The sequence below is a fragment of the Gorilla gorilla genome, chromosome 15, assembly GCF_029281585.2.
Source record: "Gorilla gorilla gorilla isolate KB3781 chromosome 15, NHGRI_mGorGor1-v2.1_pri, whole genome shotgun sequence".
NCBI lineage: Eukaryota > Metazoa > Chordata > Mammalia > Primates > Hominidae > Gorilla > Gorilla gorilla.
Window position 1 is genome coordinate 22571039 of NC_073239.2, and position 72089 is coordinate 22643127.

Below are 72089 nucleotides of genomic sequence, written 5' to 3' on the forward strand. Positions count from 1 at the left end.
GCCTGGGCAACAACAGCGAAACTCCATCCCAAAAAAGAAAAAAAAAAAAAAAAGACAACTGAAAAGTTAAAAAGTAAAACTCTAATTTTCCTTAACCTTTCAAGTTTAAATTCAGGGAGTATGATTATGGTTTGATTGACTAGGTGAACAGGCTAAATTTCCTTAAGCAATTTGTCCTATTTATATCTTAATTTATAAAAATTCTTTTGAACATTTTAGACTGTATTTTAAAATTAAGTATATTTTGATTTTTTTAAAGCACTTTTACTGCCTAACCTATCTACCAAAACCTTCCCCAACTAATAGATCTATTAATGAATGTGCTCCATCTCCGATGCATTCCACTTTGTGTCATTCTTTCTCTTTCAACTTAAAATCCAAGTCTAAAATCACTCCGTTAAATATTTTAAATTTGAATCAAAGGCTAAATCGATAACATTCCCTGAAATCTCTTAAACTCTCCAAAAACTTAAAGTATAAAACATACACAGATCATTCCTAAACATATGAAAAACTATTAATAACATGATTTGGTTTCTTTCATCATCTTCCTTTTTACTTAGAAATATTCTAAAGCTGACAGATAGCTTTCACCATCTCAAGCATGGTGGGGTTGCTTTTGGTGAGGGGTTTTGGCTGGGATACAATTGTGAGGTCTGAATGCTTTCCATGGTCAGTTCACTGAAAAAGACGCTGAGCACTTTTTTAATAGTCACAGTGATAACAAGGGCGTCCTTGTTCATGCCCTACTAATGGGGCTATCTTCACAGCTGACCTTCTTGTTTCAAATTAGACCATTATCCAATCCTTTCTTCTGATTTGAACCTGCAGCTCTGGCTAGTTTACCTCTTGATTGGAGTTAATGTATCTATTGACCACTGATTGATTTGGATTTTTTTTTCACTTACTTTTCATGTGTGAATATTGTCCACAATCCTAAAGATACTTATATGATCAGGCACATTTTTGTCACTTGTGGGAATGAAAAAGGAAAAAAAAAAATTGAGCACAATTTGGGTTGTATAAATGTCATCATACGTGAGTTTGTATACATATGTTATTTTTTTCATAGTTGTATGAAGTGGGCATAATTATGTCCATTGGGTAGATGAGGAAACAGGTTCAGAAAGTTAAGTAGCTATTAAGTTGCAGAGCCAGGATACTAAACCTAGTTATGACTCTGTAACCCACAAGCTATACTCTCTGGGGACCATCATGTCCTACCCCTGGGGTTTCTAGCTGGAAAACAAGCCTGGCCACGTGTGCAGACAACTCTTGAGACTGTCTTTTTAAAAAATTATTTTTCCCTACTTTTCCCTCTGTCTTTTTGCAGCAAAGCAAAGTCATGAGCAGTTTGGGGTCATGGCAATGAGCTGGACATCTGACATGTTCTCTTCCCTTCTGTGAGGTATCACACATTAGTGGGTCAACTGGTGACCTCAGAGACAGAGGCCTGAGGGCTTGGGGGGCAGGAGGGTTCAATTCTTCATGACAGGCTCTTGCTGGAGGTGACCTTTTCATCATAGGGATTTCCTGTAGCTCAGTAATTCTCAAGCTCCTCATATAAAAAGCAAAGAAAAATACCCAGCAGATTCCACTGTTGGCTTGGGGGGATGCCCAGGTGACGGCTTTTATTTCTCTTTTAAAAACAAAACTTTTTTTTTGATATAATTTCAAACTTAGAGAAAAATTGGAACAGTTCAAAAAAAATCTCCATATACACGTCACCGAGAATTGCTAAGTGTTAATATTCTGCCCTGTTTGCTTTATTATTCTCTGAACTATTTGAGAGTGTGTTGCACACATTGTGCCTCTTTACCCCTAAATACTTCACTGTAAATTTCCTAAGAACAAGGATATTCACTTACACAGCCACAGCACAGTTATTAAATCAGGAAATTTTGAAGTGGACATAACACTATTTTCTCGTCTACAGACTTTATTCAATTTTCACCAATTATGTTCTTTTTAGCAATTTTGCTTTTCTGGTCCAAAATCCAATACAGAATTAAGCATTACCTTTATTTATATGGATTTTTAATTTGCATAATCTGTAATGATTCCTGAGCTTTACGTGCCTTTCATGTCATTGACTTTTTTTTTTTTTAAGAGTACAGACCATTTATTTTCCAGACTAGCCCTCAATTTGGGTTTCTCTGATGTTTCCTCATGATGTACTCATTTTTGACAGGAATCTTAAACCAGTGATGTCATTTCCTTCCCAGCGCATCCCATCAGGAAACACTAGATATCAGTTTGACCCATTATTGATGCTGACTTTGGTTACTTGGTTAAGGTAATATCTGCCAGATTTCTTCACTGCAAAGTTACTACTTTTCCCTTTGTAATTAATAAATAATTTGTGATGAGATATTTTGAGACAATGTAGATAAACTATTCCTCATCAGATTTTTAGCCATTAGTTCTATCATTTATTGATGATTCTTATCTAAATCAATTATTGCCATGATGGTTACAACATGTTGATTTTTCTAACACCATCATTTTTTCTACATTTATTAGTTGACATTCTGTTGTAAGGGAGCAGTTACCTGCATCATTAATTATCAGTATGGACTCGTGGATTCTTATTTTTTTCAGTTGGTTATTGTCCATTACTACAATTATTAATCTTGATGCTCCAATTGTCTCAGATTTGACCAATGGAAGCACCTTTAAGTTGGTTCTTGCATTCATTTGACATGTCTCCATCATTTGCTGAGCACCTGCCTCCTTTCTGACACAAGATAGTCCATATCTTCTTGGACTTTTTCTGGCCATGCTCTGGAATCAGTCATTTCTCCAGGAAACCCTAGTTCCTTTTAGTGGGGAATGGTATTTAGAAACCAAGATTAGGGTGCTGGGTGTCCTTGCTGCTACTGATATATCAAAACTTCTAGGCCCTTTCAACACACAGAATTAAGAAACACACACACTCACCCACACCCCCATACACCCCTATATATGTGTGTGTGTGTGTGTGTATAATAAATTTATACTATATCCAGTTTCAATCTAGCAGCACAAGATTTTTCACAGCCTACTCCCTCCTTATTTGTATCTCCCTTCTCTAATAGGGAGAGACCTGGTTCACAACATCCTGAAAATATTTATTTGCCCAATTCTTCATGCCTAGAAAATAATTTCAGAATTATTCATCTATACCACTGTGAAAAATGGACATGCTAAAGTATAGTTCACCATTTGTTTGTAGTTCTTTTTGTCTTTAGATCAAGGTTATATAAGCAAAATATTAAGTTTGACTGTTATTTAGGGTGTGGACCTATAGTCCCACTACTCAGGGGCTTGATCTCGGGAGTTCCAGGCTGCAGTGAGCTATGATGCAGTCCAGCCTGGGTGACAGAGCAGGTCTCTATCTCTCTCTCTCTTTTTTTAAGTTATTTAGGTATTTTTCTCCAGTATACTTATTCATTTGGGAATGTAAGGCTCATTTGTATTGTACTTTGGGTTTCTCACCTACCTCCATTTTTGTTGGTTTAACTTTATGGTTTTGAGTAAGTAAAACTGAGTAAATAAAATAGTAACATGCTTTCATAGCCAAAATGGTACCAGAAAAGTATATTTCAAGATCTCTCACTTCCTCCTCTATCCCTTTTACCCTGTTTTTACTCACACCCTATGGGTAACCAAAGTTAGTTTCTCATTTATTCTTTCTGTGTTCCCTTTTGCAAAAATAAGCAGATATATGCATACTTTCTTATTTAATTTTTATTTTCTTACACAAAAGGTAGCATACCATCTTTACTCTTTGCACTTCACTTTAGCTTAAAAATTAAAGAATATACTCCACTTTTTAATTTTAGCTTGGGGTGATCTTCTGTAAATCACTCCATATCATCTCATAGAGATCTTCCTCTTCTTTTTTAGAGCTGTACTGTACTCCATTGAATGGATGTGCCATTGTTTAATTACTCTCTAAAATTTAGGTTGCTGCCAAAAGTTTGTAATCACAAATATTGCTATTATGATTAACTGCTATGTCTTCTCTTATTGTAGAGTTGTAACTGGGTGAAGTCATCAAAGTGGAACTGCCAGTCAAAAGGATAGTTTAGTTGGGTATTGCCAAATTCCCTGCTATAAGTATTGTACCATTTTTGCATTTCCAGCAGGGATATATGAGGTGACTGTTTCCACACAGCCTTGCCCACAAAATGTTTTGTTAAGTTTTTTAATTCTTGATAAACTTTGATAGAAAAAAATCTGTTTCAGTATTATTTTAATTTATATTTCACTGATTTTGTCTTGGAACACCTTTTTTTACATGTTCATGATTTTAAAACTTTTTCTGTAAGTTATCTGTTAATATTTTACTATCAAATTTTTAGTCATTTATGCCATTTTTTAGAGTTCTATGTATATTGGGTGTATTTGGTTAACATCCCTAATACATAGAGATCTCTCTCTATTATTGTCTTCATCTCCATCTTTATTGCTATCTTCTTTTTTAAAGGACACAATTCTCTATTTTACTTTTTTTTAACACGTTTTTATAACAACATTGTTTTAGAGACATTTAATGACAAGTGACTTTGCCTGGATAATTACTGGTGAATAGAGACCCTTGAGAGATGATAGAGGCTGGGTGTGGTGGCTCACACCTGTAATCCCAGCACTTTAGGAGGCCGAGGCAGGAGGATTGTTTGAGCCCAGGAGTTCAAGACCAGCTTGGGCAACATAGAGAGACCCTGCCTCTACAAAAGAAAGAAGAGAGAGAGAATAGAAAATTACATTTCATCTTCTACCTTGGGGACTTTGCGAAGCCACACATTGCTTGTCCAGCAGATGGGTAAGGGATAATACCCATTGGAAAGGAAGGAATAATTTGAAACCCATATAACTAAAACACAGACCAGAAAACCTGTCAGAGACCACGCGGCGATCTGGAGAGGAGCCTGTGTTTTCTGTAGCAGTTTGCCTCCTCTGCTTATATCCTCAGGCTGAGTCACAGGCAGGGCTTGTCTTAGGGAAGGACTGGAGGATGTGAGGCCACGGGATTCCAGGCCAATATCAGCAGCTGGGATCCCTGTGTGTGCATTAGGTAGAGATGGTGAAGTCATACAACCAAATATGAGACTTACAGGAGAGCCTACAGATCATCTGCGCTCAGAAACAATCTAACCTCCTCAGTTTACAGGCAGGAATTAGAGGCCCAGAGAGGTAAGTGACTTGCCCAAAGTCACAAACCAAATTATATTCAGAGCTACATAAGCCTTAAAGCTAATTCTTAAATATTAATGCTTAAAGACTTAAAACTAATAAGCCCTTTCAAAAGTAATCCATGTTGGAACATCTACATTCAGATGAGTTTTATATTTTGAAGTTGTCATTCTTCTTATATACTTAAGAATACATTAATATACTTAATTATATTAAGTTACACTTAATTCTAGGAACTGCCACTGCCAGAAGTTTTCTGAAATTCTCTTATCAAAGGGAAGCTGAAAACTTGTTTTGGCTGGTCTGTGTAGTCCTTCATTCATTGTAGCAGTACTGATCCATGTTTCTGTTTTTTTTTTTTTTTTTCTGTTGTTGTTCTTTTAGACTTGAGTCAGGCACCGTACTCTTCTATTAGCCCAGGGTTTTTTGTTTTGTTTTGTTTTTAAAAGTACATTTCAGTATAAATAAGTTGTTTTTCTTTAGTTATATTCTAGTTTTAAGGATACACCTGAATTAACTTAATTGGACGCCTGTGTTTCGTAAGTCTTTGAGATAACCCATTTCTACCTAGATTAATCCAATCTGTTATGTTAGTATTTCCCAAACTGATAATCACGTGGGGTGCTTGTTAGACATACATATTCAAATCTATTCCAACCTCCAGAATCAATCTCTACATGACTGGAAATGCACAATTTTAACAATTTAACATGAATGCAAATTTTGGAAAATGATTCTGTGTTAGTTTTGGGAGTTTAACTCTCAGCTGGCAGCTTTAACCCCAAATCCTCTTACATGTGGATTATCCCCAGGCTCTGAAGGCAATGCCAATAAAACTTTTTGGTCGATGGTGGAATCATTGGAATAAATGTATAGTTTCCTGACAGAGGCAATTCATCAACACTCTCATGGCTCCTTTGAAATGGAGAGAGCTCCTCAGAATGATTAGGCTTGTGTATGCCAAATCTTTCACAGTATTTTAGAGTGACAGCCATTATTTGAGAAAGGAGTGAGGCAATGGTGGTCGGCTCTCAACGCTGGTGTTACAGAGTTAGATGATCAAGGCAGTCATTCCTTCAGTCTCCAAGATCTGCTGACTAGAGCACTTGACCAAGTACCAGGGCTGATTCAATGACACAAATAACACAGGTGCTATTCTGGACAGACTGACATCTCAGTTTGGGCTACTTATCACTCAAGTTGCCTTCCATTACTACCAGTAGTGCTGTCTGTTTCAGCCTCTCATGAATTCAATCTTTTTATTTTCTATCTCTTTGAAGATCTTGCTGTTTCTTCTTTAACACTTAAAATTTAATAAATGAGTGATTACTTTGTGCAAATCACCATGGGGTGGAGAAGCAGGATGGAAAGCTACTAAGAAAAATAAATATTCAGCCAAGTTGTCGAGGCTATAAAAATGCTTAACCAACAGTTCCTGCTCTAAAGGAACTTAGGCCCACTTGGGAGATAAAACAAATAAATAACCATTAAAACTTGGCAATGAGAACAGCCCAGGAAAGGCAGGTATAAAGAAAGCATTTTTATACAGTAATTAAAACAATGTGGTCCTGGTGTAGTAATAGATATGTCCATGAAATGTAATTGTCAGCCTAAAAATAGAACCATGTATATAAAAGTCATTAATATTTGATAAAATTTTATTTCATATTGGTAGGGAAAATATAGATTATTCAACAAATCATTCTGGGACAACTGGCTAGACTTTTGGAAAATCAGCTGAATTCTTACCTTCTCATACCAAATTAATTCCAAGTGAATTCAAATGTAAAAAATTAAACCATAAATATTTTAGAGAAAACACAGGTAAGAGGCTTTCTAATCTTCAGTGTACAGGCTTTTCCAAGCATGAAATAAAACCTAGAGGCTTTCCTAGAAAAGTAATTTTAATACCTAGAAATCTAAAACATAACATAAGCAAAGTCAAAGACCAACAATGGGGAAAATATTTCGATCACATGTGACAGATGAACGGCTAATATTCATGATAACCAAAGAGGGCTCACAAGTTAACAGAAGACAAAGAAGTCAACAGAAGGATAAAAAAGGAGTCATGAATTAGGAATTCATAATAGAAGAAACACAAATGGCCAATAGGCAAATAAAAATGTTCTTCCATAATTTAAAAAATGTAAAATAAAGCACTTTTTTGCCAGTTTGATCAGAAATGAGATTTTAGTGAGATATTTTTTGCCTATTTGATTGATAAAGTGCCCAGTAAGATTTGCTATAAGTGGAGTATAAATTGGTATATACTTTCAGGAACAACTTGGCAATATTTGTTTAAAATGAAAATATGGATTCTCTCTCAGAAATTCTGTATTTATAAAATTACAGGCTTACTCAAATAACTGTACAAAGATGCACAAAGTTATTCATTGCAGCACTATTCGTTATGTGAAGGACTGGCAACAATAAGTTTATTTTATTTTATTCTCTTTTTTTCACTATTCAGAAAGCTCATCCTTAAGCAGTAAGTAGATTATAGTACATCCATACGATGGGATAGAATCAGAGGCCTCTCATCTGTTGAAAACTACAACGGGTAGTTGTTTAATTGAAAATTTTGTTAAAATTGAGAATCATAAAAATGGATACATTTTAAATGTAATATTTTGACCTAAACTACCTAAATGTAGAATTATTCATTAATCTTTCAATGCTAGGACCAGGCTTTTTGAGTAAGGGTTTGCTGACAGAGTCCTACTCACCTTTCTTGCATAAGCCACTCCTCCTATGTCTCTGAGCAGCTTCCTAATCCTATCCCTTTCTTTTCCCTTGTGCTTACACTGGCCTCTGTTGCTCCGGCTTGCTAACCTCTTTCCCACTTCATGGCCTTCTCACTAGTTATCCTCTCTTCTTCCCTTCTGCCTCTACCTCGTTGGCTCTTGTGTCTTAAATGTGACTTCTTCAGAGACACCTTCCAGAGAGATACTTCATGCCATGTGAGGTTACAGCAAAAAGACAGTTGTTTATGAATAAGAAAGTGGGCCCTTGCCAGATACCAAATCTGCTGGTGTCATGATCTTGGCCTTCCTTCCCTCTAAAACTCTGAGAAATAAATTTCTGTTGTTTAAGAAGCCAGTCAGTCTATGGAATTTTGTTGTCACAGCCTGAATGGACTAAGGCACGGAGCAATAACAAGATCTCAGGTCAACTCTAGCCTTGGCCTGATCTACCGAGGGAGCCTAAGTCACAACGCAGAGTTGGCTCCCTTGGAGGCAACATGGCCTTTTGAACCCACATATTAGTTACCTGCTGTGGGCTACCTTCAGGTGAGGCAGCTCCTGTCAGCCAGGGAAAAAATGAGCAGCTGGAAGCATTCGCTGTCAATATTCATAGCAGCTGGGGGGTGTGTACTGTGCCCAGTAAAGGGCATCTAAGCTTTTTTAAAGGGCACACAATATCCACCCCACTGCTGGGCCAGAAAGATTGTTGTGCCAATTGGTTTAAGCTAGTCAAGGCCCACCTTTGGAGCTACAGATTGTGCTATGATCTGAATGTTGGTGTTTCCCCAACATTCAGGTATTAGGTATAGGAACCTAATACCCAATGTGACAGTATTAAGAGGTGGAACTTTTGTGAAGTGATTAAGTCATGAGGGCTCCACTCTCATGAATGGTATTAGTACCTTTGTAAAAGAGGCCTGAGAGAGCTCCCTTGCCCTTTCCTCCGTGTGGTGATGCAGCAACAAGGTGCCATCTGTTAAGTCCTCACCAGACAATAAATCTGCCAACGCCTTGATCTTGGACTTCCCAGCCTCCAGAACTGTGAGCAATGAATTTCTGTTGTTTAACAATTACCCAGTCTAAGATATTTTGTTACAGCCACCTGAACGAAGCCATGTAGGGTCAATCCCACCCAACCAATGTTACCAAGAAACTCATGGTAGTGTAAGAATGGGGAGAATGTATGGTGATCAGGCACCCAAGAAATGTTCATACCTCCTATCCTTAATTACTCAATATTATATTACCCTGTTTATTTCCTTCAGAGCACTTGTCATAATCTGTAATTCTCTTATTTATTTATTTATTTATTTATTATCTGACTGCTAGAATGTTAAGTTAAATGAAAACAGGAACCTTATTTCTTTTGCTCACTGCTACAGCCTAAGAACCTACTGGTATGTCTGGTACATAGTATTAACCAATACATTCTGATTGCATTCCAGATAGGACTCTAAATATGCAGAGGCATGGAGATAGAAAGGAAAATAAATATGCAGATAAAGAAGAGAATTCTAGATCAGTGATTCTCAAACTATAGTCCCTGGACCAGCAGCATCAACATCACCTGGGAACTAGCAAGAAATGTAAATTCTTGGGCCCCACTCCAGCCTTAGTGAATGAGAAACTCTGGGATGAGGCTCAGCAATCTTTATTTAACAAGCCTGCCAGGTGATTCTGATGCACAGCTGAGCTTGAGAACCATTGTTCTGGACCAATTTGACTAAAACACGGGACTTGTGCAGGGTAGTTAGTGGTTGATAAAGTGGTAAGGGAAATTCAGGACCATATTATTATGGCAAGGCAATATGTTAAAAATTTTCCTGTGGTGATTGCTCTATGTGTTGTTGATTTATTTTTACTTCTGTGAAACACAAGCAAGACAAGGGAGAAAATGTAATCGGCCCTCCTGTTTTATTGGAAAAGCCATTAGTTATTTGGATTCTGGATACCCTTGCTGGTGGCTGGGAGAAAGGAGTGGGTAGATATAATGGTGTTTTGATTTTTCAGTCAGGAGAGAAGTACCACCCTAAGGACACTCCTCGTTATCCCCATCCTCACCCTCATCCACAACCAGCTCCTTGCCCTGTGCACACACAGTTTTAAAAAATAAACATAATTTCTAAGAACAGTTTTAGATTTATAGATAAATTGCAAAGATAGTACAGAGTTCCCATACACCTTGCACCCAGTTTCTCCTAGTATTAACATCTGACATTAGTATGGTACAGTTGCCACACTTAATAAACCAAATAATAAGTAACTAAAGTCCACACTTTATTCAGGTTTTCTTGGTGTTTATCTGATGTCCTTCTTTCTGTTCAGATCCACCCAGGATACCACATTAAATTGAGTCATTATGTCTCCTTAGGCTCCTTTGGCTGTGAGTTTTTGAAACTTTTCTTATTTTTGATGACCTTGACTGTTTTGAGGAGTAATGGTGGGATATTTTGTAGAATATTCCTCAACTTGGATCTGTCCAGTGTTTTCCTCGTTAGATTTGGGTTATAGTTTTAGACAGGCAGACCACAAATGGTAGCTGCTATTTTCATCACGTCATATCAAGAGTACATACTATTCACATGAATTATCACTGTTGACGTTGACCTTGATCTGGAGCCCAGGCTAGGGTAGCCATGGAAGGAGGATGAATTTGTGAAATGTTACACAGGGATTTCAGAACTTGACATTTACTTAGATTTGGGGAGAAGGGTTGGAGTAAAAGGAAAAGGAGAGAGAAGAGTGAAAACTATTGCTGAGGTTTCAAAGGTAGGTGACTGGGCACCTGGCTAGTATAGGACAAATCCAGCTGAGTGTCAGTGATCTGTCCCAGTAGAGAAATCTAGCCTGCGGTTGACCTTCTCCTTTTGGAGCTGGGGAAAGTTCAGGGCAAGGAGGTTCCATGGCTGAGGTTGTCACTGCCCTAGAACATGAGGGTAGAGAAGTGTGATTGGCACATATTCCCTGCTGGATGCATCAGCCAGTAAGGCCACCTGAGAGTTCCTCCCAGAATAATTTGCACAGTCACCTGGAGGTGATGGCAGGGACATCATCACCTTAGATGTCTAAGGCCTCCGGCTCTGAGTTTGGGGGTATGGTAGGAGGACTCAGGGCGCATTCCTCAGTATTCTCCCAGCTACTTAGTTATTTGGAAAAGCAGTAGATGCTGCCTGAAGTCAATTAGAACTGTAGCTGAAATTTTCCCAGACGAAGGCAACTGGACACCTGTGGAGGCCAAAGCAATTCCTCGGATGCTAATCCACCATGTTGGCTTCTGATTAACCCCAGTTCTGGGAAACCTTCTGAGATTTCCAGCTTATCTCTTGTCCCTTGTTTAAGAACACCCACTTGTCATAAATCCTGCCCTTAGGGCAAATTTCTAGGCATGTCCTCTGCAGCACTTGTGCCCCTCCCCTACTGTATGTAATCCCCGGCTCTGGGGGATAATGGTGCTGGGATCCACCATGGCTCGAGACGTCGCTTCTGTTCATAAGTCCTTATTAAGGCTGGGTGCGGTGGCTCACACCTGTAATCCCAGCCCTTTGGGAGGCCAAAGTGGGTGGATCACCTGAGGTCAGCCTGACCAACATGGTGAAACCCCATCTCTACTAAAAATACAAAAATTAGTTGGGCATGGTGGCGCAGGCCTGTAATCCCAGCTACTCGGGAGGCTGAGGCAGGAGAATTGCTTGAACCCAGGAGGCGGAGGTTGCAGTGAGCCAAGATGGTGTCATTGCACTCCAGCATGGGCAATAGAGTGAGACTCTGTCTCAAAAGAAAAAAAAAGTCCTTATTAAATGTTTTTTCCTAAGAAACTGGATTTGTCAGCCTGTTTCTTTAGCCTCTCAGCTTCCTCCGACTTTGGGGTAGGTTTGCACAGACTTGCCCACCCCGAAACGACACCGACTTTAGAAGATGCATTATAGAAAGAATTGAAGGACATACATTAAAATGTAAACAGTGTGTAACTTTGGTTGGTGGATTTAGGGGCTGTATCAGTTTTCTAGGGCTGGTTAATAAATTACCACAAACTGGGTAACTTGGAATTACAGAAATTTATCTCACAATTCTACAGGCTAGAAGTCTGAAATCAAGGTGTTGGCAGGGTCATATTCCCTCTGAAGCCTCCAGGGGAGGATCCTTCCTTGCTTCTTCCTAGCTTTTGGTGGTTTGCAGCAATCCCTGGTGCTCCTTGGTTTGTAGCTGCAGTATTCCATTCTTTGCCTCTGTCATCACCTGGCATTCTGCCTGTGTGCCTGTGTCCAAATTTTCCTCTTCTCATAAGAACGCCAGTAATACTGGATTCAGGGTTCATGTTAATTTGATACATCTGCAATAATCCTATTTCCATTCACAGGTTACTTTCACAGGTTCTGGATGGACATAAATCATGGGGGAGCACTATTCAACCCTGTACAGGAGTGATGATACTTCCTTCTTCGTATATTTCTATTTCATCCAAGTTTCTTTTTGCAACCTATATGTATTATTTCTATACCAGCAAAAACGCACATGAAAAATGCAATCTCCACCACCAGTAAAATTTGTTCTCCTTTGAAAAACACAACAAACTGCATTTGTTGAAGGGGTTAGTGCTGTCCTGGAACATGCAGGTAAGGTTACTCGTGCCAGTCATGGTGACTTTGCTGGGAGCCTCCCTATACTCCCAGCCAAACCGTGTTGAAAGGACAGGGAGGAGTGTTGGGTTGCGGGTGCCTGGGGAAGTGTCTGGACATCTCTGCTCAGGCCAGGGCCAGGGATGTGGGAGTGTTCTGTCCTGCTCTGCGGTAGGCTTCTGGCTTCCTTGATATGGGGCTCACCCGGAGAGATTGCATAGACCCTCTGTGGCAGCACCGCTTCCTGAACCAATACAGGAGGCAACTCAGAAGAGCATGGCTGTGATAACTGAAGCCACATGCAGCCTGGCAGGATAAACACTGCCTGGGAATCAGATGCTATTTTCCTGGCCTCTCTCAGGTACTGGGGCCCAGTGGGGAGGTGATTTCTCTCACGACAGACACACCCCAGGCTGTCCTCTATTAGTCACAGCACATGCTTAACTCTGTTTGGTTATGTTCCCCTGACGTTCTGCACGTCCCACCATCCAGCAGTGTGTGTTTACCCCTCCCCACAGCTAGTTGGACTAAACAACATCTCTCGTGCAACACGTTCTAAAGGAGCAGCTGGGAATCAGGTTTAAATCTTGGATTTTCAGCATAACTGAGTTAAAAATCCCTGAGACATCTTTTGTCTATGGGTGCCAGGGAGAGAAAGCAAACAAGAGAGAAAGAAGGAATTCTTAGTGTGTTTGACTTAAAAGCTCAGACGGCTTCTTTCAGAAGGCACTGGTGTGTCAGGCTAATTTTTTAAATGTAAGAGAATCCTGTTTGGGGCTTTCAGTGGGTAGTTTTAGCTATTAAGAAACAAAAACACCACTGGTTTTTTTTAAGTGGGGGAGGGTGGGCTTCTCCAAACAACAGTTCCTAGTCAAACTCTTGTAGAATGTCAATTTCAAGCTCAGTCCCACCTCACTGAGAGACACAGGCTTTCATTCTTTTCCTACACAGCTATTTAACCCTTTACTAGGGTAAAGGATAGTTACAGGATAAGAAAAAAAAAATCTCCTTTTTGAAACAGGATCCATCTGTTCTCAAAAGATCCCACTTCCTGATGGACACCTAACCACCATTTACTGGGGGATCCCTGGGGGGGCCACTGTACTAAGTGCTTTGCATATATTATCTATTCCGTTCCCCCAGCACCACTGTTATCCCCATTTCACAGAAGAGGAAACAGAGTCAGAGAAACTGAGTAATTTGCCCTAAATTGTAGTCATTGGCTACTCGAGCCTAGGTCTGAGCAACTACAAAGCCTGGAATCTTGACCAATTCATTGAGCTGCTCCAAAAGAGGGCAACACCTGTGAAAGGGTCCTGCACAGAGGCAGAGAATAGTAGACATTCATAGATATAAGGTGGATATGGTTTCCATTTCCACCTTTACCATTTACTTGCTGCGTTGAATTCAATGACTCAGTTAATTTTCAGAATTGTAGGTGACCCACTTGTAGAGCATGGATGGTTCCCTGTCCTCAAGGGTTCTACTATCATCTGGTGTTTCCCCCTCAGGCACCAACCAGAATGCCATATTTTAGGGAGGGTAAGGATTGAAAGAAGAACCTGCAAAGCATGGGCGCCAGCAGCATCATGCTCAGGACAGCCCTGGTCTGGAAACCCTGGCCAGCCATGGCATTCCAGAGGCACCCAGCCCACCCCAGGGTGGGGTTAGAGCAGAGGGGTCTTGGGGAGCTTGCTCCATTCTGTGTTGTGACCAAAGATTGTGGGTGTACAAGCTAGCCTCACCCGAGACATGCTCTCCAGGCCCATCCCTTTTATACCTTTATCATAGCACTTAACCTGCAAGGTTGTAATTATTTTTAATTTGAATATTCAGAAAAGTACAAATGAAAAAATAATGATTACTCATATTCCAGCAACCCACAATTAGCCAGTGTTGACATATTTGCTTCTAGTTTTATTTTATATCTATTCCTTAAAATAAAAAACTGCATGATATATAAGCACATTGTTCTTTGAAACAATTATTACAATATGAGAATAAGCTAAATTCCTATGACTACCATTTCAAATCTGAATTCCTCCCCTTCCATTCAAAGACAGCTTTAAGTTTGGTGTGTATTTTTCCAGCATATATATATATATATATGGGATTTTTTGTGTGTATGTACATTTTCTTTCTATAAATGGCATCATGCTGCATGTATCATTTTGCAACTTGCTGTTTTTCATTCAATATACTTTTGAGATTTTGATACACATAGATGCAGCTTATCCCTTTTAATAGCTCTAATACTACTCCACTGTATGAACATACCACATTTATAGATAAGTGCATTTGAATTTTCCATTTTTTCCTATTATGAACTATGCTAAAATAGGCATCACTCATACTCAGGACCACCACACTGCACAGTTCCAGAAAGCTCCATTCACTTCTATGAATGTGTCTTCTGGAGTTGTACAGCATACAGCCTGCTCTGCTGTGCTTGGCAGCCCCTGCCTGTATCTCCTCCATTTATTCTTTTAACAATATTTATTCAGTGCCTACTGAATTCCAGTGCTCTGCTTGTATTAATGTATTTAGACCTCTGAAATGTCCTAAAAAGTAAGTCGTTTTCACCATTTTTATTTTCCAAAACAAGAAGGTGAGGACAGATGGGGGTACTCACTTGGCTAAGATCACACGGTCTGTAAATTGCAGAGCCAGCATCAGAACCTGCACAGCCTGGTTCTCAAGTCTGGGTGCTGAACCGTCATACGAAGTCTTCCTCATGTTTCACTGTCTACTTAGTTAATATCTCCCACTCATCTGTAACCCTGAGAGCAGGGACCACGGGGAGCCACTTATTTTGCGTCACTGGTGCCCAAATAGTGCCTGATCTCCATGACAGGCTCAGTAACGTTCTGTCAGTCACTTTACTCATGACTGCAAGCTCCTTTCCTAATCAACGTTTCCTCTCCCCCTTCCCCATGTATCTCTTTCCCTTCATAAGCACCCACCTCGTCTCCCTCTCCACGACATTCCAACCCCTGAGCAAGGCTTTGAAAAAGTGACATAGGCACATCACAGATGTGCCGTTGGCTCTAATTTGTGAAAGAACATTTTACCGAGGGGCAAAGGAGGACTTGGAATTTTGTCCTGCCCCCAGGAGGCCCAGACTTGCAACCCTGTAGGTCTAGAACTTAAGCGGAGGTCCTGCTATGTTCACACATTTAGTAGAGAATGACTTCTAATTCCGTCATTCAGCTGTCAGGCACGTAGGCCACTTCCTTTTATAAAGCTGGTTGTCGTAACTAAACAGGTGCAGATTTGAGGAAATGCAGACCGACTGGAATGATAAGTCCCACTGCATGTGAGATTAGGTTGATAGAGGACTCGAGTCCCACCCGCCCTTTACTGTCTTTAGTCTCCCCAGTCCGCCCTGGGCACCACCCGCCGAGGCTGGGCTCTCGCAGCTACATCTCCATCTATCTTCATGACAGCTGCGGGGGCCGGGGGCAACTAAGTCGGGACAAACGTGAGCGAGCGTGTGGTTCAAAGAAAGGAAACGCAAGGGACAAGGAGAAGGTCGAGCTCCGGCTGAGGAAGAATCACGGGCCGGGCTCGGTCTTGCCCGTCACCCTCGCGCCCCTGCTTCCGGGTGGGCAGGCACCGATGGGGACTCCGCCGAGGGAAGGCGAGCACCACGCCCACGTGGCTTTCGAGGGGGGACAACCTGGGGCGTGGGGACACTGCAGGGCACAGGGCACCCGCGAGTGGAACCGCCTAGGCGCCCCCTCCCGGGGCCGGTACATACCGGCTGCCGGCGCTGCGCGCGGGAGCCCTCCCTCGGCCCGGAGCTGCGCTGGAACGCGCTGACTCACGCTAGCGCTACGTGAGCTGCGAGCCTGCCGGGCGGGGCTGGCTGTCCAGCCCCGGCCGCCGCCCGCCGCGCAGGGAGTTACCGACTATCTTCGGGGCGGCCGCGGGCGCAGGCACAGTGCGTGTGGCTCGGTGTCCGCCGCGGCGCGCCCTGGCGGGACTTCACCCCGCGCCCCGCCGCGCGCTCGCCAAGGCTGCCCGCCGGGCATTTTTGATCATTTCGATTGTCCCTCCGGCTCGAAAGCTGCAGCAGAGCTGGGATCTTGCATCCGAAGCGAGGGCACCAGCCGGTATCTGCTAGGCAGGAGCGGCCAGAGTCGCGTTAGGGCGGCCTTGGGCAGGGCGCTTCGGTTTGGCCTCTCTTTGGCTCCTGGGGGAGCCTGCGGAGGCCCAGGGCCGGTCTCTGGCTCTGCACTTGATGGCCTCCTATCTAGGGGAAGGGCCAGTTAGTATCCCACCCGCTCCCTCGCCATTGTAGCTCAGTTCATCCCCAAAGACCCCGTGGAGTGGCAAGGACAGGCATCATCCAATCCATTTGGCAGAGGACATCAAAGCTGAGGTTTAGGTATTCATCTGTTGACAATGATGAGGATGTTTCATCAGAACTTTTCTATCTAGAACTTAGCTCTCAGTTTATCAGTTCTAGTGCTAACGTGGCCGGTTTTAGCGGTGTCTCCCATTCTGTGTTCTCTGGAAAGACAAGTTTAAGGGGAGAGTTTGTATTAACAGGTGTCACGTCTTCCCACTCTCGCCATATCCCTGTACCTTCTGGTAGATTTAAATGGACACAACTGTGCTTATAAAACCAATAACTGGCCAGTCTTCCTCAGGTCCATTCAAGACCATTTGAGTGGTCCTTGGGTGCCATGGACAGAAATCTTGAGGGGACATGGATGAGGGGGGCCTCCAGCCCCTGAGGACTGTCAAGGCCAGGGCCTTGGGGAAGGGCAGCCGAGCTTCACATTGTCCCCACTTAGCCACTTGTCAGGGTTGCTGTGAGGCTCTAGATGAAAATACATGGAGTTTCCTTAACTACCGTGGCCCACAGAAATGACACATGAGATTCTTTTCCTTGGTCGTAGGATACTGGGGGCGGGGTCAGTGAGAGGCACTGTCCATCTCAGAAAAATCTGTATCACTCTTGTTTGCTCATCTTGAGGAAGCCATGGAGAGCACAGTTTCTATGGAGTCAGCAGAAACAAAAATGAGATTAATTCACATGTAAATTCTGCCTTTAGATACAGAGACCTAAGTTATAGGATCTTGACTGTATACACAGTTAAGCCATTTGTAGAGTTTTCCCTATTTGGGGGTAGTTTTTGTTCTGATATTTTTTTCAGAGGGCATGTTTGCCAAATTCTTTCTAGGTTATAAAATTAATACAAACTCTCATAAAAGTGAATACACTAAAATATAAAGAAGAAAAAAAAATCCCGTAATACAACATTTATACACCAATAAAATGTTAGCGTTTGAGGTATATTTCTTTCGAAGTATTTCATTTTGTTTTATTTTATTTTATTTTTGAGACAGGGTCTTGCTTTGTTGCCCAGGCTGGAATGCAGTGGTGTGATTACAGCTCACTGTAGCCTTGACCTCCTGGGCTCAAGTCATCCTCTCACCTCAGCCTCCAGAGTAGCTGGGACTACAGGTGCATATCATCATGCTCAGCTAACTTTTGTATTTTTTGTAGAGACAGGGTGTCACCATGTTAGCCAGACCTGTAGCTGGGACTACAGGTGCATATCACCATGCCCAGCTCATTTTTGTATTTTTTGTAGAGACAGGGTTTCACCATGTTAGCCAGCCAGTCTCAAACTCCTGGACTCAAGCAGTCTGCCTGCCTTGGCCTCCCAAAGAGCTGGGATTACAGATGTGAGCCACCATGATCAGCCACCAAGTATTTTAAAAGTTTATTTTATATAATGTCTAATATAATTGAGGCCACATTCTATGTCTTGAAAATATTATTTGCCTTGCTTAATATTATGTCGTACACATTTCCCATGTCATTAAACCTTTTATAGTCAATTTATGAATGTATTATGTATTTTTTAAGCAATTCCCTTACTGTTGGAAATTTAGGTTGTCTCTGTTTTTTGGCTTAAGCAATACTCCAATGAATATATTTGTGTATAAATATTTGACCAGCTTATTATCTCCTTAACATAAGCTTCCTAAAGTGAAATTTTTAGGTTTAATAATATAAACATTTTCATGACAAGATCACATTACTTGGTGGCAATTTCCATGAAGACAGGAACTATCTCTGCCTGTTTTACTGCTGTATTACCAGTGTCCAGCATGGAGATAGTTCTTAGTGTGCATGTTTTGTTTGTTTGTTTGTTTGTTTGTTTTTTGAGACGGAGTCTCACCCTGTTGCCCAGGCTGGAGTGCAGTGGCGAGATCTCAGCTCACTGCAACCTCCGCTTCCTGGGTTCAAGAGATTTTCCTGCCTCAGCCTCCCGAGTAGCTGGGATTACAGGCTCGTACAACCATGCCTGGCGAATTTTTTTTTTGTATTTTTAGTAGAGATGGGATTTCACCATGTTGGCCAGGCTGGTCACAAACTCCTGATCTGAAGTGATCTGCCCGCCTGGGCCTCCCAAAGTACTGGATTACAGGTGTGAACCACCGTGCCCAGCCTTAATGTGCATTGTTGAATGAGTGAAGAAAACAAGGAAGAAATTTCCCTTCTTGCTTAGGAATATCAAAACTAAAGACTGTGTTTTATCCCAGCTGGTTCTAACCTGTTAAAGCTGACCATTAACTTTAAGGAACCCCCCCGGGCCCCACCCACACACAGGACCTGATTGAAAACTCTTTCCTGACCAAAGACAGTGACACTTGTTTAAATGACTGACTGTCTAGAATGCTAGTTGTCAGTGCTTAATTAGAATAATCATCAGGCACTTCTCTCCAGCACTTAAAAAGCAACCCCTGACATTTCCCTAACAGGGATACATTGCAGATTTCTGTTTTGGTTTGTGTTCCCTTGCCTGGTAAATTAGTAGACTCAGCTGTGATGAAACAACAACAACGACAACAACAACAACAAACCTCTAGTCTTATTCTTTGACAAATGAATATTGCCAAAATGAAATACATAAAAGTTGTAGCAATCTACAGTTCTACCATCAGTTTATATCTCACTGCTCTTTTGGTGCAGTGTGTCTTAACCTTTGTTATTTAATGGATTAAAATGTGGGATAATTTTTTGCCTATTAAATGAGGTAGACTGACCTTTTTTTTTTTTGAGACAGAGTTTTACTCTCGTTGCCCAGGCTGGAGTGCGATGGTACAATCTCGGCTCACCACAATCTCTGCCCCCTGGGTTCAAGTGATTCTCCTGCCTCAGCCTCCCAAATAGCTGGGATTACAGGCACACACCACCACACTCAGCTAATTTTGTATTTTCAGTAGAGACGGGGTTTTTCCATGTTGGTCAGGCTGGTCTCAAACTCCCGACCTCAGGTGATCCGCTCGCCTTGGCCTCCCAAAGTGCTGAGATTACAGGAGTGAGCCACTGCGCCCAGCTGACTGAACTTTTAAATACAAATGTGATGATTTACATTTTTTCTTATCTATTGAGATCTTAGCGATTTTCTTATTAGTCTGTATGACCCTTTTATACACTAAGAATATTGCAGAGTAAATTCTTCATAATACTTTTAAAGTGAATCCCTGCCAGGAAGATCTTCCTGCAACACATAATTTTGATGTATTAAATTTTTGAAGCAATTGTGCATTTAAATTACTGCTGGAGGTGTTCTAAGATGGAAGGGGTAGTTTCTAGCTACTGGAAATATCTAAGTAGAGACTGTTTGATCCCTTGGGAGGGATTGAAACATATGATGAGAGGTTGGACCAGTGCTCTTTCGGTTCCCTTACAACCTTGAGATTTTGTGATTCCATAACCTGTCCAAAAATAAAAGGCAATAAGGTTTTTTTTGCGGGGGGGTGGGGTGGTAATTTTCTCTCTATTAATACTCTGTAAGATTGACAGGCTCCTACAGAAGTCTAACAATTAAGAGAACCAAAGGATGATTTTCTGAAGCTACTGCCTTTATTTACACTTTTCAAAAGCCCAGGGTGGTTGAAGAGTGTGAATGTGCTTTGCCTTGCAGCTGTGTCCTGGAACTTTAGAATTTGTTATCAAAACAAAACATGCATTTCCACTGGAAGTTTTTAGAACACTGATTTTGCAAACTTTTTCTAATTTCACTTTTGGTTTCTTCTGTGTAGTAAAATCTGTAAACTTATATTTTGCATATTTATTCTTTGTCAAGTATCTGTTGTGTAGATTATTACGTATTTACATACACACAGCAATGCATACTTGTACACGAAAACCATGTATACTCTATTTTATGGATAATTTAAGGGATTTTTTTTCAAGTGACTGCTTTCAGTTATGTGCTAACTTTGGAAACTACCACCAACATAAAAATCTGCTCCACTGAGGTATCCACCTAGATTTTTATTGTGGAAGTGCTTAATTCCTGTGTCTTGACACTTAGCATAAATGACATAGAGCTCATTTTACATCTATTGTGTAATGTGAGAGCTATCTGTGTTCTGACAGCTCCTGTATTTCCCTTATTGGAATGTTCATTGTTCATTTGTAACTGCATATTTAATCTTTAGTCTCCTATATAGGCTACAAGTTTTGGGGGGCCATGGGGAGCAAGGGGACCTGATCCTCTGGTATCCCCAGAGTTTAGTGCTTGGCATTCTATAAAATCTCTGTTGAATTGAATTGAATGTAATAAATTACATGTAAAAACTAGATAGGAAAAAGCGCAAGAGGCTGTGGACTTAGTGTGAGGTCAGAAAGCTGGCTGAAAAACTAAATGATCTGAGCACCTCCTAGAAGCTGGGCACTTAGCTGGCCTATCACATGCCTTGTCTTACTGAATCTTCACAACTTTGTTTTGAGAGTTTTTGTTTCTGTTTTGTTTTTATAGAAGAGGAATCCATGGTTCAGAAGGGTCAATGAACTTAGTCAACTGGTAAATGGTAGGACTGGGAGTTGCTCTGAGTTTATGGTGGCTTGAAAATCCAGGCTCTTTTCTCTTGAGTAGGATGCCTGCAGTATGTAGTCTAGTCTTGACTGGGGCAGAGTTGGGGAGGGAAGATGTGGCTTTAGGAAAGGACCTGGCTCCATCAACTTAGCTGAATTTTGTCTTTGTAATCGCTCCTCTCCACACCCTTTCCACTTCTCCATGCCCTCAGCTTTACTCCCTTCACCCCGTCAAGAGTCCAGTGCTCTCATGATGCCTCCCCTCCTTACAGTGCGAGCTTCTGACCATCTTTTCTAAACAAGCCTCAAACTCTGTCCTCCCCATCCAGCTATAGTCCTTAGTATTCTACTTCTATTTAATCTAATAAACTCTTCTGGGGAGAAAAATGGGAAATTGTTGTAATGTTTCCCATCCTTCTCATGTGCTTTTTTCTTTTCTTTTCTTTTCTTTTTCTTTTTCTTTTTTTTTTTTTTTTTGAGACAGAATCTTGCTCTGTCACCCAGACTGGAGTGCAGTGGCACAATCTCAGTTCGAGTACTTCTTGTGCCTCAGCCTCCCAAGTAGCTGGGATTACAGGCATGCACCACCAAGCCTGGCTAATTTATGTATTTTTAGTAGAGATGGGGTTTCACCATGTTGCCCAGACTGGTCTTGAACTCTTGGCCTCAAGTAATCCACCAGCCTCAGCCTCCCAAAGTGCTAGGAAATCAGGTGTGAGCCACCGTGCCTGACCTCACGTGCTCTTTTTAAATACAGATGCTGGTTGCAGGACTTTTAAGTTTGCTAGGGGTGCATTTGGGCAACAGGATAATTTGTCTCTTCAAATAAAATCATAGCAGGCAGCTACTTACTATCAAGGCACAAATGACTCTCAGATCTCAGGGACGATAATAAGGGCTAGCATTTCATTCATTGAATACATTCACGTGAAGGGCTACTGTGTGCTGGTGACTGTTCTAGGTGCTTTGTGTATATTAATTCGGTTAAATCCTTCTAATATCTCAATGACATAGGTACTAATGTTGCTCATACAGTTGGTGAGGGAAGAGTTGGGGCTGGGAAAGGGGCTAAGATAAAAAGGGAAGCTTTCAACAGTGGCTTAGGAATTTGACTGGAGATGAAACAAAAAATCAGGTTAGCCAGTGAACTGTTTCTAAATCCATTAAATAAAGACCTAGTTTAGACTAATGAGAGTGAGGAAGAATTTGTGTGAGTGCTTGCGCCAAGCGGGCAGCTGCCAATTGTTGAAGCAGGGCCTGCTCAAGTGTGTGCCCCAAGGAGCAGGAGGACCACTGGAGGGATCTGCTGCTCTGTGGTTCATTACAGGTAGTTTATTATTGGGTGGAACTGGCCGGAAGCTCAGCCAGCCAGGAGGGAGTGCAGAAGAGGAGTCTGCCAAGGGATATTGTGGGGGAAGATTCCAGGCTGGGAGAGTGAGCCAGATGGAGGGAGGAAATGAGCTTTTCCTGTTGGGTGGATTCCATCCACATGGAAATCCAAGTATGGGTCTCTGAGAGTGAGAGGGTTGCAGGAGAGGGCCTGGTTTTGACTGGGAATCCCAAAGGCAGGGCTGCTCCTAAAGTTAGTGGGTGTGGATTCCTGGGAAGTCTCCTCATCATTACAAAGCATTTACTGTGTTCTAAGCTGTGTTAATTCTCATGAAGGAGTGTTTCTGGAAATGAAATTTAGAAGGTGTGAGAGAATCATTTTCTGGGTGAGTGGCTGAAGCAGGCAGCATACTATGATCAACAAGGTGATCAACTGTCCTGATTTGCCTGGGACTGTCCTAACTTTTGCAATAAAATTCAGTCCCCCCTTCAGAGTACCCAGGACTCGGCTCATATGCCAGATCCCTGTAAAGGCCTTTCCTGACCATTATCTGAGATACTATCCTACCCTGTCCCCAGTGCTCACATCCTGTTCCCTTCAGAAGTACTTTCTCCATAACACTTATCCTTCCTTGCAGTCATCTTGCTTATTTGTTTATTGTCTCTTATCCAAAACTAGAATATAAGCTCCAGGAAGGCAGGGACTTTGGCTTTTCACTATTGTATTCCCAGTGCTTAGAACAGGGCCAGGCACACAGAAGGTGCTCATTATATGGTTGTTGAGTGAGTAATTTTTTGTTTTTTTTTAGTTTCAAGCACTGTGCCCAGCTCTGGATATACAATGGTGAGAAAAATCAGAAATGGTCTTTGTACTCATGAAGCATAGTGGAGGAGAAATACATTAATAACATATTTCCACCTACACAAGTAAAATTATACCTGGGATGAAGGAACGGCTGAAGAGGGGCCTGAAGGAGAGGTGCCGATGCTATGAGAAGATATGATGCTGGGTGGAGTCAGGGCCCCGGGGCCAGTGAAGGCTTGTCTAAGGAAGTAATGATTGAGTTGAGTCTAAAGGATGAAGAAGAAAAGGCTTTCTAGGAAGCAGGAACTGCATATGCAAATGCCCTGCAGCAGGATGGAGCAGGAGTGTTTGGAATCCAAAAGCAGGCCCTGTGGTTGCAGTGCCCAGAGCAAGATGACTCATGACGCTGCGGGGAAAGGCCGAGGGGCAGGCACAGCCAGGCCACTCAGAACCTTGTACATTGGAGACCTTGCTGAAGATTTGGCTGTTTTTCCTAAGAACAGTGAGAAATCACTGAAGGGTTTAAAGTGTGTGTGTGTTGGTTGGGGGTGGTGGGGGGCAATCAGTCTTTGACGTGACTATTCCGTAGACTACCAGGGTTCCTCCATCCAATGGCTAAATGGTTAAAATAGTTAAAATTAATTAGGGAAAGGACAATGAAAATATTAACAATTATAAAAGGTAGCTCTTATAGTCTTAGTTCTCTTTTGTCTGCTGATGGAATAAATGTGGTATTAAAGACAGAAGAGTGGGGAGCAAAATTTATGGCCAAATAGATTTTTGAGGAATCTTTCTAGAAGTTGGTACTCAATAAAGAACATAAACTGCAAAGCCAATGTATTTAAAGCACTCTTCTAGGCTCTGTGGGCAGAGAAAAAGGAAACCACAAGAATGTTCTTCCCCCTTAGGGAGCTTAGATGTTAAATGAGAGAGCACAGGACAGACCCAGGAACATGTTCAACAAGTACTGCTGCTGAGATACCCAGGCACATGGTAATACACAACCTTCCCTGAGCAAAGTCCATGTCTGAATCATTTCTGTTCCTCCCACAGATGTTAGCCAAGTGCTTTGGCCACAAGATGCGCCAAATAAATGAAGCTGAGCCTGATCGCCTCGGGAGAGAAAAGCAATTAGTCAGTAGGCAAGTCAGGTCTCTAGTGATGCTTCTATTATAAAAAGTACTTTTAACAGAATGTAAACTCCATGAAGACAGAACTTTGTGTCCATTTTTTGGTTGTTCATTGGTGTGTCTTCAATGCCTAGTACCTTGCCGTTCAATAGTATTTGTTGAGTAAATGAATTTGTTAGCTCAAGTTAGAGCCTTTGGAATGATCAGAGGACTTTGTGAGGAATTGGTTAAGTAAATTAATTTGCCCTCCATATGATGGGGGTACTATTCAGCATGTAGAGCGTGTCCTGGAAGAAGGCTTACTGATGAGGCAGTGTAGCGAAAGAACAGGGCATGGAGGCCAAGTGCCCGCAGCAGAAGCCTGGTTCTACCATTCCCTAGCTATGTGACTTTGGGGAGCTTATTTATTTAATGTCTCTGTAATGCAGTTTCCTCAACTGTAAAATGGGTATAATAGTGCATACCTCCAAAGTCTTTTTTTTTTTTGAGACGGAGTCTCGCTCTGTCGCCCCAGGCTGGAGTGCAGTGGCGCCATCTCGGCTCACTGCAAGCTCCGCCTTCTGGGTTCACGCCATTCTCCTGCCTCAGCCTCCCGAGTAGCTGGGATTACAGGCGCCCACCACCACACCCGGCTAATTTTTTTGTCTTTTTAGTAGACAGGGGTTTCACCATGTTAGCCAAGATGGTCTTGATCTCCTGACCTCGTGATCCGCCCGCCTTGGCCTCCCGAAGTGCTGGGATTACAGGCGTGAGCCACCGCGCCCGGCCACATATATTGACTTTTTAAATCCTCACAACTCTATGAAGTAGGTATTATCGTGATCCTCATTTTAGAGTAAGTGATACATAACAGTAATTTCCTTGAATGTGATGGGTAGAAATTGGAGGATTTTGAGGAGAGGAGTGACATGATCTAACATATAGTTTAACACGATCACTGCGTCTGCTATTTGAAAACAGACCGAGGAGAGTGGAAGGGAGTGAGGGCAGAAGCAAGGATACCACTTAGGAAACTCCAGCAAGAATCTAGGTGAGACTTCATGTTGCCTTGCCTCAGGGAAGTAGTTGGTGATGCAAAAACAGTCTAATTTACATTATCTTTTGAAGATAGAACTCAAAGTTGGTGATGGAATGGAAGGATGGGAGGTATGAAAGAGATGAGTCATGAATGACTCTATGATTTTGGATCCAATCAACCAGAAGGATGAAATTGCCATGAGCTAAACTAGGAAAGACTGCAGGCGAGCAGGTTTAGAATGTATAGTTTGAGGTGCATATTTGGCACCCAAGTTGAGATGATGAATAGGCTGGTAGAAGTATGAGCTTGGAATTCAGAGAATCTTGGGCTGGAGATGTGAATGTGGGAGTCATCAGCCTACAGATGATATTAAAACCCATGCGACTGGATAAGATCACCAGTGGAGCAAGGAGAGAAGGAAAGCAGAAGTCCAAGGGTTGAGCCCAATATTCAGAGGTTGGGGAGAGGAGAGGAACCAGCAAAGAGACTGAGGAGGACCAGGCGGTGAGACTAAAGGAAACTAGGAGCATGTGAGATACTGGAGGCCACAGAAGAAAAGACTTCTAGTGTTTCATGTGCTTTTAAATCTATTCTTGGCAATGACTTTAGCAATTGCTCCCATGTCCATGTCAGTGATATCACAGGTGAAGGAACTGATGCTCACAGAATTAGGCCCAAAAGGCAGAGTTTGTAGCAGCTATTGAAATGGGGCCCACACCTCCCGCTCCGTGTCCAGTGCTCTTTCACTGCACCACAACAGCCTCTGGTTGGAAGAAGGAGACTTGCCTAAGGCTATTATGTTTATACAAAATTATTCCCCCACCCCCAAAATTGTCTGTTTTAAACTAGACATTCAACTTGGCTGCCTTGGTACAAAAAGCTATTTGATATTCAAGTAAGAGTGCTATAAAAGCAGACCAAAAAGGAAATAGGCTAGGCAACGTCATTGCCAACAGCTGAAGGATATGATAGAATTAGCAGCATCTGCTTAGGAAGTGCCTGACCTCACAAAGGTTGACAGGAATAATTTTGAGCCTGTGTTTGGAGCCACAGAGGATTAGGGGAGTGTGTGTGTGTGTGTGTGTGTGTGTGTGTGTGTGTGTGTGTATGCGTTTGTGTGTGTGAGAGAGAGAGAGAGAGAACGATGGAGAGAATGTGAGAGCATGAGCAAAGTCACTCACTGACCTTTGGCTTGGTAAACTGTTTCTTGGGTTGCCTGGCCCGTGGTAAAGTCTTCAGGACTCTGCAGGGAAAATCCTGAGGTCAGGCAGTTGAGAGGCGACGGTGATGACCCCATGATGGAGAAAGAGTGCAGGGGCAGTGATACATTCTGTGCTTGGTCCCCTGATCCTTATCGACAGGAGGGTGCCATGGGGAAAGCCACTCAGAAATGGAAATGCTCTTTATCTACTCTGTCTTCTCTCCCTGCCTTCTTCTACCCAACAGCGGCATGAACTTGGAACTGTGAAAACAAAACTGAGTTAGACAAATCTCAGTGAGGAATTCCTTAGGATGGCATTGAAATGTCTGTAAGCACTGTGGTGCCAATGGATGAATAGAAAAATAAATTGGAATCCCAGCACTTTGGAAGGTCGAGGCAGGTGGATCACCTGGGGTCAGGAGTTCGAGACCAGCCTGACCTACATGGGGAAACCCCATCTCTATTAAAAATACAAAATTAGCTGGGCATGGTGGCGCATACTTGTAATCCCAGCTACTCAGGAGGCTGAGGCATGAAAATTGCTTCAACCTGGGAGGCGGAGGTTGCAGTTAGCCAAGATTGCGCCGCTGCACTCCAGTCTGGGCAACAAGAGCAAAACTCTGTCTTAAAAAAAAAGAAAAAGAAAGAAAAATTAGAACAGAATGGAGCAGCAAATATTATACATTAGTTGAAATTAACCAAGTGGTGATTTGGGAGAAAAGCATCAGGGTGGGAGGAAGGCTATGAGACAAGGCAACTCAGAAACAGGCCTGAACACGACAGCGGGATAGAGGCAGGGATCTGAGATTGGTAGCAAACCTAATATAGCTGAGATGGAACCCACAAAATTGCTTGGGAAGGTAACCCAAGAGTGTTTAAAATGACGTGATTGTTTCCTTATGGGGTAAGCATTTTTAATCCTGCAAAAATTTAGAAAAAAATGAAGAAATGTTTAAGAGAATCAAATTCATAATATTTTTGTTATACACATTTGGTTTTTTAAGTATTTGTAATATTTAAGGGAAACTGACCCATTAGAATAACAATCATCCTTTTGATGCCAAACAAAATATGTAATTAAGAAATTGATTTAGTTTTCTAATTTTAAATTAAAAGACATTCTAAAATTGCGATCAGTATTGGGATTCTTGAGAGAATATGGTTTTTCACATTTTAAAGCTTAATTTGTTAGAGCTATAAGAAGTTTTTAGACAACTGACATGAGAGAAATAAAATATATTAAATATATAAACGATATAAAATATTTGAATGAGTTTTATAAACTAAATTTATAAATGGGACCTAACATTTAATTAAAAAGCCCTCTTAAAAGTGATTGTTGGCCGGGCACTGTGGCTCACGCCTGTAATCCCAACACTTTGGGAGGCCGAGGAGGGTGGATCACCTGAGGTCAGGAGTTTGAGACCAGCCTGGCCAACATGGTGAAACCCCGTCTCTACCAAAAATACAAAATTAGCCAGGCATGGCTGTGGGCACCTGTAATCCTAGCTACTCCAGAGGCTGAGGCAGGAGAATTGCTTAGAACCTGGGAAGTGGAGATTGCAGTGAGTCGAGATCGTGCCACTGTACTCCATCCAGCCTGGGCAACAGAGGGAGACTCTGTCTCAAAAAAAAAAAAAAAAGTGATTGTTAACAATTGTTATATTTATAAAGAGTAATAATATTTCTATATTAAACTTAAAATCCTAAGGCAGAACCTAAGATTTTAAATTAGTAATTTACATAGATTGAAGATTAAGTTTTAAAAATTAAAGTAGCTCTTAATAATCTTTTCTGGGCAAAAAAGGGTCCTTAAGATTGGATATGGTTTGGATGTTTGTCCCCTCCAGATCTCATGTTGAAATGTGATCCCAGTGTTAGAGGTAGGGCCTGGAGGGAGGTGTGTGATCCCTCATGAATGGCTTGGTGCCCTCCCCATGGTATTGAGAGTGTTCCCAGTCTGTGAGTTCACAGGAGAGCTGGTTGTTTAAAACAGCCTGGCACCTTCTCCTCTCTCTCTTGCTACCTCTCATCATATAACACGTCTTCTCTTCCGTCATGATTGGAAGTCCTGAGGCCTCACCAGAAGCACATGCTTGTGCCGTGCTTCCTGTACAGTCTGCAGAACTGTGAGCCAAATAAATCTCTTTTCATTATAAATTACGCAGTCTCAGGTATTCCTTAACAGCAATGCAAAACAGACTAACACAATTACCCGCCCCCCCTCAACCCCACACAAAAAAAAATCTTGTTACTCTATCAAGGGCACCATGGGCAGCCCCTGGGCATCTTTTACTCCATATGTGTCAGTGGCTTGTGCTTCCAGGAAGCTTGCTGCTGGGGGACAGCTGGAAGACCAGCACTCCATGGGGGAAGACGAGAGCCATGGGGTTTGGTAGCTGGGGAGGCAAAGGCAGCTCTCCTTTTTGTTCAGGGGTATGTTGATCCTGTGCCTTTAAAATTGGGCCAAATGACTGAGAGATACAGAGACAGGTAAGGAAGGAAAAAATGAGAATAGACAGGAGAATGAGGAGAAACTCTCGAAAACATCAAAGGAACCACAGATGGCGGAAGTTGTGAGCATGCCTGCAGAAGAGGACGAGTCCTTTAGCATGAAACCAGCATAGTGACTGCCTTATTTTGTAGATAAGGAAAAGACACAAAGAAGTTAAATGACTTCGCAAGATTGCATGGCTAGCAGAGTTAGAGATAAGGCTGTGGGTTGTGTACTCTAATAACTCCCAGTTCAGGATTCTTCCTGGAGCACTTCTTTGTCAGGGCAAGTGGCTTTGATGGTGAGAATGAAGTCATAGCACCAGTTGGTGGTTCAGGCTTTACAATTTGGCTGAGGGGACACTGCTGCATTCCAAAGCTTTGGATGAAAGTTGATTAATTTTTAAATACACTCACCTCCCCCTGCAAACTTTGAAGTCTCTCCTGTATTCTGGTTGTGAATCTTCAGCCTTTCAAAGCAACCTAGTTCTAAGGAAACTGTCCTCAGGACTAAGGTCTCTCATTCTTGGAGATGTCTTTGGAGGGACAAACCTTTGAGGCTCTCTCTCTCTCTCTCCCCCAGGCCCTGTGCAAAATCCCAAAAATGGTAGCTTGGTAGGTGACTCTAGTTGAGAGGAATGGGCCTGGGAGGAGGTAGGGGCAAGTCAGTATATCCCAGTAAAAGCAAGCTTTCTGCATAAGGCGGGTGTAGAAGATCTGATTCAGCAAGGCTGCCCCTGAAAGTCAAGAAACAAGAAGAGGCACAAGGGAAGAGTCCTTGAATTTCAATCTCTAGCCAGCTCGTGCGTGAAGGAGCTTTGGAGGGATTTCCCTGAGGTGGGCTGAAGGAGTGTGACCAGTGAGTGAACACCCCTAGGGAAGAAGGGCCATGATGCCATTGAAGGTATGCGAAGTACAGAGACTCCCCCATTTTGCGTGTTCTTCTCATGCCCCTTGTCCTATCTAGTATGTTTATATCTGTTTTGTTTGTTTGTTTTTGTTTTTGAGACAGGGTCCCACTCTGTTGTCCAGGTTGGAGGGCAGTGACACAATCACAGCTCACTGGAACTTCTGCATCCTGGGCTCAAGCGATCCTCCCACCTCAGCCTCCCCAGTAGCTGGGACACAGGTGTGTGCCACTATGCCCAGCTAATTTTTAAAATTTTTTGTAGAGACAGGGTTTTGCCATGTTGCCTAGGCTGGTCTCCAGCTCCTGGGCTCAAACTCCTAGGCTCAAGCAATCCACCTGCCTCGGCTTCCCAAAGTACTGGGATTACAGGCATGAGCCACTGCGTCTGGCTTAGTATGTTTATATCTGGGCAGGTTTGTGCAATATCGCAATAACCCCTCACAGCAAAGAGAATAGATAACAGTATTGCCACTTTAAAATTGAGGAATCTAAAGTCCAAAAAGGATAAGAATCAGCCAAGTATAAAAAAACTAGGAAGTAGCAGGGCCTGATTTCTGGACTCAGATCCACTATTGTTTATTTTTTTCTTCTGCTGTTCTTAGTCTTCCTTTTCATTTTAAAAGCTTTATTAATTTTCTTGTTTTTCACAGAGTTAATATATGTATTAAAAAATAGAATAGGCTGGGCGCAGTGGCTCATGCCTGTAATTCCAGTTCTTTGGGAGGCCGAGGTGGGTGGATTGCTTGAGGTCAGGAGTTCAAGACCAGCCTGGCCAACATGGTGAAACCCCATCTCTACTAAAAGTACAAAAATTAGCCGGGCGTGGTGGTGGGTGTCTGTAATCCCAGCTACTAGGGAGGCTGAGGCAGGAGAATCGCTTGAACCCAGGAGGCAGATGTTGCAGTGAGCTGAGATCCCACCACTGCACTGCAGCCTGGGAGACAGACCAAGACTCCATCTCAGAAAAAAAAAAAAGGAATAAAATAAATATACATTTTTTAAAAAGAAAAAAATCATAATTCTATCACTTAGAGGCAGTCATTGTTAACACCTTGGTATATGTTATTTTAGATATTTTTCTATGTATGTAATAGGTAAAAATGTGGTTTCATACAACTTATAATTTTGGTAACATGCTTTCTTTTCTTTCTTTTTTTTTTTTTTTGCATTGGTTCAAAGAGAAAAAAAAAAAACCGATCTTCTCAACTATACCCTTAACAGTTATAACAATATATGTACATAGTTTAAAAAGTCAAAACAGTCCAGTGCAGTAACTCACACCTGCAATCACAGCACTTTGGGAGGCTGAGGCAAGAGGATTGCTTGAGCCCAGGAGTTTGCAACCAACCCAGGCAATGTAGTGAGACACAGTCTTTATAAAAAATAAAAATATTAGCTAAGTATGGTGGTACACACCATAGTCCCAGCCACTTGGGAGGCTGAGGCAGGAGAATCACTTAAAGGCCTGGGAGGCGGAGGCTGAAGTGGGTCATGATTGCACTACTGCACTCCAGCCTGAGCGACAGAGAGAAACTTTCTCTTGAAAGAAAGAAAAAGAAAAAGTCAAAACAGCACTACAAATGTTACATCAAGAAACATTTGCCGTGGCTACCCTGCTTCATACCTGATTCTGTACCCCTGAGGCAACTGCTTCCAAATCCGAAAACCTTCTAAACAACATGCTTATGCTGCTATTTCTTGATTTTGCAGGTTTGGATATTATGCACTAACTTTCCGCTAAGTCAGATGAGGAGTTAGTTTTCTTGTGTTTGCATCCCCCTTTCTGTCACTCTCCCCTTCCTCCCTTGCTCCAGATACGGTTATAGCCCTGTTTTATGATGTGGATGAAACAAATATTTCAGTGGTCACATTTCTGTAGGTATGTGACGATCATTCACGCTGAGCCATGTACTGTGCTAAGATTACTTGTTCTCTGTTATGTAACTCTTTACCTCTGGAATGAATAGTTGATTTATTTTTGTTTTAATTGGCTTAGTTGGTTGGTTTTGCATGCAAAGCTCCCTGACGGAACTGTGCATCACATCCTGATCGGTGCGCAAACATTATTCCTTCTTTCACTGAGACAGCCCTCCTAAAGGCCCCTGTCCTGACCGTATTTGGGAGAGGTGGTTCTCCAGGGCCACCGTGTTCTCCTTGCCATCATTCTGGAATTCCTGTCTCCTGCTCTCCTGGGTTGGATGCCCTGTGTTCTGGCACCTGTGTCTTCCTATGTCTTGGTTGACTTTCTCCAGTTTGTTGCACACATCCCTTTTAGTGGATGAAGAGATAAAAGTTGGTTTTGTTTCCAGATCAACATAAATTAACAAATGGAATTCATCTCATGTGGGATCCACCGATTCCCGTCTTACTTTGTAGACTCAGGATTATGGTCAGATTTGTTTTTTTCCTCTAGATTCAGTAAGCCTTCTACACTTAAAAACTTTGTCTGAAAATCCAAGCTGTGGCCATTGCAGGAAACCATAGCATAAAGTGTGCTCCATTTAAAGAAGAGGATAATTTGAACTAAGAGCCTTCAGTCCACTGAAAAGTGAGCTCTGGAGACTCTGGTAGGCGATGTGCAGATTGTCACGTGTGCTGGCCTCACACAGCTCTTTCTCAAACCTCTGCCCTCCGTGTGGCCTGTGGGCTGTCGGATGTGGCTCAGAACTTTGTTTGCCACACTTCATTTGAGCACAAAGTATAGGGCTTGGACAGGTGTTGGGGACTTCACGGTGGCTTCTGAAATGGTTTCCCAGAAAGGCAGTGACTCATCACAGGAAACCCTTTTGTTTTCTTTCTGACCTTCCCCCAACTTCCTGCTCCACCTATCTGTGCATGAGTTTTCACATTCCTCACCAAGAGACAGCAGCTCACCTCTAACTTTAGTCAACAGTGGTGACTGGAGACAGTTCTGGGAGTAAGATAAGGACACCCCTTCTGACAGTAATGTCCATGAGGGTACTAGGTTTTTTCTCCATGTCTTGGCATCTCCCCTTTGAGGCATGTGTCAGTTTCCATTCCATGACCCTTAGAGAATCCCTTTTCCAACGTCCTTAATCAGAGTAGATTGGAACATTATAAAAGATACAGGTTTGGGTGGGCACAGTGGCTCACGCCTATAATCCCAGCACTTTGGGAGGCTGAGGCAGGAGGATCATGAGATCAGGAGATCAAGACCATCCTGGCCAAAATGGTGAAACCCCATCTCTACTAAAAATACAAAAATGTATTTGTAGTTTTGTGTGGTGTGGTGGCGTGTGTCTGTAGTCCCAGCTACTTGGGAGGCTGAGGCAGGAGAATTGCTTAAACCTGGGAGGTAAAGGTTGCAGTGAGCCGAGATAGCGCCACTGCACTCCAGCCTGGGGACTCCTCCGTCCAAAACAAAACAAAACAAAACAAAACAAAACAAAACAAAAACAAAAAAACCCCACAGGTTTGCCCTCTTAGCCCTTGCTTTAATGTGGGATTGCTTTTGCACAACACAACTCTTTTTCTAGAAAATATACATCACTATATATTGAGTAACCGATATTCAATATTTTTGGATTGATGTGAGCTAACTGGAGAGGAGGTTTGTAGTTGTTGACCCACTGTGCTTCAGACATAGCCAAGAAGTTCGAGGCTAGCCTGGGCAACATAGTGAGACCTCATCTCTACAAAAAATAAAAAACATTAGCTGGGTGTGGTGGGACACGCCTATAGTCCCAGCCAGTTGGGAGGCTGAGGTTGGAGAATCTCAGCTGAGGTCTTCAATAGATATATATTGGCATGAATTATACAATTCAAATTCCTGTATGTTAAAAGGGATCTTAAAGATCATCCAGTGCTCCTTTTCCATTTGGAAGACAAGGATCCTGAGGTCTAAAGAAATTGCTTTCTCATGGCTGCCCAGCCATGTCCTTGGCCTTATTGGTCCTGGCCCTTCTAAGGCTACTACTCACACCTGCCTGTGTGCTGCTGTCCCGTTGAACTCCAGTCCCTCCTGTCTGCACTTCTTCACTCTGCACCTCAGGGTATAGTTCTCAGGCTGTAAAAACCCCTTGGCAAAGTCTCACCCTTCCTTTGCCACTGGCTTCCCTGAAGCCCACTCCTCGGTTCTAGGCTCCTCTCTAGACTGCAGGCAAATTCAGATTGGTGATTTTGGTTTCCTTCTGCTGAGAATCCATGACTTCCCATGAAGGATCTGTTTCAAAATAATTCTTCAAAACTCGAATAGGAAAATGCTCATTAAAGAAATTTTGAAGAAGACACAAAAAGGTGATGTTTAGCTTTTCTGGTATTTCTTTGGACATTTCTCCACTAGATCCCCTTCCTCCTAAGCAATAGGTTGTTTGTATTTTTTATTATAAGCCTCACCTTACTCATTCAATTTTGTGTCATGCTATTTTCCCTTTGTGCTCTTTTAGTGTAACTTTATGACAGATGGATTGGGAACAAACACACTTTTTAAAAGGAAACTTCTGTAGACTACTGCCACCTATTTATAAAAATAGGTTCTAGGCTGGGTGTGTCTGTAATCCCAGCACTTTAGGATGCCAAGGCAGGAGGATCACTTGAGGCCAGGAGTTCAAGCCTAGCCTGGGCAACATAGGGAGACTCCATCTCTATAGACAAAAATTTTAAAATATTAGCTAGAAGTGGTGGCACACACCTGTGGTCCCAACTACTCAGGAGGCTGAGGTGGGAGGATCACTTGAATCTGGGAGGTCGAAGCTGCAGTGAGCTGTGATCACGCCACTGCACCCTAGCCTGGGCGACAGAGTGAGACCTTGTCTTAAAAAAAGAAAAAAACAAAAAAAGGAAAATAGGTTTCTTTACTTTTTGGTAGCGCAAACAACAATGTGCACATTCAAGGCTAGTGTTTGGAGACAGGAGCCATGCTCCATATGCCCCTACATCTTCCAGTCTTCCCCACCGCTCCTTTGGGGGAGTTGGGGGTTGCATTCTCTGTTATTGTCAATGGGGCCTGTGTTTTCTAATAGTCTATGAGTCAGAATCCTTCCTCTGTCACCATATCCATATTCAATCCTGTCTTCTAGTCTCCATGATGGGAACTTGAGAGCCTCAGCACCATCTTGACCTGTCTGCCATCTCTTTGATCTCTCATTTACTGTCAGTCTGTTGTAAAACTCTGCAGCCTTGATACCTGCATACCCCATAACTCTGTGAAAGCAGGAACCAAGTCTTCCCATAAGCCTTAGATCTGTCTCTTTATCCCCAGTGTGATGTCAAGCATAGAGAAGACACTGATACATGTATGGTGACTGAATGAATGAATGCACGAATGAATGATATAATTGCAGTGCAGAGTGGTCTTCCCTTCTAGTGATTCCAAAAGCAAAATCAAAACTGGAATAGTAACATTCTCTTCAGTGCATTTACTACCACAAGTGCAGAAACAAACAATAGGAAATTGAGAATCAGAATGGGTTGAGATTTACCTTGGATGCAAATGATGGTTCCTGGTTTCTCAAGCCTCTTTCTCTCTCCTCACAGCCCACGGTCCCTGGATATTACAAAATTCTTTTTATCATTAAAGAATATTAAATGGCTATTTTTTCTTTAATTAACTGTCCTTAATTTTGAGACCAAAGAAAAAGTTTATTTCCCAAGATAGCAGCAGCAAGCTCTGCTCTAAGGGAAAGCCCACATTTTTTATAAACTTTCCTTAACACCTCAAAATGTTAGTCCCAGGGTAACCTTGCTTGAGATGTAAAATTGCTATAAGTGAAAAACGACTTACTCAGCAGTATAAAAGAATGAACAATTGATACATACCACAACATGAATGATTCTCAAAATAATTATGTTGAATTAAAGAAGCCAGACCCCCCCATCCTCAAAAAGCATATATACTGCATGTTTCCATTTATATAAAATTATAGAAAATGCAAACAAATATATAATGAAAGAAAGGAGGTCAGTGCTTATCTTGTGGGTAGGGAAGGAAGAGCAGGGAGGCAGGGATGATAAAGGGGCACTGGGAAACTTTTTGGTGGTGATGGATGTGCCGGTGATGGTTGATTGTTGTGATGGTTTTGTAGGTGTGTGCCTGGGTCAATGCGTATCAAATTTTATATTGTAAACACATGAAGTGTATTGGATGCCAATTATATGTCAATAAAGCTATTTTAAAAATTGCTTCTGGTGGAATAGAGTCTTAGTTTAGGCTGCTATAACAAGCCACTATGGACTGGGTAGCTTCAATAACAGAAATTTATCTCTCACAATTCTGGAGGCTCAGAAGTCAGCAGATCCAGTGTCTAGTGAGGGCCCTCTTCCTGGATTAGAAATAGCCATCTTCTCTTTGTATCCCCACATGGCAGAAACCAGAGAGAGAGCATCTCTCTCATGTCTTTTCTTATAAGGGCACTAATCCCATTCAAGAGGGCTCCACCATAATGATATAAAAACTTCTGGAGGCCCCACCTCCAAATACCATGACATTGGGGATTTAGGTTTCAACTTATAAATTTGGTGGGGGAGACACAAATATTCAGTCCATAGCAGAGTCCTGCCCCTCACCCTATATGTCCTACCTCATTTTCCAGCTTCCCGCCACTAAAGGATGATCATCCCCGATTTTGTTCCTCAAGTACAATCGGTCTTTTGCCATGGTAGACACTGAGATTTAATTGCTTCCTCTGGAAGTACAGAAACTATTTTAACCGGGCTACTGTTCCCTCCTGGTTAATTCCCTAAGCCTCCTGAGTGCTGCAGACAAGTTTGTCCTCTTTTTCTATTTCACACCCTTTTAAGGGTTGCCTCCCTCACAGTCCAGTGGCATGTTTTGAATAGACAGCAGCCGATTGGGCACCTGTATTACTGTCTCTCTGGGCCATGACTCACCAGCCCCAATGATAACAATCCTTAGACCTTTGACATGTTTTCAGGATGCTTTTCAAAATACCTATTGGTTCCACAAAGGAAGCCCTGAGACAGTGAGTGACCTACCAGTGTTTGCCTCTTCTTCTCTTGTGTATTTCTTTCATTACTCTCCAAGGTGCTTTAGTATTAGGTAGTTCCAGATCAGCAGTAAGAAATGCAAACAAATACCCTCCTCAGAAGTTCAGCATTATTTTACTGTCTTTGAAATATTTTTAGAACTTAAGGGAGAATCAGGAATGAGTCCCTGGAATATATAGATGTGGGACATCATTGACCAGCTGAGGTAATGACTGTTCTTCCATCTTGCAGAAACAACAGGTCAAGGCTCTGAGTGGTTAAGTAAATAGCTAAGACCTTGAGCTAGAGCAGGGAGACTCAGACCCGTGCTGGTTTGTGGACAAGGGAAGAAATGGAGAGCAATTGTTTAGAAACGTTCATAGCAATATGATGGAATAGTTTTATGACATAATAACAAAAAAGTTGAGCTTGTATTTTATATGCCTTTTATTTTTAACTCGTTTCTAATAATTCCTTTTTGTTTATTTTACAAAATTGAGGATTCATAGTAGATTGGAAATTTTAGAAAAAATCAGCGGGCCCTTTACCACAGATTTCTTGAGAAGCACTCAACTAATTTCATGGTCTCTGCAGGGCAGTTCTGGGTGCCTTCCTTCCAATGAAGATCATGAGTACCTTCCTTCCAATGGAGATGATGGGTGAACTGTGGAGAGATGGAGACAGTGCCAGGGAGGAGGATGTCCCCTTCATCTCTGGTTCCTTTTCCTTTTCCTCCACGTGCATCCCTGGAGAAGCACTCCACCGATAGCAAGCAGAGTTGAGACTAGGATAGAGGAGAATGCAGTTAGAGAAGGGCTTGGAAATGGCAAGGGTGGCAGGAAAAGCTTTGTGGTTACCACCTAGCATGCTGACTTAGGCAAATGCCCTGTACTCTGGACCTCAGGAGCAGGTGGAGGAAGCAGCTGAGAAATATCTCACTAGTTTGGAATGAAGCTGGAATTGTGAGTTCCACTATGTTTAAGACGCTCGTATAACCTAAGAGGAGGGAAAAAAAAAGGCTGGCTGTCATCACCCTGTAGTGTGAGGCTAGACATCGACATATTCCGACGGAGTCACTGATCAGAGGAACTTCCCTTTAAAAACGTGGAGGGATCAGCACACTGCACAGGTACATTGTAGTGAAAAGAGATGGGATCAGAAAAGGGCTGAGCCTAAGATGGCCTCATTATGTCTTAAAATGGGGAGATCCAAGCAGCTGAAAGGCATCAGGAAGATGTCACCATCTCATTTCACAGCTGTCTCTGCTGGTCCCTGTTTGCTTTTGTTTCAGTAAATCGTAGTGTGAAGTAATGTTCATGTTCCCAGGGGACATGGAACAGCCTACTGCTGCCCTGCTTGCCTTTGAAGCAGTTAGCTGACAACACCCTCACTATCACATCTTCTGGAGAGGTGGCAGAAAGAGATGGCGCCTTCCTTTTGTTGACTTTCATACATGGTTATATATGTCTGGACACTCTTACTGACATCAATGTGCTTGTTGACTGGGGGGACAGGATCAGGTTGAGTGGGTTCAGGCTTTTTACTATGAGAAAAGCTTTTGCTCTTTACTTCGGGAAATAAAGGAAACACCCAGCCCTCTTGCTTTTTTTGTTAAATTAGAGGGTGACTTCTGCATTGTAAACTGCCCTGGAATATATCTTGGTTTTGACTTGGGTAATGATGCACACATGCCTCAGTGTGCCTGCCCTGTGGCCTTATTATTATTTAGTCTGACATGTTGGGATTTGGGAGAGGGTTGAGATTAGAGCTTAGGGCTCATGTTGGTTAGCACCATCATGAGAGGAAGGGCCTGCAGCATGGTGAGCTACAGTCAAAGAGAAGCAGAATTGGAAACTCAGCTACCTTTCCCCCTTGTGCTAAACCCAAGTTAGTGACAATGCAGTCAGAATTAGTTACTTTCGGGGAGGATTTGCAATATATGGACCCAACTGCAGTAGCAGTAAAGAGATTGACAAAGGAGGGCAAGAATAACATGTAAGCTATTCCCAATGAATAGTTTAGAAACTCGTAAAGCCAAACTGGCACTTTCTAGGGATGAAGTGACGGACCTACTGCGACTAGGGAGACCAGGCTGTGGTTCTAGGTGTTTAGCTCTCCCAGTTTGTCTGTCCTGAAATAGCCTGAAACAAAATCCAACCCAGTGTCACTGCTCCCCAAAATTTACAATCTTATTGTCTGATAAGACTGGCCCAGCATGAAACAATGGTAATAAGTGCAGATTGTGGCCAAGATGACAGGTAATAGAGTTGTATCAAAATACAGGGGCTGACATGGGTCAGAGGAGACAGGGAAGGCTCCTGGGAAAGTTGGACTTGAATTGGCACTGAGTCCTTCCCTCGTTTGGATTCAGATGGGTTTTGAGTCCTAGATTCACCAGGACTTACTTTGAGCAAGTATATAAGATCTTTGAACATCAGCATTCTCATCTACAAGATGGGGAAAATAGTAACAATGTCCTAGGCTTTTTGCGAGCATTAAATGACATAAAGTACCTAGCGATTAAGTGGTCAGTAATGTTAGATCATCCATTACTTCCATGGCTACAAAGAATTCCCTCTTTCTGGGACTGGCTCACGAATCTGGCCACAACATTCAAATTTGTAAGGCTGCTATTTCTGCCTGGGGTGAGGTGCCTGGGTGGTGGTGGCAGTGGGGAGTGGTATAAACAAACCATGAGCTGCTTTTCCTAACTATGTACCCAGTTCCCCTAACTGAATTACAAGTGTCTCTTTTTTTTTTTTTGGAGACAGAGTCTCACTCTGTCACCCAGGCTGGAGTGCAATGGCGTGATCTTGGTTTACTACAACCTCTGCCTCCCAGGTTCAAGTGATTCTCCTGCCTCAGCCTCCCAAGTAGCTGGGATTACAGGTGCCCGCCACCACACCCGACTAATTTTAGTATCACAAGTGTCTCTGAAACTAGAAAATCTAAGGCATAGCTTGCATTAAGAGGGATATTTTGTCCAAGTACTCACTTGGCTAAAAAGACCAGTTTTCATCACAAAGCTGATATCACATTTTTGAGCTGCTTGGCTTCCCTTCCTAGCCTCTCCTAATTTGTAAACATTTCTCAATTTTACTATACACAAAATAGGAAGTTATGAAATCCCAGCTCTGAGCTTGAGTGCTGTTCATTCTGGAAAAGCAGGCCTAGGAATCGGATGATTTTAAACTAATTTTAATCAGTAAGAACTTGGTCATGAACCGAGAAGAAATATAGCATAATGGTTAGGAGCAGGGACTCTGGGTTCAGACCACCTGGACTTGCTTCCTGGCTCTGTCACCTTGCTATCTGCATGACTTTGGGTAAGGTATTTACTCTCTGTGCCTTAGTTTACTCATCTGTTAAATGGGAAAATAATGGTACACATCTCATAGGGTGGTTGTGATGAGTAAATTAGTCAACATATATGTAAAGTGCTTAGAGCAGTAAGTGGCTGATGTAAGTCCTAAATATGTGTTAGCCATCATTAATATCATTATGTCCTGGTGAAAAGGGGAGAGGGAAGGTTTAAGGCCCTGATGGATGCGGTCCCCCTAAACAAGAGGGCACTAAGAGAGCCAGCACCAGCTGGGCCTGGCAACAGTGGGAGGCAGGGAAAAGAATACTCTTAGGAAGGTATGGCCCAACTGCCAGATCCTACTGAGAGAGCCCAGGTTGAATCATTGACAGGAATCTGCCAGCAGAGAGCCCCTTTAGAATTTGACTGTCTCCATTCCAGAATTCTGGGCTTCCTGGGACATAGCCTCTCTGCCAGCCTGCCCAAAACCTTTTTCAGTAAGGATGACACACTTAGACAGGGCTGACTCAGTAACAGGCCCTTTGTTCTGTCTCCTGGACCTCTGGGTGCCACTGTCTGTACATGTCCAGCTTGGCAGGCAGCTGGCATCCTAAGGATTCAGGTCGTTATCAGCTGGACACTGACTAAACAGAGCCCCTCCCAGCCTCGTGATGTGTGAGGCAGTGCACGTAGGCCTGCATACCTCATATCTCTGCCTGGGCAATTACAACCCAACCACCCTGCCCCATTCCAAGGCAGCTGGAGCCAGCTAGGGCACAGCGTTTGGGGCAGAAGCCAGGTATTTTTCCTCCTTTTATCCTTTTTGATTCCGTAGGCATTTTCTTCTAAGCTCGGGATCTAACTGCAATGTCCCACATGGGAAAACAAACCTGAGAGGCAGGAACTAGGCCGTGTCTGCTCATGATGCTGCCTTTTGCTGCTCTGAAGTGGAGCCAAAAAAAGGCACAGCCTCTGTCCTCCAGGACAGAAAAGGTAGAAGCAGTGTGTCCTTTCCCTAGCCGCTGTTTGCCTTGTGAGCATGTTGCATATACCCGCACATTAGTGGTACACTGTCTAGTCTGATGTTCAGATCTATATTTAAATACTACTGTGGGATTCAGAGTCCAAGTGTGTAAAGTGCAAGCCTGGGCTTGGCCAGGCATCAAGGTTTGCAGCCTACCCAGTGGGTCCTTAAAGCTGGCCTCTTGCATCAGAAGTGATCCCATGCAGTTCTGATGACAGTTTGTGACAACTCCCTCTGGTTTGGGAAATCTCCCTGTGCATGTTCTCTTATCTCAGCCAAGAGGACCACGTGTGAATATTAACAATTGGTACCATTTATTGGACGCTTGCTCTGCACCAGACGGTATGCTGAAGGTGCTTTCTATAACAATTTCCTGTACCCATCTCCCATCCCCAGTGCTGCTTCAATGGAGGTAGTGGAACAATTCTGCTTTACAGATGAGGACACTGAGATGCAGTGACATTAGGTAACTTAAGGTCACCCAAGTAGGAAGTGGTAAGGTCAATATATATATATTTTTTGAGACAGAATCTCGCTGTGTCTTCCAGGCTGGAGTGCAGTGGGGGGTGCTCTGGGCTCACTGCAACCTCCACCTTCCAGGTTTAAGCGATTCTCCTGCCTCAGTAGGAATAGCTGGGATTATAGGCGTGAGCCACCATGCCTAGCTGATTTTTGTATTTTTATTAGAGACGGGGTTCACCATGTTGGTCAGGCTGGTCTCGAACTCCTGGCCTCAGGTGATTTGCCTGACTTGGCCTCCCAAAGTTCTGGGATTACAGGCATGAGCCACCGCACCAGGCTGGACCAGTATTTGGAGAGTTTGATCCAGAGCATGTTCTGCAGCATCTCTCTGCTTGTGTCTCTCCAACAATTAGACCAATGCCTGGGAATTATCATCCTCATTGTCATCATTTTTATCAGCCAGCAGGGGCCAGGAGCTTCTATGTGGTGGACGCATTTGGCTAATTTGCTGTGCCCTTGGTGACAGGGAGAATAACACAAAAAAAATTTGAGTTATTTCCTTACTGATTTCTATTAGTTTGATTCAACAAATATTTAGTGAGCATTTGCATTGTGCAAGGCAGAACTAGCAAAGAGGGCTGCTACAAGGTAATTGCTTTCAAAGAGCTGGCACTCTAGAAAGAGAAATTGTCTTTCCAAATTCCCAAGATGGCCCACAAGGCCATCCTCTTCAGTCTCTTAAGGGCTGTCCTCTTCAGTCACATTGCTCTGCATTCCCCTCCTTTGTCTGAAGCCTCCTCCAAGTCCTTTTGTTTGGGGAGCTCCCTACTAGCCCAGGGCCTTGCACCTTCTGTTCATCAGCCTGAAATACTCCACACCTTTGCCTGGTTAACTCCTCATCCTTCAGGGGATTCTCTCCCACTCCCATAGAATAGGTCAGGTTCTCCCCTCTCATCTCATCACAGGTCCCTCTACTTTTAATTTTTGCAATTATTTGATTAATCTGTTACTGATGAGGGCACAGATGCTTTTGTTGTTCACCCCTGTATTCCCAGCATATAATAGGTGTTTGCTAAATATTCTTAAGGGAATGAAGATTACAAATTATTTATTCAAGCAAAAACTGGGGCATGTTAGTCCCCAGTCCCCCAAGAAGCAGACATCAAGACAGGATGAAACATGGCAGGATTTTAGTAGTGTGAAAATCTATGAGAAAGTGGCAAGGGACCTAGAGGAAGCTAAGACAGTCGTCACACTGTAAGTCTGATCCTAGAGTGAAGAAAGGAAGGTTGAGTGGAGTGTTGTCTGTTTTTTTTTCTTGAGACGAAGTCTCACTCTGTCGCCCAGGCTGCAGTTTAGTGGAGTGATCTCAGCTTATTGCAACCTCTGCCTTCCAGGAACAAGTGATTCTTCTGCCTCAGCCTCCTGAGTAGCTGGGACTACAGACAAACACCACCATACCTGGCTAATTTTTGTATTTTTAGTAGAGATGGGGTTTTGCCATGTTGGCTAGGCTGGTCTCGAACTCCTGACCTCAGTTGATCTGCCCGCCTCAGCCTCCCAAAGTGCTGGGATTACAGGCATGAGCCACCGCACCCAGCCTGGGTGGAGTGCTTTATACCTTCCTCTGCAGTCTGAGGAAAGTTTGGCAAGGCCGTGGAGGACTTTAGGCCAGACAAAGTCAACTGAAGGTTGGGAGCCCATAGGAGGTGGGACCTGGCCCTGGGCTTTCCGAGCTCAGCTCCTGAGGCGCTCTGTTAATTATGCACTCCTTGTGGATGGAAGGCTGGGGGCTCGTTCTCCTGGCTGCCATGTGGGGGTTCTGAGAGGCGAGAGGAGGTGGCTTCTGGTGTATAGAAGGAGAAAAATTACCAAAGACATGTCTTGCGTAAAAAGGTAGGACATCTTACTTTTGAGGCTTAGTAAGTATTTGTCGAACATGTAGCATTCTTTGACACTGTGGAAGACACTATAGGTTTGAGTACACATGGGCTCACTTCAAAAAACTTATGAGCTAATTAAGAGACAAAGTAAACTCACATACACGCTCCTGAATCTCAGTTTTCTCATTTCTGAAAAGGAGATAACACCACTTACCTCGTGTGACATGTGACAGATCCAGTAACTTCTGTGAATAGGGTAGGTGCTCAACAAGTAAGATTTGAATATGAGTTTAAAAAAATAATAATGCATTGGCCTCTCCACCTTTTCAGTTTTTCTAGTCACTTCAACAGGGTCAACACCTTTTAAAGTAACTTTTGGGTTAGGAAGTGTGTTTTCCTTATAATTACTCTAATCAGTAGTCCTCTGAGGCTTTTTGAAAGAAGATCATTTCAAGTAGAAGAACCACAGTTTAAATATGTGATCAGCACTAAGGGAAGATTTAGTATCAAGTTGCCACATTTAAGGAACTCTTTGGAGCAAAGCTTAGTAGTGTGTGCTTGGCACAGCGAACTTCCGGGGGGTTGGTTTCTGAACCCTCAGCCCTGGGGGAGTGTTCAGGTTGTCCTCTGTGCTGGCACAGTCATTGGGACATTGCTTAGTTGCCATCCTTCCCATAGATGAAGGTGGTGGATCCCTGAGGGAATTGCAGATTTAATGTGGGGTGGGCCTCCTCCCTTTTCTCAATGCCAAAAAGGGGGTGTGGTTCTGCCCCTGTCCTTCCCACCTCCCCACACACCCCTGTTATTATATATTATGCTTTGGATACACTTGCCCCTGAAGTTAATCTTATCCTGATCTCACCTGTCTCATTGGGCAGTCTTTTTCCAGGAATTGGTTTTCATTCAACAACTATTTCCCAAGCAATTAACTAGTAGATGTAAGTATTGTGCCTCCTCCCTCAGTCCAGGGGGAGGACTGGCTAGAGCATAAAATGTATATGTGAGATGTAAATAGCTCTAAAGAATAAAGCCTATTAAAATATGTATTATGTATTACAAAGTATCACGGGAATGAAGAGGAAACAGGTTTTCCAGGGTAAGGAGGCAGCATTTGATCTAGGACTAATGTTAATAGTCAGAGAAAGGGATGAGGAAGTAGCTTTAGCAAGGGTAGGGTGTGTTTGCCATTTTATACCTTAGACAAGTAATTTGTAAGGGCTGGAAGACAGGTAAGGACCCAAGGACAGATGAGAATAGCAAAATGGGGTTGCAGGTAAACCATAGCTGCCCTTGAAAAACTTGTTTAGGAGCATTATAGGTCAAGAAGAGCCACTGATGTTTGATAAGTAGGAGGCAATGTTTGAGCTATTTAGGAAACAGTGTCTGGGTGAGGCAGAGTAACTGGTGCCAGAATGGTGCAGTCATTTAGGCAGGAGAAAGAATTGTTTCCGTAGAAATAAGAGGCAGATATGAGAGAGTGGGTATCGGAGTGGAGAAGGTGGCTTTGAAGGTGACACAAGGCTTCAAGCCCCTGTGTGGACAGGGAGGGATACCACGGAGAGGGGGACCCCAGAAGAGGAGCTGCTAGGCTGGGAATGGTGATCCCTATGTAGATCACATTGCATTTGAGGGGCTTGCAGGATGTATATCTGCACCTGACCAACAGGCAGTGGAAATTCAGATCTGGAGCTCAAGTATGTGGTAAAGCTAAAGACAAAGATTTGAGAGTTGTCATCCCAGGGATACTAGATGAAATGGCAAGTTGTTTAGTTTCCTTAACCGCCTAAAGAAAGGCTTGGTTTCTGGTTGCATGGGTGACAGCAGGTGGATGAGTGTTTTCTGGTGCTTAGATGACCAGTCCTCATTCTCCCAACACAGTCCTTGGATCTTTGAGATTCCAAGAAAGGGACACATTGGTTCTGTCCTCTTTCACTTAGCCCAGCTTTGTCTCTTCTCCCTCAGTTGTCCAGCTTCGAATTCAGCAAACAACAGCTGGAAAACATGAGGGCTGACTCAACAGCTGTGTGTTGGGAATCAAAAGGCGTCCAGGATGAAGATACCATCTGGCTACAGCTGCTGCCAAAATGAGTGTGTGTGAGTGTGGGTGTGTGGGTGTGTGTGTGCATATGTGAGTATGACATAGGACGGAGTGGCTGAAAATTTATTGCAAACTGTTTTTAAACATGGTAAATTAAATATTCTTTAAAAATAGTTGAATGCTGGCCGGGCACAGTGGCTCACGCTTGTAATCCCAGCACTTTGTGAGGCCGAGGTGGGCAGATCACGAGGACAGGAGATTGAGACCATCCTGGCCAACATGGTGAAGCCCTGTCTCTACTAAAAATACACAAATTAGGTGGGTGTGGTGGTGCATGCCTGTAATCCCAGCTACTCGGGAAGCGGAGGCAGGAGAAGCAGTTGAACCTGGGAGGCGGAGATTGCAGTGAGCAGAGATTGCGCCACTGCACTCCAGCGTGGGCGACAGAGCGAGACGCTGTCTCAAAAAAAAAAAAAGTTTGAATGCTGTCTCAAAGATTATTTCATTTTATATTTCATTCAAAATCTTGGTGATTAGAAAATCGGAAATCTAGCATGCAAGTTCTGATTGCAGGTGACCACCCTTTGTACACTCACTGTAGCCTGACCCTGCACTGGCAGTGGAGTATGCTCAGAGACTCAACTTGGCTAGAAGCTGCCTCCTTTTTTCAAGGAGAGGTACAAGGATCTAAGAATATATGAAAAGATTAAAAGTTCAAGAAAAGGCTTTTGTCCCCAATCCCAGTTAAAGAGAGGCCTCTTCCTGGAAAGTGATTAGGGATTTGTGTGGGTGGTTTTGTTCCCCGCCAAACAAGTCTCGAGCTAGGTAATCTGTTTCTAATCATAATTTGGATTACCCGTCAAACTAACCAAATGTTTGTTTGTCTAAGGAGGCCAATACTCAGGCAAAGAGAAGCTTGACAAACCTCCACCAAGGAACTGGGAAAGTTGTTCCCCCACCTCCCCAACCCCACCTCCCAGTAGGATCATTCCAAGGTCAGCAGGCTACAACCGCTGCCTCCTTGTGCTGGAAAGCGCAGAAAGTAACTGCTTTCTTTGCACAGCATTCTGGCTTCTTCAGTTTGGGGCTGTCCCTTCTCGAACCAAACAAATTGCCATCCCCTTCCCAGCCCCTCCCCACCCCCTGGAACGTTTGGCAGTGTTTGCGGACTTTTGGTTGTCACCATTGGGGTAACAGGAGTGTGTTATCAGCATCTAGAAGGTAGAAGCCAGGGATGCTGCTAAACATCCTACAATGCACAGGGCAGCCTCCATAACAAAGAATTAGCCAGGCCCAAATGTCGATTGTACCCATAGTAGAGACAGCTTTAACTAAAACCTGCCCTCACTCGTATTTGTTCCTAAACAGAGAGTAAATAAGCCTTCCAGTAGGCAGATGTTGGTAAACCAGCAATCTGGGGGCGGGGGGTGGGGGCGGGGGGTGGGGGTGGGTGGGGTTGGGGGGGTGGGGTTGGGGGGGAAGCCCCTAATTTGTAGCCTTAGCCAATTTCCCTGATTAAACACTCTCACCATGTTTGATATCAATATCATGTTCTTAACATGGAGTTGGAAAGAGTTGCATTGAATAGGCTCTCGCTAGCTACTACACACCAGCTCCAGATATTCACCTGGGCCCATGGATTCTCAAATCTTAGTAAGAACAAACAAAGCCAGCATGCTCCCATAAATGAATGTGGGTGTCCGTGTCATGCTGAGCCATATTGGAACCTCAGACAAAAGGAAAAATCAGTGATATTGAGCCTGTCTTCATTGAACATTTTGATAGTTTGTTCATCATGGATTTGTTTACATTAATGTAAAATAATGCATTAAATATTTGTTTTATTTTTATTTCTCCTCTTTTTTGTCCCTTCCTCTATTTTTTTTTTAAACAGGGTCCTACCCTGTTGCCCAGGCTGGAGCATAGTGGCACAATTCTACCTTGTTGCATTCTAATTACTGGGCTCAAGCGATCCTCCTGCCTCAGCCTCCTGAGTAGCTAGGACTATAGGTGCACACCATCATGCCTGGCTAATTTTTTATTTTTTGTAGAGATGAGGTCTTGCTATGTTGCCCAGGCTGGTCTTGAACTTTGGCCTCAAGTGATCTTCCCACCTCAGCCTCTCCTCCTCCTTCTCATTCTCTTTCTTTTTCTCCATCTCCTTTTCTTTCTTTTCTTTCCTTCCTTGCTTCCTTGTTTTCTCCTCTTGCCTTCCTTCCTTTATAGTGGAATGGTTAAGCCACCAGACGAAAGGTTTCCATTCAGGCCAGTGCCCACCATCACAAAGCAAAGCAAGGAAGTATGGAATTCATTAGAGTGATTTTCATGCTTCCTGAAGAGAGTTATTGAGGATAGTTGAAATCTCTGCCAATGTCATTTTAAAGGCAGAATGGGAGAGGAGTGGTAACAAATGTTCTGTAGGGTCACAGTCGCTCAATTATCCTTCCATCAAATTAAAACTTTAACTTAAAATTTCAGGGTTTGTCATTAAGTGGCTGTGTATGCAATTCTGGAAGCTCCATTCATAGACTGTGAGGTGAATGATGCCCCAGAGTTGTGAGGCAGGTGATCTGGCTTCTTGAAGTCTCTTCAAACTCTACAAATCAAAGCAAATGAAGGAGGATGCCAATCCTGATTTCTTTCTGAGGCAAACCCTGAATGACAGCTGCTTTTCTTTTAAGGAATCCTCACCAGACCTGGAAGGCAACTATGAGAAGCATGTTGTGGCTGTGGCACCCACCGGGCCAAGCATTCAGGACAGATGGCCCGACAAATGCTGTTGCACAAGTGTCCTTCATTAGATCGGCCTGTTATGTTCCTTCATGGTGTCCTGTACTCTCTGAAAGCATGTATCATGACTCTGTTATGATGCAGCTATTTGTCTGATTGTTTATCATTTGTCTGCCCTCAAGAGTATAACTCCCAGAGGACAGGACCCATGTTTATTTTGTTCATTACTGTGTCTCCAGCATGAGCCTGTACACACTAGGTGCTCAATAATGGTTACTAAGATGGATGAATGAAAGAAAAACAGTGAGACATAATGCATGTCCAAATGAGTGGAGAGACACCCAGAAGGCCAAAATCCTTCTTTTGGCTTCTTAAAACTGAGCCAATGAATAACCCTACAATCGCCTCTAAGTGTACAAGTGAAGGGAAGAGTCATGTGTCTCTCACTTTAAATTAAAAGTTAGAGATGACAGTGCTTAGTGAGGGAGGCATGTCAAAAGCTAAGATAGGCTGAAAGCTAGGTCTCTTGCACCAAACAGTTAGTTAACTTGTGATTGCAAAAGAAAAATTCTGGAAAGAAATTAAAAGTACTACTCCATTGAACACATAAATTATAAGAAAGTAAAACAGACTTGTTGCTGATATGGAGAAAGTTTGAATGGTCTGGATGAAAGAACAAACCAGTCACAACATTCCCTTAAGCCAAAGCCTAATTGAGAGCAAGGTCCTATTTCTCCCTTCCCTCCACTCCCCTCCCCTCCCTTCCCCTCCACTCCCCTCCCCCCTCCCCTTCTTCCCCCTCCCCCTCCCCTTCTTCCCCCCCTTCTTCCCCCTCCCCCTCCCCTTTCTTCCCCTCCCCCTCCCCTTCTTCCCCCCTCCCTTCTTCCCCCTCCCCCTCCCCTTCTTCCTCCTCCCCCTCCCCTTCTTCCCCCTCCCCTTCTTCCCCCTCCCCTTCTTCCCCCTCCCCTCCCTTTCTTCCCTCCTCCTCCCCTCCCCTACCTTTCTTCCCCACTTCTTCCCCCCTCCCCTTGTTCCCCCTCCCCTCCCCTTGTTCCCCCTCCCCTCCCCCTCCCCTCCCCCTCCCCTTCTTCCTCCCTCCCCCTCTCCCTCCCCATCCCCTCTTCCCCTTCCCCCTTCCCTCCTCCTCCCATTCTTCCCCCTTCCCCTCCCTTTCCCCTTCCCCTCCCCTCCCCTACCCCTCCTCCTCCCCTCTCCTCCCCCTCCTCCTCCCCTCTCCTCCCCCTCCTCCTCCCCTCCCCCTCCTCCTCCCCTCTCCTCCCCCTCCTCCTCCCCTCTCCTCCCCCTCTTCCCCTCTCCTACCCCTCCTCTTCCTCCTCTCCTCCCCCTCCCTTCCCCTTCCTCCTCCCCCTCCCTTCCCCTTCCTCCTCCCACTCCCCTCCCCCTTCCCCTCCTTTTCTTTTCTTTTCTTTTTTCTTTCACCCAGGCCGGAGTGCAGTGGCTTGATCTTACCCCACTGCAACCTCCACTTCCCCAGCTCAGGCTCAGGTGATCCTCCCATCTCAACCTCTCAAGTAGCAGGGACTACAGGCATGTGCCACCACACCTGGCTAATTTTTGTATTTTTTGTGGAGACAGAGTTTCACCGCATTGCCCAGGCTGGTCTTGAACTGGGCTCAAGCAACCCACCCACCTTGGCCTCCCAAAGTGCTGGGATTACAGGTGTGAGCCACCATGCCCAACTGAAAGTGACTTCTTGATATGGCATGTGCTCCTTATTAAGGTGCTAGAAACATTGTTAAAATGACCACAAAGGGTTTAGAGTATTCCATAAGCTTAGTTGATAAAGCAGCAGCAGGGTTTGAGAGGATTAACTCTAATTTTGAAAGACATTCTGCTGTCGGTAAAATGTTATCAAACAGCATTGCATGCTATAGAAAAATCTTTCATGAAAGGAAGAGTCCATTGTTGTTGCAACTTCATTGTTGTCTTATTTTAAGAAATTGCCACAATCACCCCAACCTTTGGCAACCACCAGCCTGATTGGTCAGCACCTATCAACATCGAGGCAAGACCCTCCACCAGCAAAAAGATTATGGCTTGCTGAAGGCTCAGATGATTGTTAACATTGTTGAGCAATAAAGTGTTTTTTAGTTAAAGTATGTACATTTTTTTTTAGGCATAATGCTATTGCATTCTTCTTTTTTTTTTTTTTTGATATGGAGTCTTGTTCTGTTGCCCAGGCTGGAGTGCAGTGGAATGATCTCTGCTCACTGCAACCTCCGTCTCCTGAGTTCAAGTGATTCTTCTGCCTCAGCCTTCTAAGTAGGTGGGATTACAGGTGCCCAGCACCATGCCCAGCTAATTTTTGTATTTTTAGTAGAGACGGGGTTTCGCCATGTTGGCCAGACACTATTGCATTCTTAATAGACTACAGTATAGTATAAACATAAATTATATATATATTGGGAAACCAAAATATTTGTGTGACTTACTTTATTGTGATAGTTACTTTATTGCAATGGCTGGAATTGAACAGTATCTCTAAGGTATGCCTGTATAGGTGATGGTTCTTGAGATGTGAAGTGCTTGGATGATGGGTGATGTGAAGTCATGGGCCTCAAGGGGGTCATGACCCTTACAGTCTGCCTTGGAATGAAACACAGCTTCTTCCCTTAGGGACCAACTTGAAATGGCCTGAGATTGCCCCTGTGGCCAGGCTGGGCCATTAGGGCTAGATGTTGGAACAGGAGAAAGGACCCTGAGGAGGAAGCCACAGGGAAGAATATTCAGGGAACAGCAGCTCCCAGGTTTCTCCATGGTCTTGTTTTGATTCAGCACTCCTGGTAGGAGAGAAACCAAAGGGAGGTAGCACAAGGTAAGCAAAAGTTAGCTGAAGATGTAGATTGTCCATACTCATTAAGAAAATTTCCTGGCTGAGCATGGTGGCTCATCCTGTAACCTAGCACTTTGGGAGGCTGAGGCAGGTGGATTACCTGAGGTTAGGAGTTCGAGACAAGCCTGGCCAAAATGGTGAAACCCCGTCTCTACTAAAAATATAAAAATTAGCTGGGTACAGTGGCGGGCACCTGTAATCCCAGCTACTAGGGAGGCTGAGGCAGGAAAATCACTTGAACCCAGGAGGTGGAGGTTGAGCTGAGATTGCGCCATTGCATTCCAGCCTGGGTGATAAGAGTGAAACTCCATCTCAAAAAAAAAAAAAAAAGAAAAAGAAAAAGAAAATTTCCTAGATTTTGTAGCTCACTCTAATGGGCCAAACATGTTTCCTTAATTTAAAAAATAACCCACTTTGAAGAACCAATTTACCCAGTTCTGAAATGCACAGTTCTTTATGGGAGATGCTCAGCACTTCAGGACTACAAAATGGAGTAGGAGATGAGAAAAGCCTGGTTTGGCTAAGAAGTCTCTACTAGTCGGGTGTGGATGGCTTAGAGAAGAGGGGTTAATATGAGAAGACAGGCAACTTCACAAATGGAAGTAGATTCCCACTCATTCTATTAATGGTGTGCCAGAAAACTTTAGGTCCTTATTGACACTTATGGTGTACAGATGACCTGGGCCCCACCTCTGCTGTGAAGACAGGAGTGAAGAATTTCATGGCCTTGCCACCGTTTAAAAAATTTTCTTTGTTTCTCTCTCCCCCTTCCTCTACTCTCTGCATGTGGGTGTACATGTGAGTGTGGGTGTGTGTGTTGGGGAGGTGGCTTAGGAATGATTTCAATGAATATGCTGGTAGTAGTTTGAGGAGTAAGTCATATAATTGTTGTGTTTCTACTTGTAGCTTTTAGGAGGAAAACATTCATAGGAGGAGATGATTACTGTTTGAAGAGTGCTTTGAGATCCTCTAATGAAGGGTTTTAGAAGTAAGAAACATGTTTCCTGAATGTGTGGTCACAACATGTGATTCTATGTTAGAATGGTGCTAGACTATCAAATAGACCCCTCTCCTATGTCCCTGAATAGGAAAGAACATGCTGACCGGGGAGGAGAGGGGAGGAGAAGAGAAGGGAGAAGGGCTGGAAGGAAAGGGGAGGTGTTGGAGAAAAGACTAGTGTCTTGTGTTAACCTGGAGGAAAGACAGCGTGGGCACCCCGGTGTCTGTGCACAAGTTGCACATCAGTTGCACATCTGAGAGTGAAACAAAGGCTTCCTTTGTTCCCCGACAGTTTGCTCCCTGTGAAGTTTGTTCCCTTCACCTTGCAATCGGAAGTCTGTTGACTTTCGGTGCGGTCTGTTGGTTCAAGCTTTGCCAAAGGAGTTAATAACTACTGTATTGTTGTGGTGGAAGCTACCTTTAATTTTTCAACAGAACCGCGGAATTGTTTTCTCTTGTATTATTAATATTATTGGAATAATAATCATCAACCATTAAAATCTTTATTATTCTCTGCATTTATGGAACTGCTCTTCTTAGAAAGTCCGCCTTTATTTTTCAACAAAGTCTTATTCTGAGACGAGGTGCTTTCTCTAATATCTAATGTCTAGCTGGAGAGCAGGCACCTCTTACACCAGCAGCAAGCAGTCACCTACCGCAGGAACTCACCGGGAGGCAGCAGCGTGTGCTAGTTAAACCTCAGACTCTGGATCCGGCTTGAATTCCTGATCTGCTGCTCCCACTTACATGACTTTAGACAAGTTATTCACCTCCTCAGAATCACAACTTCCTCATCTGTGAAATAGGGTAGGAATAGTATCTACCTTTCTGTGTTATTGTGAGAATTAAAGGTGTAATTATATATAATGCTTACAATAGGATGTGATACATAAGAAGCACCAGATAAGTGCTTGCTGCTGCTTCTGTCACCATTATTGCTATCCTCTAAGAAACTATAGGCTGATTTAAAGCAAATTATTATAATTGTTTCTGTCATTATTATTAATAAAGCCTCCTAAAGAAACTAAGGTTGATTTAAAGCAAAATGCTGAAGAGGATAGAATTATTTTGGGGGCTCTCCTACTTCTGTTCTTAGTTTCTCTCTTTTTCTTTTAGTTTTTCCAAATTTTTGACAATGTACTCAAGGTTATAGTGATGTGTTTGGGCACAGTGGCTCATGCCTGTAATCCTAGCACTTTGGGAGGCTGAGGCGGGAGGGTGGCTTGAGCCCAGGAGTTTGAGGCCAACCTGGACAATATAGTGAGACTCCATCTCTCTAAAAAAAAAAAAAGAAAAAAAAATGTAGTGATGTGTTAAACATATCCCCTATGAGTGTAACTACTTAAGTCACATATACATACAGGGTTCGATGTATACTTTTAAAGGACACTGGAAGCTTGAAATTTTTTTTCTGGAAAAAAGAAAAAAGAAATAGATCCTCTAGACTTCTAGAACTGTGCAACCGAATTTCAGGGAACATCTAGTTCCACTCCACAGTAGGCAAATGATTCATCCTTAGAGACAGGCATGACTGGTTAGTGGCAGAGTGGGCCTAGAATCTTGGGTTAAGTTAGACAACTAAGAGCTATGAACGTGTGGCAGCTGGAGTGACTTCTTGTACACCTGTTTCCACTGAATTGCCCTGTGGCAATATGCCAGAAAAGAATCAGACTGTCTGCAAACTGATTATTTTATGCACTGAAGAGGGGTGTTGCTAAGGTTGCCATCCTGATCCTCTTTATGAACACCCTTGAGGAGCAGTATTGAAAATAGTTATTGTTTCTGGAACAACTGTTTTTTTCTTTAAATTTTTTGTTATTTTAGAAAAGTATTATTAATATTATTTTGATTACCAAATCATAGTTATATACATAACCGGTTTGTTTTCATTGGATGAACACCAGGAACTTTTAATCTATTACTGTATCACATCTTTGCATTGGCTACTAGGAAGCTCAAGGACAAATTTGCATTCTATGTCTATGGTTAGAAGCTAATAGCTACCACAAATTGCAATTACATATTAGAGCTGAACACCTTGTAGCCAGTTTTCCTGAACTTCGATCTATTAAAAAAGGGAGTTTGGGGGCCCTTTCCATTGCATGCTTTACCTTTTTCATGGATATTCATGGTGTACACATTAATGTCTTAAAGGTTCTGAGAAGTCTGACAGTTTTAAATAAATCAAAAGAGCTTTAAAAATTTTGTTTAGCCTTGTAGTTGTAAAACTTACTTGATTACATAATCTTTAAAAATATTATCTCAGAAATTTCTAGTTTTATATGAAATGCATTTTGGAAAATACTACCTTTCATTAATCTGTAATCAAATACTGTTTATTATTATTATTATTTTTTGAGATGGAGTTTTGGTCTTGTTGCCCAGGCTGGAGTGCAGTGGCATGATCTCTGCTCATTGCAACCTCCGCCTCCGAGGTTCAAGTGATTCCCCTGCCTCAGCCTCCCGAGTGGCTGGGATTACAGGTGCCCACCACCACGCCTGGCTAATTTTTTCTGTTTTTAGTAGAGACGGGGCTTCACCATGTTGACCAAGCTGGTCTCAAACTCCTGACCTCAGGTGATCTACCTGCCTCGGCCTCCCAAAGTGCTGGAATTACAGGCGTGAGCCACTGCGCCTGGCCAAATCCTGTTTATTAGATTCATGACAGTACAAAGGTTGGTGAACTTGTTTCTTTCTACTTCTGTGCCGCAGGAGAAAGTCTAGGCTGTGTACGTTGGACTAGATAACTGACAAGACCCTTGCTACCTCTAAAATTTTTGATTCCCAATTTAAAAAAATGAAGAAAACTTCAAGAATGTCTGTTCCTAGAAGTGGAAATACTAAAATGAATACTAACGTTAGAACTTAAAACATTATATACCATTTCTGGCACTGTTTATCCATGTCTAATCTAAAAGATTGCTTTAAAAATTATGTTTACAGACACAACCACCAGGAGTGTTTACAAAGACACAAATTTTCTTTGAAAAGCATCAGAGTAAAAAGATGTAAGATTTTCTTGAAACTCTGGTTTGGTATAGAGTTTACAACCCCTCCTTCTTGCTTCATAAAGGCTTGTATAATGAGGTGATGAAACTTCATAGTGTATCTTTGGGAGGCTGTGCAGCTAGATATATTAACTCAAGCATGTGGCCCATTCAGAGGCAACATTGTTCATTCATGGAGAATTTTGCCTGTAAAACCCATTCCTCTCCCTTCTCCATTAAAACTCAGCAAAAAACAACAAGGACCTCCAATACATATCTAATTATGTATGGGATAATAGGTACATACCCCAGCCATATGTGTATTCCCTGGGCATGAGCCTGAGACTCACCCCAGATAACACATCCAGCCTCTAGAGTTGTTTGTCGCCTTGACCAGTAGGGCCAGAGCCAAGGGGAAATAGCAAGGCAAGGTCACCTGCAAAGAGAAGTAGCAGGCTGCAGGGAGAAAGGACTGGCTTTCACACCTGTTCATGGGTGACATTCAACTTCTTCAGCAGCCTACTGGATGTGTCACCACAATCTCAAGTAGCTCTCATTGCTCTTCTCTTTGTGTATGCCCTTGTGAAGGGTGGGTGGGATTTTGTTGCTTCTCTGGGCCGCCTGTCTCGCTGATTTTGTTAGTATGTTGTTTTCTCCCTGTTTGACTTTTATTCATTTAATTCAGATTGAATGCCTACTGTGTATCAGGCATTATGTCCCCAAAATGCATATGTTCCCATACTTGCCCTTGAGGAGCTAATGATATAGAAGAGCACATGGACCCTGGAAACAGTTTCCATTCAATGTGACAAAGACTCCAAAAGAGCCATGTATAGAGACCAGGGAAGCAGTAATGGAGGTGACATTTGAGTCAGGTCTTAGAGAATGTGTTGGACACTGATTTTTCCATTAATATAATTACTTTTTCTACTTAGTAGCACTAGCCTGCTAGAAAGAGAAGTAGAAGCCAATAACTCGTTAACTCAGGAGACTGACTGACAGAACCTATTAGCTAAAGGCTAGGCTCTTATTTCAAGCAATTCAGCAAATATTCAGGCCTTAATCATTTCAGTTATTGGAGGACAGTGCCATCTGGAAAGTGAACTCTCTGGAACTTACCCTCAAGTTTCCCTGATGTAAAGACGTTCTAGGAATTGTCTTTGTCTTTGGAAATTCCTAGAATTAGCTTTGCTTTATGTTCAACATAGCTAATTTCCCAGTCTCATGGCAGACACTCAGAAAATGAACAACATGTTTAAATTGTTGCAAAGATGAAAGCAAAGATGAAAACAAGGATTATTACTGAAGAACCGGTTTTAATTTAAATTTCTGAAGAAATTTTACAAAGTGCAGGAACATGTGAGGTAAGCTGGCTCCTTGAGTTTGCAGTTCCTTGGAGAGCTGATGCTGAAAGCTCATAGCCTTCCTAGTGCCAGGTGGGATTCTGTGGATTTTTTTCACGTTACTTTTATGAGACAAACCCATGGATGTCAACCATGTGACACAATATCCATGACTTTCCTGGCTGTACAAATAGTTCTCTAATTTGATGCTAATAATAGGACATCTTTTTTCCTTGGGAAATACTGTTTTTTAGGTTTAACACTTCAGGCCCACCCCTCCCCCTGGGGAAAAAAAACAAAAACAAAAACCCAGTTCAATTTAATAATGATTTTTGTCTGCCTATGTTTATTATATCTGGACCCTGATAGTACATTTATCTTCTGTCATGGAGTTGAGACAGTATCTATTCAGCTGGTTTTCCAACCCCAAACTTAAGTAGGATCCTTTACCTGCAAAACATGGGGCTGGCCTTGCGTTTGAAAGCAGTACTCATGTTTCAGTTTCCAATTTGAAACTTAGGAACTGCTCTTTCCAGACTTGAAAGTTTTCCCCCTGACCAGCTATTATATATATACCGCCTCCTGGGACTTTAATACAGATCTGTCATTCCTTCTAGACCTCGAACTCCTTAAGAACAAGGACAATGTCTCACTTATCTTTGTATTCCATAGCTCATTACGTAAAGGAGGTCTTTAAGAATTATTTGCAAAATCTGTATTGCATTCTTATCCTGAAAGTTTGTAAACTGGACCATCAAATGTAGATTTCCCTGTGCAAGGAGTGAAAAACAGCAAGTACCATGTATGCAAGTCTCAGAACTTGACTTCTCATAATTATTTTTTAAAACGAAGGCAAACCAGGCTGGGCACGGTGGCTCACACCACGCCTAGCCTGGTTTGCACAGGCAAATAGGGTAAGTAGGTTGCTTAAAGTTGTCTAGAAATTAAGTGATGGTTCAGATTCAAGCCATTTGGCTCTAGATCCACATTCATAATCCCTTTGCCATCTATTCTTAGCTTACCTTTTTCAATTTTCTATCCTGAGTCCCTCTAATAAGTTCTCAGCTTCTGTTTTTTCTTTAAAATCGGCACTCATCTCTGATTTATCACCTCTCTTCTGTCCCCCCGCCCCTATTCTCTCCCTCCATTTTCCCTTGTTCTCTCCCTTCTAATTCCATTAGTGATGAGAACCACATTGTGCACCCTAAATTTATATTTCAAGCAGCTTTCTATCAGCAACCAGGAGCTTCCTGTACACTTTGCAACTTTAGAGAACACAATGCAGATGAGAATTATAAATCTCTAAGTGCGCATGTTCTTCCTTTTATGATGGGTTAAAAGACAGTTTAAGAATCACCTCCCATTTTGAGCTTTGAACCTGAGCTGAGAAGGATAGTAAAAGCAATATAAAGAAAAGGAAATCAACTTCAAAACCGGCCCCCCGCTTTTCCCTGTGAGAAGGCCACTACAAACTGTGGAGATGCTTCTCAAATGCAATTAGATTCCGCCGCTGCCTGCCGCGTCTCTCCACATTGCATCACTGTTCTCGAAATCGCTGAAGCCTCTCTTGGGACACTAGATAATGTGAAGAAAGAATAGAGTGTTCAGGCAACACAAGTTCTACAGAGAACTAAGGCACACCGATTTGCATTTCTGGGTCAGCATGATTTCACTTTCATTTAACCCTTGTACTGACCCTTGTTTTCCAACACGTTGGCTCTTTCTGCCGTCTGAGACTGTGTGATGTGCTGAAGCCAAGAAGGTAAGTGTCCCTGGCAACCCGAAGCCTGCAAACCTCTCTCCAAGCCCCTCTTCAAGCTTCCCACCGTCATTAAGGTCCTTTCAGTGAGGAATTGGCCAACATTTTAAGTGTCTCTGGATGCAGGTTTTATTCACATTTAATAAGGTAGTTTTGTGTGTTAATGGAAAATGAAATGAATAGTAGAAATCACATATTCAGATATGCTTGTGGCTGCCAGAGTTTTGCATTTCCTGCGTGGTTGTTCATCTTTAATGTAATGAGAACAGTAACGGAGAACAATGGATGTTATGTTCTCTTTCTCTCTCTCTCTCTGGCAGGAGTCGTGCTGAGAATCCCTTGAAAACCCACAGTGTGTCAGAAAGACAGACATGACATATATTTCTCTCGTCTTATTCACAGTATAATTTCCATTAAAAGGGAGCAAAGACCCCCAACAAGACTTAATTGCTTGCAACTTAACAGGTGTAGGTCATTAGTTGTTTATGTGCAATGAGGTCTACTTGGCTAGAAGAACCTTGTGTAAAAGTAAAGGTGCATTGCAAAATTTAAAGTGCCGGATAAATGCTAGCTATGAACCCAATATTAAAATAATTGAGATGACATGTTGATTAATTATTTGCCCAAAAGAGGTTTACCTCAATCAGTAAGAATAATTTTATTGCTTTTTTTCTTAATTATAAAAGTAATAGCTGGGCATGGTGTCTCACACCTGTAATCCCAGCACTTTGGGAGGTGGAGGTAGGCAGATCACTTGAGTTCAGGAGTTTGAAACCAGCCTGGCCAACATGGTCAAAGCCAATCTCTACTAAAAATACAAAACAATTAGCTGGGCATGGTGGTGCACACCTGTAATCTCAGCTACTTGGGAGGCTGAGGCAGGAGAACTGCTAGAACCTGGGAGGTGGAGGTTGCAGTGAGCTGAGATTGCGCCACTGCACTCCAGCCTGGGCAATAGAGCAAGACTCCATCTCAAAAAAAAAAAAAAAAAGAAAATTAATAGTTGTATGATATGTGAATGACATCTCAACAAAGCTGTTTTTTTAATGAAATTATAGAAAAGACAGGTAAACAATGGGAATAAAATCAAAATCACCAATAATCCCAGTTCCCAGAGATAAACCACCAATAGCATGATTTGTTTTACTATAATTTTCACTGTGTAAATGCAAAACTGAAGTAATGCAATAGTGTTGAAATCTCCCTTTCCTTTTCTTTCTGTCTTTCTTTCTTTCTTTTTTTCTTTCTTTCTTTCTTTCTTTCTTTCTTTCTTTCTTTCTTTCTTTCTTTCTCTCTCTCTCTCTCTTTCTTTCTCTCTCTCTCTTTCTTTCTCTCTCTCTCTCTCTCTTTCTTTCTTTCTTTTTTTGAGACATGGTCTCACTCTGTCACCCAGGCTAGAGTGCAGTGGCACAATTGTGGGTCACTGCAACCTTGAACTCCTGGGCTTATGCTACCCTCCCACCTCAGCCTCCCAAAGTGCTGAGATTACAGGTGCATGCCACTATGCCTGGCTCCCTTTTCATTTAATGTATTATAAACATTAAATATTCCTCTGCCTCCGTGTAGTGTTCTGCTGTATAAATGTTTTATAACATACTTAAGCAACCCTCTATTTTTGGATATCTAGGCTGTCTCCAAGTTTTTGATAATGTTTTTGATAGCTGTCTAATGAGCATCCTTGTAGCTATATCTTTGAGCATATCTGTGATTATTTCTGGATAAATTTCTAGATATCTAGTCATTGAATCAAAGAATATGCACTCTTCTAAGGCTTTAAAACACACATGACTCTGTGTCTGTGTGTGTGTGAGTGTGTGTGTATCACATAGGAAATAAATATTAGAAATCACATATTCAGATATGCTTATGGCTGCCAGAGTTTTGCACTTCCTGGTTGTTGTTCATCCTTAATGTAATGAGAATAGTAATGGGGAACAACGGATGTTATATTCTCTCTCTCTGGTATGAGGTATGCTGGGAATTCCATGAAGACCATTTCTTCATGGTCCATTCCATTTCTTCTTTCCATGAAGAACCTTCAGGAACATTCTTCCGTAGATTCTTAATGAAGCTAAACATTGTTTCAAATGATTATTGTCCACTAAATATAAATAAATATAAATATATTTATAATATTTATTATGTATCTAGATAAATATACATATATTTGTATATGTTCATATAAATAATACTTATATAATATATGTGTATATATAATAAATTTGAATCAATACCTTTTAGAAGGTATATATGTAGATGTATATATACACACACGCACTCACACTACATTTATACTAGCAGTGTATATCCTTGCACTTATTTTTATATACATTCCCCAACATTAAGTATTTAAAATTTTTCTTTCCAATTGCTCTAGTGAAAAATGACATCTTATACTTGTTATAATTTGTACTCCTTAGATTCTTAATGAAGTTTAATGTCGTATCAAATGATTATTGGCCATTTCAAAATTATTTATGTCCTTTGACATAATTTTTTTCTTGTTTATCTTTTCATTAATTTGTAAGATTTTAAACAATTGAATACGGCTATTAATTCTTTGTTATCTTTTTTATTTGAGTTAAACAAAAAACTCCACTGCAATGAAAGTGATGCACATTTTTCTTTAAAAGAAGAGCAATTCAATTTTAACTTTAAAAGAAGTTAAAATCAGTTACAGGTAAACAAAGCATACCCCTGACCGCATACACCTGGTGTGTATATAGGTTTAACTTTGTACATTCCTGAGTTGCTTTCTGGAAAACACTTCCAAATGAAAAGCCAGATACCATCATCTTTACAAGTAACTGTGATGTTATTTTGAGATAAATTATTACTTTAAGCTAAACAAAGGAAAATTACCATTTTTGAGCATTAGCCAATCTTATAATCTCCCTTTCCAAAGAAGCTTAATTCAAACTATTTTTAAAGGTTAGTTTATGTTTTCTTTTAATTCAGCGGCTTCATGGGTGGGGTATTTTTTCTCCATTTTAGCAGTAATCTAAATTGAGACAAACATAGGTCAGAATTTTGAACTCAAAGATAAATAAAAGGAATTCCAAAGACTGAATGATCTGCTAGACTGGCCACTTGAGTAATTTTTGATGTTTGATACCATATTCCTCTTCTCCAGGAGAATGTCATGAACCTGGGAGGCAGAGCTTGCAGTGAGCCAAAATTGTGCTACTGCACTTCAGCCTGGGTGACAGAATGAGACTCCATCTCAAAAAAAAAAAAAAAAAAGAATTGTGAAATGTATGTGTAATTTTAAAAAATTATAATAGTAATTGCTTCTTTTTAGTCACTGGCAGTAAGTCTCTTATTAACTAATGGAGATAATGATGGCAACTTCTTAACCCAAAAAGTAATTAAACGGCTCTATTAAGCCCCCCTAATCTGGAAGAGGTCTGCTATCTTTACGCAGAGCAACACTGTCACTTGTTTCCAGATTGTGGGGTGAGAGTGAGGATAATTCTTTAAGTGATGAAGTTGGTGTTTCCCATCTGTTGTGCCTCAGACACAGGCCTCCTTCTCTCTACCAATCACAAATATAAAACCTCTGCCCATAGTTTGACCATCTGGATTTCCCGTCATCCCGTTTTCACACCTGGAGATTCAGAGCAGTTCTTTGATTGATGTTTTTCAAAATTGCCTCATAAAATCAAAGGACAGACGAACAACATTTTTCTAAAATTGTAAACAGTAGAACCAACATTCAAAACTTTTGTTACTGCTTTTATAACCATGAATAACCTTAGCTTCTGGGATTTTGTCAGAAGTGCTTTTTTTCTTTCTCTGAAGCGAGCCACCACATTCTCCCGAGCTGCTTGCATTTAACAATGTCAGGACTAAGATTCAAGTAGTGGGCCACGGTAGTCCCAGGAAGTTCAATATCAAGCACAATGAGTTCTGTATTCAACTTTAATTAAAATATCCACATGCAGCAGGGCGTGGTGGCTCACGCCTGTAATCCCAGCACTTCGGGAGGCTGAGGCAGGTGAATCACCAGAGGTCAGGAGTTGGAGACCAGTCTAGCCAGCATGGTGAAACCCTGTCTGTACTAAAAATACAAAAAAAAAATTAGCTGGACATGGTTGTACGAGCCTGTAATCTCAGCTACTTGGGAGGCTGAGGCAGGAGAATCACTTGAACCCAGGAGGCGGAGGTTGCAGTGAGCCAAGACGGCGCCACTGAACTCCAGCCTGGGCAACAGAGCGAGATTCTGTCTTCAAAAAAACAAAACCAAACAAAACAAAATCCACATGCTCATGGTTTGCCTTCTCTTAGGGAGCCAAATACTACCTAAGTTTTGTCAGCTGGCAGGCTCTGCTAATAGAATGTCACTTAAAACACCACTTTGAATCTAAGGGCAATGCAATGCATTATTCTGAACTATTACTAAATTAGTTATTCCTCAAGCAGCAATTTGCCTATTTTTGCTCTTACCTAATTTTTAGGAGGAATGATAGACAAACATTAAGCATTGGTGTCTCTCTAGATCCCGTCAGTTTCCTGAAACACAGTAGTCTCCTCTGTTAGACCCTGGTGTGCTGCTGGGAATTACTGGGACTCACTGGCCAGCTGCTGTCTCTTCTCTGCGGACCTCTTTGCTTTTAGGGAGCAGGAAACTAATTCCTCTAAGTGTTATACACTTGGAGACCCTTTAGCGTGAACAACAGTGAAGAAACAGAAGCTCTCATTGCTTTCCTGCATCAGACAAAAGGCTGTGGCCACTTAAATACCACATTTTTACTTCCTTTTTAGTTCAGTTGAGGGAGCAGGTGCAACCCTGCAGCAAGATAAAGCTGACCCTTGCTAAGACTGTAGTGTCTGCTAAATGTACGCCAGCAAGGCAAGGCCTTGTAAACAATAATTAATAAATTCGAAAGGCCCAGGACACGAGAAGAAAATTAAATACAAGATTTGGACCATCCACTTTGACTCATGTGGCATTACTAATCAGTGTAATTAAAAAACTTTCATCTGTTAAGAATGTGGCATTTGAAACACATTGCTGCCTTGTTGGTAGGTTTACTTCCTCCTTTCTTTGTAAAGCTTCACAATGAGTATCCCAGTGTGAAACTGGAACTCAGTGTGGGGAAAGAGGACGGGTGGAGGAACCGTCATGTTATTAAGTTATTGCAAATATAGAGACTGGTGATTTCACACGTACACATTCCACATTACAGGAAGCTCACACGTCTAGGAAAAATCATCCCTTGTTGACCCCTCACCGCCAAATTTTCCATTACCTACCTCGAAAATCTCAACGTCCCAAATGGCTTGCTTATTTTTATCATGTCAATTGCTTTTCTATAGTAAAGTAAGACTATGGTCACTTGAATTTCAAGAATAAGAAAGCAATCTACATGAATCAAAGAAATCTAAAGGACAAAAGAGATTTTTTCTGAGTCACTTGCAGATTATGATGTTCCTCCTTCACTCCACAGAGCTTCCTTAGTGATTGTCAAAAAACAAAAAAGAAACCAAAGTAAACTTGACGTAGGGCCATGGAAAATTTTACCCACTTCATTTGTTCACAGTTGTTCATTCCTTCTCATTTCTTTTCATTTTTTTAATAGAAAATGTTTACTTCTAACTTACTTTTCTAGTATAATAAATAATCTCTAAACAAAAGCTTATACAAATTCAAACACTGGCCGGGCGCAGTGGCTCACGCCTGTAATCCCAGCACTTTGGGAGGCTGAGGCGGGCGGATCACTTGAGGTCGGACATTCGAGACCAGCCTGGCCAACATGGTGAAACCCCGTCTTTACTAAAAATACAAAAAATTAGCCATCCATGGTGGTGCATGCCTGTAATCCCAGCTACTCGGGAGGCTGAGGCAGGAGAATCGCTTGAATCTGGGAGGCGGAGGCTGTGGTGAGCCAAGATCAAGCCATTGCACTCCAGCCTGGGCAACAAGAGCAAAACTCTGTCTCAAAAAGAAAAAAAAAAAAATTCAAACACTATAAAGGTATGTAAATTGAAAACCATCCACTTCCTGCCCCATCCTGCTTGCCTCCCCAGAGTAATCTCTATTGATCTTTCAGTATGTGTTCTTCCAGCCACGTTTACTTTTTACATGTTTGGTAAGGCAGAGTCTGTGAGGGCTCCTATGAATCCTTGACAACACAGTAAGGAAGGACAGCCAGCTGGGTGGGGTTGCTTATGCCTCTCATCTCAGCACTTTGGGAGGCCAAGGCAGGACTGATTGCTTGAGGTCAGGAGTTTGAGACAACTCGAACAGCCTGGGCAACATAGTGAGACCCATATCTTTACAAAAAAAAAGTTTTTTTAATTAGCTGGGCATGGTGGCATGTGCCTATAGTCCTAACGACTCCAGGGGCTGAGGAAGGAGAATCACTTGAGCCCAGGAGTTCAAGGCTGCATTAAGCTATGATGAATCTCCAGCCTGGGTGACAGAGTGAGACCCTGTTTCTAAAACATAAAAAAAATAAATAAGGGAAACACAGGCAAGGAAGGAACTGACTATGAATGGGCATATTTACAAAAAAAATCATGAAGTAAAGGGGAAGGGAGGAAAGAGAGAGTTGAACTGGGGAAGAGAGTGATGAGAAGAAAGATGTACCTGCTTTCTCCTGTCTTGGGGAGTCAGCTCCTTGAGGGTAGGGTTTCTGTCTTAACCAGCTTCTTCTTCACACTAGAAGAATACCTACTAACTAGGTGGTGATGAATGAATGAATACGAATGAAGAGCAGGAACTAACTGGCTACTGTTAGCAGAGTTCACGAAAATAATTTTAGGCTTTTTCAGTTTATCAAAGCCTTGTTAAGCTGGTATTTTCTGTCTTTACCTTTGATTTGTCATCAGTAAGCAGCCAGCATGTGCTGCTTTGAGGGTTAGTACCACAAGTAGTTGTTGCTGTAAATTGAGCTAATATTAAAGATAAAAACCCTTCTAGAAGGAATCTGTACTCAGAAAAGGAAGTTTTAAACCATTAGCTCACTGGGGGATACTACTTGAAACATCATTAAGACAAAGTAGCTTCCAGGCCCACTGCCTCCTTTTGGGGAAAAGGGACCACAGGGAATTCTCTAGCCTTTGATATCCACTTCCCCCACCATTTTGGCGATGAATGGTTGAACCAGGAATTAACAACTGACCAAAAGACACACTGCTTTAGGCTCTTAGCCCCTAGGAGGTGGCCTAGGGTGGCACTGGATAGGGACTTTCTGAACCAATCAAAGCCTCTCTTGGGGGATTTGAACTAGGGACAGAGATGAACAGAGAGTTAGAGAAAAGCAGACAACTGATAGACAGCAGTCCAGTGTTGACACAGAAACTGAGAGATGTGGAAAGAAGGCAGTGAGCAGACACTATGAAGCAAGTAATGACTTCAGTAGAAGAGGATATGAATGGAGGCATAGAAAGGCATCTGCTAGCAGAAGATTAAGAAGAAGAAGCAAGTAGAGAAAGGAATCAGTGCAGGAGATGCTTCAGGAATGGCAGGCTGCTGGAGAAACTGCTGCTTCATCCTGAACCACGTTCCAGTTCTCCATGAGGCCTCGCATGTAGCCCTAGAAACCATTTTCTTTGCTTCCTCAAGCCTCTTAAGTATCCTTATCCTGGGGTAAACGAGGTCTCCATATTTTGCAACTTGAAAAACCCCCGTTCTAAAAAGAGCAGGTTGTCTAGAGAGAACCGTGAGCATCCCTTCTGTTGTAATTTGAGAGGAGTATTGTAAAAAGACACATAGACCACCTGTGGGGAGCTTCACATGGTGGCCAGTGCTTTGCTGGGGTGACCACAATTCAGTTCTTGTTTTTTGCATTGTAGCTCTTGAAATTTGATTTAATCTGTGCAGCCAGTGTTGACTTACCCCAACTAGGAGATTTATAGATAATCTAATATGCAGATGTATAATGTGAGGCCAAACTTTCCAGACATAGGGATCTCTTTCTATAGTTTTTGATACTGTTGAACGTCTTCTTATCAAAACTCTTGTTAGAGTTTTTACTGTTTTTCTTTTTTTTTTAGCATTACTTCTCTTTTTCCACTTTTGGGACCAAAAATGTATCTAATTCTTGCTGTTTGTCATTCATCTGCCTTTATTATCTCCTTGTTCTCCTTGGAAATACCCTCCACTGCCATGGTTCTCCTCTACCCCAGTGATTTCTATCCATACAGCCCTCTCCACTCTAACACCCTGCCATATTTTCAAATCTCCAGGGGACATATTCACCTGAAAATCTCATCACCCTCTCGAATTTAATGAGTTCAAAATGGAAATTATTTTCTTTCTCCCCAAAATTCTTCCTCCTGTGTTCCAACCCCTTCTCTAAAAATAGAACCTCAGTGAGCCAGTCCAAAGCTCGGAATTCTTTTTACTTCTTTTGCATCTCCATACCCAATAGCTACGATCACAAAGTCCTAGCAATTCCACCTATGTAATATGAATTTCATTCATCTCTCTCTGTATTCATTACGCAATGTGCATAGCAAATTGTGCCAAAACCTGGCAGCTTAAAATATGTTCATTATTTCATACAGTTTGTGAGGGCTGGGAATCTGAGAGTGGCTTAGCTTAGCTGATCTCTCATGAAGTTGTAAGCAAGTTGTTATCTGGGGCTGCAGTCATCTTAAAGGTTGACTACGGATGGAGAACCACTTTTAAGATCACTCGTGATCAATGCCATTTTTTATAGAATTAGAAAAACTGGCCAGGCCGGGTGGCTTATCCCTGTAATCTCAGCACTTTGGGAGGCTGAAGTGAGTGGATTGCTTGAGCCCAGGAGTTTAAGACCAGCCTGGGCAACATGGCAAGACCCTATCTCTAATATTATTTAAAAAATTTTAAAAACTATTTTAAAATTCATAGGGAACAACAACAAAAAGAGCCCAGATAGCCAAAGCTATCCTAAATGAAAAGAACAAAGCCAGTGGCATCACATTATTCAACTTTAAACTACATTACAAGGCCACAGTAACCAAAACAGCATGGTGCTGGTAGAAAAATAGAGACATAGACCAATGGATCAGAATAGAGAAGCCAGAAATAATGCAGCATACCTGCAACCAATGGATCTTCAACAAAGTCCACAAGAAAAAGCAATGAGGAAAGGACTCCTAGTCAAGAAATAGTGCTGGGAAAACTGGCTAGCCACATGCAGAAGAATGATACTGGACCCTTATGTTTCACCATATACAAAAATTAACTCAAATGGATTAAAGACTTTGTAAGACCTCAAACTATTAAAATCCTAGAAGAAAACCTAAGAAATACTCTTCTGGACATTGGCCTTGGCAAAGAATTTATGACCAAGTTCTCAAAAGCAATTGCAATAGAACCAAAAATTGACAAGTGGGACCTAATTAAACTAAAGCTTCTGCATAGCAAAATAAACCATCAACAGAGTAAATAGAGAACCTATAGAATGGAAGAAAATATTCATAAACTACGCATCTGACAAAGAATTAATATCCAGAATCTGTGAAGAACTTAAACAAATCAACAAGGAATAAATAACTCCATTAAAAAGTGGGCAAATCGGGAGTTTGAGGTTGCAGTGAGCCATGATCATACCACTGCATTCCAGTCTGGATGACAGAGCAAGACCCTGTTTAATTAAAAAAAAAAAAAAAAAGTGAGCAAAGGTCATGAGCAGACACTTCTCTAAAGAAGACATACAAGTGGCCAAAAAATATGAAAAAATGCTCACCATCACTAATGACCAGATAAATGCAAATCAAAACCACAATGAGATACCATCTCACATTAGCCAGAATGGCTATTATAAAAAAGTAAAAAAAAAAAACCAAAACCCAGCAGATTCTGGTGAGGCTGCAGAGTGGGAACATAAATTACTTCAGCCACTGTGGAAAGCAGTTTGGAGTTTTCTCACAGAACTTAAAACTAAACTACCATTCAACCGTGCAATCCCATTACTGGGTATACACCCCAAAGAAAATAAATCGTTCTACCAAAAAGACGTATGCACTCGTATGTTCATCTTGGCACTATTCACAATAGCAAAGACATGGAATCAACCTAGGTGCCCATCAACGGCAGATGAGATGAAGAAAATATGGTATATATACATCATGGAAAACTACACAGCCATAAAAAGAATGAAATTATGTCCTTTGCAGCAACACAGATGCGGCTGGAGGCCATTATCCTAAGCGAATTAACATAGAAACAGAAAACCAATTATCTCATGTCCTCACTCATAAGTGGGAGCTAAATCTTGGCTACACGCAGACATAAGATGGCAACAATAGACACTGGGGACTTCGAAGTTTGGGGGGCAAGGGCTGAAAAACTTTCTATGAGGTACTATGTTTACTATTTGGGTGACAAGACTAGTGGAAGCCCGAACCTCAGCACCAAGCAAAATATCCTTGTAACAAACCTGCACATGTACTCTCTGAATCTAAAATTAAAATGGAAATTAAAGAAAAAAAATCACTCATTGTTGTAAGCAGATCTCAGTTCCTTGCTGGCTATTGGCTGGAGGCTTCAGTTCTTCACCATGGACTTCTCTACAGGGCTTCTCACCACATGACAGTTTACTTTCCCCACTTGGGGAGGGGTAGCAGGAGAGGAGGAGGAGTGGGTCGGGGGAGAACGTATGTGCTCAGGGTGGTAGCTGCAGTCCTCTTTAGAACCTAATCTTGGAAGTCACACACTATTACTTTTACCATATTCTGTTTGTTAAAAGGAAACAGCTAAGTCTAGCCTACACTCAAAAAGAAGGAATTAAGTGAGAAGTGTCCTTATGGACATATTTTGGAAACTACCACCCCCTCTTCTTCATTTCTGCTTCTGTAATCCTCTTTCAGTCCCCGTCATTTCTTACCAGTATTTGTGCTTAACATAAAGACCAAGATCCTTAATATGGCCTACAGGGTTCATGTTATGTCTGTTTCTGCATTGCCACTGTATTCTATTTATCTGTCAGTCTCTTTTTCTCTATTTCTGAGTCTTTTTCTCCCTGTCTATCTCACGTTCAAACTCCCCAAGAGAGAGGCATTGATTGGTTCTGGCAATAACTATCTGGTGTCACTCGAGGTCACCTCATGGTGACCTGGCGGAGGAGTCTAAAGGAGCTTGTCTTTTGGTCAGGTGTTGATACCTGGCTCAATCAGTGTGGCCAAGGTGGTGGGTAATTTAACCCTGCCTAACACTTTCTTATCTCAAACCACAATCTCCCAGGCCCCTGGTTCTACCTCCACTGGCCTTTTTCCAGAAGGTTTGGAGTGTCATTTCCCCTCTTGCCACAGAGCCCATGCTCGTCCTGTTCTTCTGCCCAGCAAGCTCTTCTCTCCAGCCCACTCGGCCCACTCCTGCATATCTTTACATTTCAGCCTGGTGTCACCTCTTCAGCCTGACTTCCTCACCCCTCCATCTACATTAAGGTTTCTTACGAGCTCTCAGAACACTCTGCACTTTTCCTTCATAACTCTTATTTGTTCGGTTATTTAACATCTCCTTCCTCCTCTAACCTGAAGCTTCCATGAGGGCAGGGACCATTTTGCCCACAATGTCTGGCACTTGCTATGAACACAGTGGTTATTTAAAACACAGGGAATAATTAGTGTTTCTCCAACATTCATGCTTCTCCCTGGCTCAGACACTCTTGGTGGTCCTCTAGCGCCTGCAGGACAGAGCCACAACTCTTTGGCTTGGTATTCTTGGCCCTTTGGGTAATCCGGGCCCATCTTGCCTTTCTGGTTTCAGTTCTCAGCACTCCTTTTAACAGACCCAAAAGTCTTAACTGCAATGGATTAGTTGCTATTTCCAAAGCGCTCTTTATGCTTTACTCTCTGAATCTTTGCTCACATTGTGCCCTGAATCCTGGAATGAATTCTCCCCACTGGGATTATATCAAAATCTCTTTCTAGGAAAACTTTCACTGTGTTTTTTGTATATTGCTTGTTTTTTTTAAAATATAAACAAAGTACTAATTTTAAGAACTTTTCATACATTAGTTCATTTAATGATTATGACAGCCTACAAGATAAATCCACTTAGTATTCACAGAAAGCTTAAAGAACTGGTACGGATAAACACCTAGTATGTGTCATAGCTGGAATTGGAACCCAGGTGGTCTGGCTCCAGAGTGCAACTATGCCATCTGCATACTTTCTCTGCTCCTAGACTCTTACTCTTTGAGGGCGGAGGGGGTGTCTTATCCTTCATTTTTTTATCTCCCCTAGGGGCTCACTCCAAGTAGTTTCTAACTAATGTTTAATACATTAATGACTAGAAACCAGCACCTCAGGCAGAAAATGATGGAGGAAAGCTGCCTCTGTTCACAAAAAAGCACCTTGTTTTTACTTCTTTGGTTACAAACCCTCAGTCCTTCCTCCCTGGCTTTAAGTATGTAGTTTAATAACTAATGGTATTTTTTTCCTTTTTATGTTCTAAACTTTTTATTATGAGTATTTCCAAACAATGTAAAAATAATAGTATAACTTCCACACACATATCACCTAGCAGAACAATTAGTGACATTTTGCCATGTCTCCTGTACATTTTGCTGAATTAACTTAATTTGAATCATAGATATCATGACATTTCATTCTTAAAAACTCAGAAAATGATGAACTTTCCTTACTCAATTACAACACCATTTTAACCTACAAATTAACAGTAATTTCTTTATTTCATCTTTGCTTAGTCTGAATCCTATTTCCTCAATGTCCCAAGAATGTCTACTTAAGGTTGGTTTATTCAAATGAGGATTCAAGCCAGGTCCACACACTGTATTCGGTGTTGATGCTCCTCATTGACTGTACATCACTTATACTTTGGAACAGTGTTGTTTAGCCAGGTCCCAGGAATGCAGGTCTGGCAGGGTTCAGGGCACACCCAGGTTGAGACCCCCCAAAAGGGCCACTGGTTCGGAATTTTGGCTGCTCTGGGGACAAGCTGAGATGACCCAACTCTTTCTTCCTAAGCCCTTCCAAGGGTGGGGTTTAGCCTGATCTTCCACTTCCCTACCCCATTTGCCATGCTCTGACCACACTGACCTTCTGGCTCTTGTTGGCTGTACTGAAGACCTTTGAACAGTGGATTCACTGGGCCAGGTGAATATTGTAGGGTCTCCATAAGTCTGCATAGTCAGGTCTGCAGAATGGTCAGAGACAGAGACTGCTTTTGGATGAGAGAGGTAAAAGTAAGGTTGTAAGGAAGTTTGAAGAATCTGTTCCATGGCATCAACTTGGCCAAAGGGATCTCTACCTTCTGTGCATTCACTATTAAAATGTAGAAAGAGTTCTCAAATTCACTCATCCTTGATGACAAATCACAAGGAAATTTGAAAGCCCCTCAGATTTCTGTTTTCCAAAATTTCTTCTTTTTAGATGCAGCTCAGAGACTGATGTTAAGAAAAAGAAAAGAAAAGAAAAGAAAAAGCCTTAGATTCCACACTGAAACTTGTAGACTCAACACAACTAAGAGTCTGTTACAAGGCAACATTAATCTTCTGTAGAATTTCACTAAATAATTTCCTACAGAGAT